This window comes from Pelophylax lessonae (assembly GCF_965119305.1).
Source record: "Pelophylax lessonae genome assembly, chromosome: 2".
Lineage (NCBI taxonomy): Eukaryota > Metazoa > Chordata > Amphibia > Anura > Ranidae > Pelophylax > Pelophylax lessonae.
This window is the reverse complement of record NC_138769.1, coordinates 183408129-183480217: the sequence shown is the minus strand read 5'-3', so window position 1 is coordinate 183480217 and position 72089 is coordinate 183408129. Positions and strand designations below refer to the sequence as shown.

At 41.5% G+C, this 72089-nt stretch overlaps 1 protein-coding gene across 1 annotated transcript; it reads left to right on the top strand.

Moving 5' to 3' along the window:
• The first annotated feature begins 18676 nt into the window (after positions 1–18676).
• NR0B1 (nuclear receptor subfamily 0 group B member 1) lies at positions 18677–22900 on the top strand. Its single transcript, XM_082246253.1, has 2 exons — positions 18677–19440; positions 22096–22900. Exons 1-2 carry the CDS (start codon positions 18822–18824, stop codon positions 22338–22340), a joined length of 864 nt encoding a protein of 287 aa, XP_082102379.1. The 5' UTR covers positions 18677–18821; the 3' UTR covers positions 22341–22900.
• Positions 22901–72089: the final 49189 nt, after the last annotated feature.

The following is a 72089-nucleotide window of genomic DNA, read 5'->3' as shown; positions in this document are numbered from 1 at the left end:
GCATTGTAGATCACATTTCTTCCAGGATAGATTCATGATCAGATTTCCGTGTGTTCAGCTCTGTCCTTAGCTGGTCATTTACGTTTTTTTTGTCACTTAACTGTCTTTGAAGCTGTTCTTTGAATTGTATAAAGTCTCTCTCTCAATTTGAGATAAGCAATCCCCTGGGTGAGGGGACATCAGGCATGTCTCTGGAAAATGTATCTGTTGGTATCCATTCCTCATAATTTTTGACTGGAAATTTTAAATCCTTATAGACCTTGGCCCGATCCTTAATTTGTGGGAAGACCTGTTTAAACTCCTCAAATTTTTCTTCTGTGCCTTGTGCCATGATGGTTCCATTGTGATATATGTTCAGGATGAGTACCGCACAATTATCCTCCTCATCCCTGACCTTGATCTGCCGACCCTTGCAGACACCTCCTTTTGTAATATTCTTGTAAAATTTACAGAAAGCTGTATGACAAGCTTCAGTATACTCAGTATGGAATACCAAACGGTTTTCTTTCTGCCATGTTCACTACTGGAAAAGTCAGCAAACAGTCTTTGGATTGTTCCTTTTTTATGGTTTTCTTAATTTGTTTGCTCTTTTCTTCCTCTGAATAAACAGTCTCCAAAACATAATATCCCCTGCTGACTTTGGCTTGTGCAAAGGAGTAATATTCAGTAAATGAACATGGGTAGGGTGTAGGCCTAGGTCTACACCTAAGGCTTAGAGCCTTGAGGAAGGAAGAAAGAAGGAAAAAGAAGAGAAAGTTTGAAAAGAAGAAGAAATAAGAGGAGTGGGGGTGGAGGGGAGGGGGAGAGGGTAAGGGTTGTGAGGTACATCTTTTTGAACTATAAGAGGATTAACAGCATCAAAAGATGATACAGCTAATTAGGATTACCATAATACAAGTGTTTCACTGCCACATCTAATGAGTAATGAGATTTGTGAAAGCATCGGAAAGGACAAAATCTGTCCAAGGTCTCCAGGTTTTATGGAAGGCAATATCAATTTCTTTCTTAATGGCTACAATCTCTTCCATTTCGTAAAGTAGTTTGACTTTTTCGGCCCATTCCTTTGTCGAAGGCGTAGTTTGGGAATTCCAGTGAAGTGGAATGACCGCCTTAGCCGCATTCAACAGATGTCTAGACAAAGATCGCTTATATCTCTTTTATAGGAAAAATTGTTTAAATGCAATAAGCAGCAGGCAGCGTCTAAAGTGAGAATGGTGCCTGTGATGGTTTTTATAAGGTGAATAACCTTGTTCCAGAACGTTTGAATTTGAGTGCATGACCACCATATGTGTAGGAAGGTTCCCCTTTCTTTTAGGCACCTCCAGCAATTATCAGAACTCTGCGGAGACCAAATCTTCAATTTTACCGGAGTGAGATTTTCTTTGTTCTGTTCCATTTTAAGTGCATACATTTACTTAAAAATATATGTATATATTTTTTTCTATCTATCTATCTATCTATCTATCTATCTATCTATCTATCTATCTATCTATCTATCTATCTATCTATCTATCTATCTATCTATCTATCTATCTATCTATCTATCTATCTATCTATCTATCTATCTATCTATCTATCTATCTATCTATCTATCTATCTATCTATCTATCTATCTATCTATCTATCTATCTATCTATCTATCGTTGGTTTTCTAGTAGGATGGTCCTACCTTCTGTTTGCTTGAATCCTTCAGCCTTTGATGCTCTCTAATGCTGGATACTTGTCTACTGGATGTTCTTGAAGTTTTCGCACTTTTGTCTTTATTCTCCTGTTTTTCATTAAATAATTTCTTCTTGCTCATCTCTGTCTTGCATGTAGTCTCAGTTTTCCTTGGTTTGTCTTTGCAGTTTTGCCCATTACAAGGTATAAATTGATGAGGTTTTTAAGAGCTCATCCTTAGTGCTGCTGCTTCTCTCAGTGCAGGAAGTATTTTCCTCTCTCTCTCTCCCTCTCTCTCGCTCCCCCTTTCTCTCCCCCTCTCGCTCTACCCCTCTCCCTCTATCTCTCTTCCTCTCTCTCTCCTCTCTCTCTCTCTCTTCCTCTCTCCCTCCTCTCTCTCTCTTCCCCTATTTCTCTTCCTCTCTCCCCCCTCTCTCTCCCCTCTCTCTCTCTATCTCTCTCTCTCTTTCCCTCTCTCTCTCCCTCTTGCTCTACCCCTCTCCCTCTCTCTCTCTCTTCCTCTCCCCCCCCCCGTGCTCTACCCCTCTCCCTCTCTTCCTATCTCTCACTCCCCCTCTCTCTCCCATCTCTCGCTCTACCCCTCTCTTCCTCTCTCTCCCCCTTTCTCTCTCTCCCTCTCCCTCTTCCTCTCTCTCTCTCCCTCTCTCCCTCCCCTTCCCTCTCCCCCTATCTCCCTCTCCTTCCCTCTCCCTCCCTCTCTCTCTCTCTCTCTCTCTCTCCCGCTCCCTTTCTCCCACCCTGTAAGTTAAACTGGATTTCCTCCACCAGAAGGCCAGTACGGACTTTCGCTCACGCCCACATTGCACACCTGCACTCACCAATTAGCATTTGGCTCCCAGTGGCCTATTTAAACTGCTCTAGTACTGTGAGCAGTTGCTGAATGGTCTTCAGCTTGTTCCCTTGGTTCTGAGACCTGATCTGTTGTTACTACTCACCTGTGTATGATCCGGCCTGCCTTTGGACTTTGCTTCTGCCCATGCTCCTGCTCTGTTGCTTACTACCCTGACCTTGGCTTACGTAAACGGATCTGATCTGCCTGCTTACCCTGTACCGCTCTGCCCAGCTGTTATCGACCTTGGCTTATCTTCTGGACTTACTTGCTTGCTGATTCGGTACCTCACTGCCCGGTTTCCGCTGGCTACTGCTCCCACGCTCTGGTGCCAAGCTGCCACTGCACCCTGCTCCAAGGACTGCGACTACCAGCTATACCCATCTATGGAGTAAACACCACCAGCTAGCCGCTACGGCACTCGTGCCACTCCTTGCCTTACACTCTCTGTTCCCACCTTCAGGAGTGTCAGGCGGGAGGAGCAAGAGAGGCCTCCACAACATTCCAGTCTTCACCAGGTACGTGATACACCCTCTCTCTCTTTCTCTCTCCCTCTCTCTTAGGATAAGATGCTAGCCTAAACAAGGCTATGAAGACTGAAGGAGATCATGCTGAAGGATAGGAGGGATGGGGGTGGGGCTGGGCAGGTCTAGGCATGCTTGTCTAATAAAGACCAACAACCTTTTCAGGAAATGAAATATAGCTTACCAAATTCAGATAAAGGGAGTTAGTGTTGTCGGTGAAGAACAGAAAGAAGCTGTTTGTCTAGTTTAGATAAGACTTTCTAAGGTACACAAGCAGCTAGCCAGAAAATGAATATTATCAAAGAGAAAGATATTTAACATACTATTAATAGGAAAAAAAATAATTTTGACTGGAGTTTCCCTTTAATCCTTCACTGTTCTATCCAGAGCTAAAAAAAAATGTAAGTTGCAGTATTTACTATATTTTTTAGATTCCAAAGTGCCATAATCTTTTTCTGGAATAAACTAAATATAACCCATAGTAGACCTATGTAGCCCACAGTATAAATAATATAGCCCCATAAGGATTTAGTCTTAAATTTGAATAGCACTACAATATGTACTGTTTTGTTTTTTGTTTTTTTGAGTGGAGGAGACAACGGTGCTCAAACTGTGAAGAGCCATATCACCCTGTGTACATGTGGAAGAGATTAATGCAAAGCCTGGATACCTACCTCACCGTCCCTGCTGGGTACTTTGTATAGGATCTATGATGAAGTCCCATTTAGGATCGCTACAGTCCATCTGGTACTATTGTATCTATAGAACATTGCTGGGCATAAGCTGATACAGTTAAAGTGGTTCTAAAGGCTCAGGGTTTTTTACCTTCATGTATTCTATGCATGAAGGTAAAACACTTTCTGTGTGCAGCAGCCACCCCCCCCCAATACTTACCTGAGCCCCATCTCAATCCAGCAAAGGGCACAAGAGTTTTGGCTCTCTGGGGACTCTCACTCCTCACTGACTGAGACAGCAGAGGGAGACATTCAGGAGAGGGATGGGCGGGGCTGAGCTGTGGCTCTGTATGTGAATGGACACGCAGAGCCACGCCTCAGGAGTGAGCCTGCTTGGGTATTTACCTAAAATGAAAGCTTGCTCTGGGGGCATTTGGCAGGAGGTAGGGTCCAGGAGCACGGGTGAGGAACCTGACAAGAGGAGGATCCAGACTGCACAGAGAAAGTAAGTGTAACATGTTTGTAATTTTTAAGAACAAGAAATAAGACTTTAAAATCACTTTAACATTATTTAGTAGCAGACAGAAAATGTATTTCACTGATTATGTGGTGTGGTGATAATAAGGTTGATGTTGGGTCTGTGTCAGATGACAATACTGTCATTCTTTTATATGTAAGTAGGAGATTACTTTAGAGGAGGATTTATACTCAGAAATTTTTATGTTGTTCAGTAAAAAAGAATGGAAATTGTATCTATATTCATTTAAACCTTTTTGTTTTCTTTGATTTATTGTGACAGTATTTTTTCCTCCCACTGACAATAGCGTAGGTATATTTTCCTTACAGTGACACCACTTTTGCACAAAGATTTTTTACTCACACTGATGCTGTAGCATTTCTCCCCCCCCCCCCCGTTAAGATCCGTACACACGTACCGATTGTCGGCCGACGACCGATCGGCCGATTGTAGGCTTGTTAGTATGATGCTTCCGACAGCCGACAGCGCATTTTCAGCCGAACAGAATCTGTCGTGCAGGCATTAAAATTTTTGTTGGCCAACACCAGAACGGCTGATTGTTCGCCAGTCAGTACAGATTTCGGCTGACAGACAGCAGATTAGCAAGACTGGGCATGCTCAGAAAAGAAAAAAGATAAGGAAAGTTAACCATCACATGACATCACTTCTGCAGTCGGCTGTTGTTGGCCGACAAAATTCGTGTGCAGTATTTTGCAGTTTTCAACAGATACGACAGCCCTGGACAAAAGACGGCCGATCGTTCGGCCGACAATCAGTACGTGTGTACGGGGCTTTAGGCTTATATTTTTCACCTATATTAAAGAGGTTGTAAACCCCCCAAAATTGTTATTTTTTTTTTTTTGCAACCTGCAAGACAAACACATAATGAGCTAGTATGCATCGCATACTGGCTCATTATGAAATACTTACCTTAGAACGAGCCCCCGCCGTGCTATCCGCTTACCTGCATGACGGGCGACATGTCCAGTCGCCCGTCTTCCGGGATCGCGGCATCCGGCCATCTGATTGGCCGGAGCCGCGGTGACGTAACTCCGGCACACGCGCGCGGGAGCCGACGGTCACGGCACGGAGCTCTGAAGGAACGGCACGAGTGGCCGTTCCTTCAGAGCGCGTGCGCCAGTGACGTCACTGGCTGCATGTAAGGTAAATATCTCCTAAATGGTACATGTTTAGGAGATATTTACAGTACCTATAGGTAAGCCTTATCATAGGCTTACCTATAGGTACAACATGCAGAGGAGGGTTTACTTCCTCTTTAACCTATTTAAAGCTGAGCTCCAGTCTCTTAAGTGAAAATTAAAAGTCAGCAGCTACAAAAACTGTAGCTGCTGACTTTTAATAAAAAGCCACTCACCTGTCCCACGATCCCAGCGTTGCACTCACCCCAGCTATTTTTCTCCCTATGGTCCTGCTATCTTCTGGGACCCTTTATGTGTCCCAGCAGACTTTGGGTGGAAGGAGGGAAGGAGATCTTCCCTTTCTTATCACCTAGGTGATCGGAGTGGAAGTGGGAGCAGGTACCTGTCAAATCAGGTAGCCGCTTCCCCCCACCTCCCCAAAAGCTCAATTTCACTAACAGAAACTGGGGAGAAGGCCTTAAAGCAGAACCTCCCCTTTTTGGGTGGAGCTCTGCTTTAATTTTCTGCTCCAACTCCGCCCTTTGCCCCACCTCCATTCTCAGGTTTGCAGATTTTCAAAAGTTTCCAGGTTTGTTAATGAGCCTTTAAGGAGTTATAGATTATAAAGGCTGGGCAGGGTGCTAGTAGTCATAAATAAGTCAGGCAGGGGCCGAAGGCCAAACTCTAGGAAAGATGGTGTTAATCAGAGTGTAACACAGTAGTCATAAACCAAACAGGAGTCAAATCCAGGTTTAAGCTGGCCATAGATGGATAGTTTTTGAATGGAGGTGGGGAATGGGGGAAACCTCCCCTCTGAGCTTTTGTATTCTGACAATGGAACTCCTCCGCTGTCAAAATGCACTGATCAGCACTGCAGCCAATTGGCTGCCGCACTGATTGAACAAGATTTTTCCAATATTCCCTTTCGAGAGAGGTCGATCTTTAGATTGCTTTATGGTGGAAACAGCCATAGACGGATTGAAATTTGGCCAGTCCCCACTGAACCGGCTGCATTTCGATCCATCTATGGCCAGCTTCAGATGGTGAAAAGGCTAGAGGAAAAAGGGCCAGCATTATAGTTATTACTCCAATGTAAAACAGAAAATGGATACTGTTGCCCACTCAGTAAATACAGGCTGTACTATAGAGCCTACAGTGTCAGATAGGCAGGTCACATGACTTTGACAGGACACATCATCAGGTTTTTTTTTTCCCTTTTTCTTTTTTTTTTCAATAATTTGAATAGCGTTCCGCTTACATTGGAATTCCCCCCCCCCCCAAAAAAAAAAAAAAAAAATGGTGAGCTATGCTGATTTGTAATGTCTAGTACTTGGCTTTAAAATTATGTTTTCTTTTTCTTATCTATGCAGACTGATTGGCCTATTTTATATGTGCCACATAATCAAACACTACATGTAGTATTTAGGATAGGCATGGGTTATTGAACAAGCAATTTTAGAGCAGAGTATAAATAAATATAAAAATCTAATTTCAGTTAATGATTTCTTCCAGTTCATTGATAGTGTTGCTGAAATTGTCACAAGGAATAGGTTGTAATAAATGAAGACATTGTTTAATAGAATGTCTACTAAAATCTATGGACCCAAACATAAGCTACTGTATATTGCAGTTCTATATAGCACAATTAGGTCATTCAAAGTTTTTTATTAATTTCCTATAAATGATAAGTGATAAGCAAACCAAACAGAATTCACTGCATTGCATGTGCACAAAATGTAGCACCCGAACCCCATTGTGGATGGGAACCAAATCTTGTTTTTTTTCTGGCCTTTTTCAAGGCCAGGTTGCAAACCTCTAGGAAAATAGGGCATGGGTAGCTGTGCAATGCCTTGGGGGATGTGTACCCTTGCAAAACAATTTTTAAAAATTATTTTTCAGTAAGGAGCAGGCTTAAAGGGTAACATTACAAAATAAACAACTCTTTTAAATAACAAGATTGTGAGAAGCCTTAAACCTGAATGTAAAGTGGTTTGCCACTAATTTATAAATGAATATTTGACAATATCTGATCAATGATGTTAGCTAGTATACCCAGGTGCTTTCTTGATATTCAGTAGCCAGTCATTGAGCTGTCATTTGTCATAAAAAGTCCAGCAGGAATGGATCGTCAAAACAGGTTGTCACAACATCATTCAGCCTGATTGACGATGGATCTACAACACTGGATGACATGATTATCAATAAATTTACATCATGGGCAAAAACAAAGTATTTAAGGGTGAGGGGGTTCCCCTGGAAAGGTACCGTCCAGATGATGAGGACATGTGTCCTAGTATGGTTTGGAGCCTGAGTACACATTGCCCTTTCCTTTCCTGGCCAACCAGGCTAAATAAGGGGCCGGTATAGTTTTTTTGCATGGGTTCCCTTAAAAATCTATGCCAGATCCCTGTTATAGATTTTGGGGATCTCACCCCACTATCTAGGATAAGAGTTTTGCAAGGATTTTGCCTTTTTTCTTCACCATCATCAAACACATTACTGCAGCCAGACTTTGGAAAACTGTAAACAGCCAATGTTTGGGTTGAACTCATGGCTTTCTTGAACCTAAGTTCTTCTTAAGTGAGAGAGAAGCTGAAGAGTAGGGGGTCAGTAAAATAAAACCTTGTGTGCATTTCTGGCAGTTTCATACCACATGTACTTTAAATGGTGTGGAAGCCATGCATATACAATACAGAACATTCAGCAAAAGTTTAGAAGCATTTCAGAAGTTCACTTTTGCAGTGAACTCTCACTATTCAAGGTAAATACAGCATGCGCTGAGACAGAACAGATTGCATTGATAATGAAAACACTTTAGATGTAGAACATAGTGTTTTTTTTCTGTTGGCAATGCTTTTAAGATATATATATATATATATACTGTAAATACAGTATATTTTTTAAAAATGTTATACAACATTTAGTACATACATTACAAATACTCAACCATGCAGCATTCATTTTAGTGAACATTATAGAGAAAAAAAAAACAGAAACATTCATGTAAATCCTATATTTAAAGCAAAATTTCAATATGGGTATTATTTTAAACTTATATTTTAGTCAGTTCCGTAATACTGTTTATCATAGCAACTGCTCTTGTCATGCTGCTCTTGTCAAAATCAAATTGGCTTACTACAGTTGTACAGCTGACAAAGGATTTAATCACTCCCTACTTTGTTCAAAACAAAAATTAAAATGATTAAATTGACATTTGCAACTATATAAACATACTGAGGCTTATATAAAATCTTAGTGGTTGAGTTTACATCATCTTTAAAATGTATGCATGTTAAAGGCAAATTTGAGGATGGAGAAAATACCCTGCAGTGCCCCCACCCACTGCAAGGGTTTAATGTGCTTTAAGACTAAGGAGTAGAGGAGGTACTTTTTACTTACCATATTCCTCATTCCAACAGGCTTGGGTAATCGACTTTTCTCTCTGATGCTCTGAGCTGTGGGTGTTCCTTTAACATATACATGTAAAATACAGGACTGCATTGCAAATTGAGGAGGCAGGTGTATGACCCTAGCTCCCGACTGTCCCTGGTTTCGAGGGACTGTCCCTGATTGGGAATAATGTCCCTCTGTCCCTTTTTCTTCCTCATTTTTCCCTCAATCTGCTCTGATCTATATAATTGTATATAAAATGCATTATTTATCTTTTAAAAAGTGTTTCCCAGTGCTAAGAGCCAGTTCACACTATTACGACTTGCCAGGCGACTTGGTCAGCCTGGCAAGTCGCGCACCGTCGGGTCCATTGAGTAGTACAGGACCTGTTCTAATAGGAGCGACACAAGTCCTGTACTACTTCGGGGCGACCTGGAGGTGACTTGCATAGACATTCATTAGATGAAGTCCGTGCAAGTCGCGCCAAAGTCGCGGTGCATGCGACTTCACAGGTCGCCCCCAAAGTCGGAGCGACCTAATGTGAACGGGGACTAAACCTTTCATCCAATTTCTAAATTGCTGTATTTGTAAATTCCAAAAGCCAATATAAAGGAATTGTAGTGGTAAAAAAAGCACTTGGGAGTTTAACTAATCTTTTTTTTTTTGTGTGTATAATTCTCTTTAGGGGGCATGGCAGGGGTGTGTCCTATGCCTACATACTTTTGCTAATAGTTGTCCCTTGTTCCCATCTAAAAAAGTTAGGAGATATGGTGCTCCTTAGAGACAGGGGACTTTATGGCAGCAGTTTTAAACAGGGCTGCCCTTAAAAATTATGGGGCCCTTGACAGGGTTCCCTCCCTTCCCCCGGTCAGTGAAGAGCGGTACTTAGAAAAGTGAAATGAGTAGTATTCAATGCAGGGCTGTAAGAAATGGCAGAGCAGAGCTGTGAAATGTAGGGAATGTAGCAGTAGGAATGTGTAGGACACTGAGCAGAACATAGTGGCAGGGCAGTCAGTAAGCATAATGAATTGGGAGGGCAGTCAGTGAGCAGTTGATAGTGGCAGGGCAATCAGTGAGCAGTATGTAGTGGCTGGGTGGTTAGTGAACTGTATGTCATGGCAAGGCAGTCAGTGTGCTGTATGTAGTGGCAGGACAGTCAGTTACATTATGTAGTGGAAGAGAAGGGCAGTCTGCAGTGGCAGGGCAATCAGTGAGCAGTATGTAGTGGCCGGGGGTCAGCGAACAGTGTCGTGGCAAGGCGGTCATTGTGCTGTATGTAGTGGCAGGACAGTCAGTGAGCAGAAGATAGTGGTAGAGCACTCAGTGGGTGGTATGTAGTAATAGGGCAGTCAGCAAGGAGTATGTAGTGGCAGGGCATTTAGCGAGCAATATGTAGTGGCAGGAAGGACAATGAGCAGCATTTAGTGGCAGGGCAATCAGTAACAGTACGTAGTGGCAGGCCAGTAAGTGAGTAGTATAAAGTAGCGGCTCAGTCAGTAACAATTTTAGTGATAATGCAGGATATTCAGTGACGATATCCAGCTCAGATTATAATGCAAGGGAAGTTCCCCAACCATCTGTCTGTGTGCAGCATAGCAAGCGGACCAGGGACCCCAAAATGTGACTGGTGGAATGAGCTCCTGTGGGAAGCCTCTCTCAATCAGCCACTTACCATAGGACTGAAGATGGAAGACTTCTCTCTGCTCCTCCTCCTGCCAAGTCCCATCGGGCCCAGGCCCAGTATGGGAGGCTTGCCTGTACCCCCCTAATGGCAGCTCAGGTTGCACTCATGAAGGGAGCAAGAAGAAAACTAAGTAAATATTACTCCTTATGAATGTGCCTTAAGTTAACGAACAGTGAATCTTTGCAGTGTGTGTTTCTGGGGCTTTAAAGCAGAAGTTTATTTATTTTTCTACAGCTTTATTTACATTACTTACCCGTAATGATGAGTAGGCTTCTGGATTATGTAGAAATCTTCACTGCAAGGCTACCCTGCCCTCTTCCTGCTGCAGAACCTCTGGTGCTATGCGAGTTAACAGCTTCAGGTACTCAGCTGTACCGAAGATGATCTTCATTGGGCCAGCCTCCACCTGCCTGCTACAGATTATCAGCATTTGTAGTACTTTTGACATTGGTTATTGTCTTGATTGATCTTGATTGATATTGACTTGTTATTTGTAAATTGTAAACTCTATTTTAAATTTGTATCTCTGAAGAACAAGACTCACTATTTTTCTCTCTATTTTATGAATCTCTAAAGGTCAGGCTTGTTCTATTCAGCCTATATATTTCACTAGGGTGAATAAAAAAAAGAGAAGCTCTCCAATCATCTGATGGAAGCGGTGATTCTGGTCTAATGGACTTATAGGTTCAATACCGTATAGAGGGAAACTGTGTGAGAGTTCCTTTGAAATTTAGTTTATTGATTGTTTGTCATATTAGGATGTGTGTAACATGTCTATACTCATTCTATGGGTATAAATGTAAGGCTTGAAAGCTAATTTAGTTAGTAAGAAAATTTCCATTCTGAAGCTCCTCACTGCCGTTATGCAATGCTTCCATGCTAAAGAATAAGCAAGCTTGTTGACATCATCTTAAACTAAGTTAATTACACAAGAAGTCTCAAGTCAAGTTTCATTGACACTATTACTAACCACTTACTGGTCTGGCCACTGTACTAAAATGGCTGGACTGGACAAATGTCATTACATGAGGGTGTATATGAAAGTATATCTTATATATACAAACTTAGAAGGAGACAGCAACACTGTACTCATTTGGCACATGGTGGCATTGTACTGCTCTGTTGTTTAGTGACCAGAGACTTTGACTGCTACACTGATGACACTGTATGCCATTTCAGCAGTCAGTGTCTCTGATCCATAGCAACATCAGAATATGTCACCAGAGTGACACTGCACTGTTCTGGTGACAGTTTTTTTTATCTACTGTCAACAGTGCAAGTAGATATGAGCACTACCGAAAAATTTGTTCAGTTTAATTTTTGTTTCATTCATTTTTTTTGTTAATCGGATCATTTGTTTTGATTCTATCTTTGTAACTTTGGATGCATTTGTATTCATTCCATTCCATCTGTTTAGATGCAGCATTTGTTACTTCAGATAATTTGTAACTTTGGATGCATTAGTATTAGTTCCCTTCCATTCGTTTAGATGCGGCAATCATTACTTCGGATAATTCTTAACTTCGGATGCATTCATATTCATTACGTTCCATTCATTTAGAAATGGCATTTGTTTCTTCAGGCTCAAAATCTTTGTTCTTTAGGACATTGGTGGTTGTATTCGTAATCAACAAATCCAACAAACAGTGCCACCGGCCCACCACACCATGTCTGGATTTTGGAAGGAATGCAGTCTGACACAGAAAAACACACAAGGGAATAAGGGACAAACTCATTGGCCAGAGATAACACACTAACACCGCCCACCTGAAAATCGAGCTAATCCAAATATAGCCAAAAGAAATACGAATATGAATGCATTCATCAACTATTTCAATATATTCATCGATAAAGAATAGTCGGAAAGAATGTAAATTCAAAAACTAAATTATCTGAATGTAATTGATTCGTTAAACTCGTAGGTTGAATCGTTTTTCGTTCTTTCAGATTTTTGTATTTTCTGGATTTTTGTATTTTCTGGATTTTCATTCTTTCAGATTCTTGTTCTTTGTGACAATTGGTTTTTGTACGCATTCATCAAAAGAGTCTTTTGTTCATTTGGATGCTCCCAAATGAATACATATGCTGAATTTAGTCCGAAAACGAATTTGTAACGAAACAAATTGCACATGTCTAAGAGCAAGTGCAGTCATGTACAATGGCTGGCTGATCTAGTATCACTGTATGTCAGTGACACCAGCCATTGTCTCTGATCACTTCCACAGCAGTACAACGTCACCAGACCAGTGCAGCCAGTCAGTGCCCCTAATCACCACCGCACCAATCACAGTGGGGTTGATTTACTAAAACTGGAGAGTGCAAAAATTAGCTTCTAACTTCAGCTTGTTCAGTTAAGCTTTGACAAAAAATCCTAAAATCTGATTCATTTCTATGCAGAGCTGCACCAGATTTTGCACTCTCCAGTTTTAGTAAATAAACCCCAGTGTCCCTAATCATCGCCACACCAGTCCCAGTGTCACCATAAGGATTTTTGTTTGAAACATTCTTCAAAGAGCATTTAACAGGTGGCGAGGAAGTGTATTGCCTCCTCATTGTCTGCTATAACCCCTTGGAACCCACACAGGCGCCCCTGTTCATTTGAATTGGGTGCAATTGGCAATCGTACAGAGTGCATAATTACTGCCATGTCTGTGAAGCAAAGGATCACAGCTGTGGCATGTGTACACCTGGGACGTTGCCTCTGCAGTGGGGTGGCAGTTGGTGGGGAGCATAAAACCATGCTCAACCACAAGGTTTTACTGCCCCCAACCTTGGGTGCGATTGAGCCCTAATAATACAGTCAGTCACTGTGTTTTCGTTCACACCAATAACAGTGTTGCTAGACCAGTGTAGATAGTGATCCTGATTGCCACCACACCAGACCAGTGCAGTCAGAAACTGTTTCCTTGACCACTGCCACACCAGTCCCAGTGTCACCAAACCACTGTTTGCCAGCAACAGTGTTTCTTAACACCACAACACCAGCTGCAGTGTCACCAGGCCAGTGTATGCCAGCAACAGTGTTTCTGATTACCTCCACACATGTCCCATTGTCACCAGACCATTGTAAACTAGCAACAGTGTCCCTGATCATTGTGACTCCAGTCCCATTGATACCAGATCAGTGTAAGCCAGCAACATTGTTCTTGATTGCTGTCACACTAATCCCCAGGCTTGCCAGACCAGTGTAAGCCAGCCACAGTATTCTTGATTACCACCACACAAGTCCTAGTGACACCAGACTAGTGTAAGCCAGGAACAATGTTCCCAATCGCCACTAGACACGTCTAAGTATCACCAGACCAGTGTAAGACTAAGACAGCAACAGTGTTTCTGAGTGCTGTCACGACAGTCCTAGTTTTACCAGACAAGTGTAATTGTAATGGATACTGAATGCAGACATTCAGCAATAGCAGGGATGACCAGATTAGTGGCTCACACTTCAAGGAAGCAGCAATCAGACAAAGTATGATTAATTTAAGTTTATTCATGTAAAAAACACCCATATAACAAGGCAAAAGTAAAAAAATAATTGTGACAGAGAAGCAAACTCAACCAGCAATTTACCTAACAAACACTATATACAAATGGACGGAAGCTTATATCCACAGAGCAAAATCAGGATTGGGACTGAGAACAAGGGGAGTAGAGATGGGGTAACAGGATATGGGGTAACAGTATACAGTGCACAGGATACTGGATGCAGGGTAAAGGACACCATGTACAGGGTCAGGTGTGGAAGAGGCTCACAGGCAGAATACTGAGGCACATATAACAATTAATAGATGGATTATATACCTTACCAGCAGCCAGCATCAGGTGGAGCCTAATTACTAGGATCTGCTGGCTGCTGGGAGATACCCACTGGTGGTCACTGGAACTGCATCCTTTGGCTCTGGGAACCACAGTGCCAACAGCAGGTGATCCAAGTCCTGAAAGTAAGCCAGCAACACCACCACACCAGTCTCACCAGGGCAATGCAGCCAATGCAGTGTTGCTGATCATTGCCACCCCAGTGCAGTGTTTCCTATTCCTGCCACCTGTACTGACCCTGGCCTGTTCATTGACCACCTTTCTACCTGGACCGATCCTTTGCCTGTTTTCTGACCATGTCTCTGCCTGCCACCTGAACTTACCCGTCTGCACGCCCCACTGACTATGTTTCTGCAAGACCTGTGTCCCAGCCACCCCCTGTGGACAACTGCACTCCTGGAACCACAGACATTTTTTTGTTCTTCTCTTCTTCAGCCTCCTTACTTCCTGGCGAGTTAACATGGCAATCCTGGGGCAGCTACATACCAGTAGGCTAGAGTTTGCGAAATGGAGACTGCTAATGGTGACGCTACACTAAGCTATATTTCCTGATCACTCCTACAGGGGCAACCATTAGCATGCACTACTTTTTATAAACTGGTTGATTTGCATGCTACAATGTCTGCTACATAATCAGTCCAAACAAAACTCTCACCCAGGTGGTATCACTATACTCAGTATAGCATAGTAGTAGCAGAATATGCTACATATGTACACTCCTTGAGTCCAATGATGCTACTTTCAATATTTGGCCCCTCTATGCATTTTGGATGTAAAAAAGTCTCACACGTCCCCTTCCAGTATCCCCACATTCATAAAAAGTAACAGAATATTTATTGTGGTGTAATTGCAAGTATACCTATGCTGTGTGTGAGAAATCATTTATTTAATTTCTTCATTTTACAAAATTGTGACAAAAAATTACAACTTCAAAAAACTCAGAATGCCTCTTACTAAATAGCTTGGACTCCCTACTTTCCAAAAAGGGGTCATGTTGTAGGTATTTGAACACACCCTTTAAACATTCAAAGCGCCGGAGGTTAAAGTAAATGAACCCGTAGCCTAATAACTTCCACTAAAGCAAATTGGAGTCAGTATATCAAGCTTTTTAACAACCCCCATAGCTGTGAAAACTTCTTCCAAAATAATATTTCAATGTTCCATACAACTAAAAATATCCATGGTGTGCAGTCAGTAGCTTGCACACCTGGAGTCCAATTAATGAAATTAGTTTGGAGGCATAGTTTAGAGCTACTTTGATTGATAAAAGACACTCCAACATTTTAAGATTGCTGTATATAAGAGGCATCAGCTAAGGTGAACCATGCCTCGCAAAAATAATTCTCTGAAGGCAAACGATCATGAGTAGTTGATTTGCCTGAGGCTGGAAATGAGTTCAAAGCAATCTCAAAGTGTTTAGGCATTAATCAATCGACAGTTAGAGAAATTGTCTAAAAATGGAGATAGCTTAGTACTGTGGCTACTTTTCTTATAAGTGGATGCCAAGCCAATATGAATCCCAAGGCACAATGCAGAATGCTCAATGAGGTGAAGAAGAACCCATGAGTAACAGCTAAATGTGCAAAGACATCGCTGGAACTGATAAACATCCCTGTTCATAAGTCTACCATATGTACCTTTTTGAACAAGCAGGGTGTCCTTGGCAGAACACCGTGGAGGAAGCTGTTGCTCTACAAAAAAAAAAAAAAAAAATGCTCCTGGGAAAATGTTTTGTTGACAGATTAAACAAAGTTCAATTGTTGGGGAAAAGGTACAGTTTACCAACATCAGAGCATCATCCCAATGCTGAAGTATGGTGGAGGTAACATCAGGATTTGGACTTGCTTCACTACCTCAGGGCCTGGACCACTTGCTATCATTGAGAGGAAAATTAATTCCCAAGTTCATCAAAATATTCTAAAGTATAATGTGAGGGTGGCTGCCCACCAGCTGAAGTTTAGTAGAAGTTGAGTGATGCAGCAGGACAATGACCCTAAGCATCAAAGTAAAGCCACCACAGACTGGCTTCAGAAAAAGAAAATGCACTTTTATGAGTGGCTCAGTCAGAGCCCAGAGCTTAATCCCTTAGAGATGCTGTGCAATTACCTCAAGAGAGCCATTTACACCAGACATCCACAAATGTGTCTGGACTGAAGCAGTTTTTTTAAGAGGATTGGTCAGAAATCCCTCCTAAACGTTGTGCAAGTCTGATCCAGAGCTTGTGCTTGCTTGAAGTCCTTGATGCCAAAGGAGGCTGGGGAAGCTATTAGCTCCAAGGGTTCACTTACTTTTTCTTCCATCACAGTGAATGTTTAATGGGTGTGTTCACTAAAGACACAATACATTTGAATTGTTTGTGTGTTATCAGCTTAAAAAAGAAGTATGGGTTTAAATGTTTTTCCAGTATTATACTTACCTAGGTGGATGTAGCATTTGTCCGAGGCTGCATCTGTCCCCCGCCACCTCTACACTGAGAACTGAGCGATCGAATACCGAGGATCGCTCGGTTTTCACAGTTTCGTAAGCAGAGAGCTCTTTGCTCTGCCCCCCCTTGCTAACTAGAGAACTGGGCTGTGGAAGGGGCGGAGCGGCCAGCTCAGGTTTTCAGTGGCTTGCTGAGAGGCTGAGCTGGGTGTCGGTCCAGGGATCTAGCGTATCCCGACTAAATCTTGCTCAGTAAGGAAAACCAAGTCTTTAGTACACAGTTCTTATTCTTGGAGTACCCAACTACTTCCCTCATCCCTATCCAAATGCTCAAAAAAAAAAAAAAATACAACAAAAACAACATCCCCTAGACTGGCCTTTGGAGAAAGAATGAATGAGCCTGTTGTGTGCCTGGCTGTGGGGCTGAAGTTGGGAAGACGTGTTAGTGGGAGTAGTGCTACAGGGGTATTACCTCCCCTGCAAAATGTGACAGCCCCCGTTCAGGGATACTGATTGTCAGGGAGCCAGCATCCGCCTGTCTCCTAACAACCAGTGCCTCCACATTATGCGCCTGTCAGCTGAGGGCTTCTGGCTGACAGGTGAATGTAAACAAAGGAGTGTTTAGAAAAAATAGTGTGGGGTACCAGGCCCTTCAGGTCTGGGTTGAATTTTAAGGAGCACCCAACGCCAAAAAACAATACCACAATATCCCCCCAAATTACACATCAGACTCTTATCTAAGAACGCCGCCCGGCAGGCTAAGAAAGGAGGTATGAACCTCCTCTCCTGAACCATGTCAGACCATATGCCTTCAACATGAGGGAGCAATTTACCAGGAAGGCCCCCCCTGGCAAAGAACCTTGTGCCATGTTGATAAGGAATAGGGCCTGTTTCCTGCAACCCTGGCCTGGTGGTTGTGGGAGTCCACATGCAGGAGGCTTTTTTTAAATCTGGAAGCCCCCTTTAACATTAAGGGGACCCCCAAATATCATCCCTACATGAATGGTTGAAGGAGTACATAGTGCCTTTACTCATTCATAAAAATAAAAAAATGTTTAAAAAAATAAATAAATAAAGTCCCACAATGTACATTAATCGTCAAGCATTTCGTACAGTGATGCAGGTCTACATCATGATTGACTTACCCCCCCGTATTTTTTTGCCTGCCAGGCTACATACTTGTGTATGGGTCTGGTATGAATTTTGGAGGGGGCCCTAAATCTGATTTCTTTTTTTTTTTGGGGGGGGGGTGTTGGTGTTCTTCGGCTGACAGTTGAATGTGCGGACAGGGATGAGTCACTGGTTGTTAGAACACTGACCGATGTTGACTCCCTTACAAGCAGTGTCCCTGAGAAGGAGCTGTCACATTTAGCAGTAGTAAACGTTTTAGCTCCTATTCTGTAAATTCATTAAATAGGGAGTAGTCAGACCATGAGATAACTAACAAGTGCATTTTTCTTCTGAATGGACTTTAATGTAATATCACATCTTTTTGCATTATTTACTGCAAGTATATACCAGTATTTGTGGTATTTACCGCAAATGCGTTTTTTAACTGTAGTGAAATTACACTTTAAATATTATTATTTATATATTGTCTAAAACAGATATCGCATGTGATAAATGTGATTGTATTGACCCCTGAATATCATTCAGTTTAATATTGTGTCTACTTTAAGTCACTGACCGTGAATGAGCATGCAGAAACTAAACTCAGGCTCTGTAATCCTGCTCCAGATCAATGTCTCAGAAAGCTCTAAAGCCAGCTGATCAACCTGGTAGCCAAGCAATTAGTCTTTCCAGAAGCAAACTGTCTATGTACTTGTCTCAGCACATGTTTCCTTTAGTAGATTGCAACAGGACAGACAGCTCTCCAGACCAGCTCTAAGGCTCCCTCTAGCTCCTAACAGTATTGCTGAAAAGGGGAGGAGGTGTGTGCTTCTTGCATCTCTCTCTTTTTCAGCCAGTAATGAGCGTCTGCCCCTTTTGAACTGCATATATTGTCTGACTTGGAAACAAAGGTGTAAATGTAACCTGAGGGGCAGGCAGAGGAGGATCAGCCTAGTGTCTGTCTGGAAAAACAAGCTGCAGTTAGAGCAACCAAGGCAGCTCAGGAGCTGTCAGATCCTCTCCCTCTCCTTTTCTCCATGGCTTGCCTAGACAAATGTCATTGTGCTGTAGATAACAGAAGGCATGGTAGCATTTTATACAATATCCTGAAAAATGAGGAGCACAAGGATTCACACAACAGCAGCAAAACTAGGAAGGAAGATCACAGCAAGCTATATGGACAAGGATGCTCCTGTGGATCACAGAAGAAAGTCACTCTTAAGAGCCCACAGGTAACATGTAAGGCAGCATCAGCAGTGCTGGTAAAGACACTGAGGTTTGTGAAAAGTGTGCCATGCTTCCAGGAGCTGCCACTGGAGGACCAGTTACTGTTGGTCAGGAGCTGCTGGGCACCGCTGCTGGTGCTGGGACTTGCACAGGACAAGGTGGATTTTGAGACAGTGGAAACATCAGAGCCCAGCATGTTGCAAAGGATTTTAACTAACAGTCAAGGAGGACAGAGTAAACTTCATCATGAGCATCCAGAGCAAGATTTCTTATTTGGGAACAGCCAGCATCAGCATCAAAACAAACTCTCTCAACTGCCTTCTGCTACAGAGATCAGATGGATAAAGGAGTTTTTAGAGAAGTGCTGGAGTCTGGCCATAAGCACCAAAGAATATGCCTATCTGAAAGGGATTGTACTGTTTAACCCAGGTACATTATTTCCTTTTCTAATTGTTTATAAATAAAACATATAATGGATCAATACAAAAATCGTATGTTGTTTTCTAATAGTTTATAAATACAACATATAATATTTCAATACTAAAGTTACATACAACACATACTGTTTTGAGAGAAAACATATATTGTTTGTGATTGTCTAAAAATAAATTTTATTTTTAATAAAAAACATATATAATGTATCCTAATTGTATATAAACTCAGCATATAATATTTTCATACAAAACATATATATACTGTATTCTAATTGTTTAAAAATACAACATATAATAGTTTAAGTCAAAAATTATATATTGTATCCTAATTGTTTATAAATGTATAATAGTTCAATAAGAAAAAGTATATATTGTATACTGTATATTTTGCATAGAGGTTAGAGGCTAAAACTTCAGCCAGCACTAGGGTTGTAGGTTTAAATTCCAACCACAACTCTACCTGCATGGACTTTGCATGTTCTTCCTCTGTCTGCTGAAGTTTCCTCCCACACTCCAAAGAAATGTTTGTGGGTTTATTGGCTTCTTTCTAATTTGACCCTAGTCTGTGTAATAATGTGAGTTAGGGACCATAGACGGTAAGATCCTTGAGGACAAAAACTGATGTGAATGTGCAATATACTGTATGAATATAAAGCATTGTGTAAATTATCAGTGCTTTATAAATACCTGTAATAAAAAAATAATAATAATAATAATAATACAATTGTTTACAAATACAACATCTAATATTTCAAAACATATATTTTATGCTAATTTTTTAAAAATACAACATCTAATAGTTCAATACAAAAAATATTTATTGCTCAAATTCACTAAACAAATAATATTTCATTTCAGTGTATTCTATCTATGTACTGTCTTCAGTGTAGTGATAAAAAAAAAAAAAAAACCCTGCATACTGCAAAGTGAAAGACAATGTACGTTATTATCATTTTTATTTTAGTCAAAGGAATAGAATCAAGTGACTGCATACGTAAAAAGTATTAGCTAACACGTAAGCATACATGATTTTATAAATAGGTTTGGAACATAGCATATTCAACTATACAGTTTTTTATTTTTTATTTTACTCATTCACTCTAATAGCTCTGACATATTCTATAGTGCATTACAGAAAATATTGAATCAATCACATCCGATCATGTCCATTGGGTTTAAAAGCTACTGTCCATGGATTACAATGTAAATACCTTTACAGCAATCTCACACTAACACCTCTGTCTTTCTTTCTGTACTCTATATCTATAAACCTTGGTGTTAATATACGTATGCTTAGCTACACATGAGAGGGACTAAATAAATATAAGTATACAGCACAGCATCAGAGAAACACTAGCTACATATTACAATGGCTCTGCTATGAAGAATAATCTTCCTTTTTTTCCTTTACTATCATTTACTCAGATGTACCATTACTGCAGGTTTAAATAATATTATAACAGTGGTTAATTATGAAAATTTGTTTGATTTTATTTTGAAATTTGTCATTTTTGAAAGGCTAAAATTCCTCATATGTAGAGGCAAATATAGTAGTACAGCATTATCATGTAAACTTGTACCTATCAGTTGTATATGTGTATGTAGCAAATAATCATCTTCAAAATACATAAATTTTTAGGTATGTAATGCAAATACATTCAATTGTAGTAACACATAGCAACCAATGACTGATATACCACTCAATACTGTCTAATTAAAAAAAAAAAAAAAAAAAGAGATCTTGACTGATTACTATGAGTGACTGATTACTATGAGTAACTGTGCATTCATAGTTTTTGACCCAGGTTGCAAAAAAAAAAAAAATCCCACAAAAAAGAACGTATGATTGTTCTTATTTTAAAGCTGTAAAATATGTGAATATCTGCATTAATGTGGCCATAAATATACAGAATTAATTTTTTCAAGAACCAAATAATCAAATGGGGCTGATGACATTGTCTTTGCAATTATTAGAGAACAGTCAACTTTTTTATATATGTGCTATTTACTGGTGTCAGGTGTAAAATTTTGACTTAACTTGCAAAGCACTAGGATAAGGGAATATAATTTATTTTCTTAACTATTGAAAATATGTATTTGGGTTATAAGGGTTAAAACAAATATTTTTCAAAGAAAATGTGTGTTGACAGTAAATAAAGGAACAAAGTGGTGCCAAATTAATGAAAGTTCTCCCTTGGCCCAATGAAAAATGATCTGCAGTCCAGAGGAACCATCAAAAATTCAGAAATGATAGCACTTTGTAGTGGTAGTGTACATTATATATATATATATATATATATATAGATATAGATCTAGATCTATATCTATATAGATATATATATATATATGTGTATATATATATATGTGTATATATATATATATATATATATATATATATATATATATATATATATACATACATATAACATTTAAAAATGTATACTGTATATTTTTCTCAGTCTACAACCAGTGGAACCATCATGATTTTTAATAGCACTTTGTATTACCAGAATGAATTAACGTCATAGACCTGTTATTTTTGTAATGACATGCCATGCAGGTTTATATTTTAACAGTGTAATTCTCTGTATAAGATAATTTCATCTTTCCACGGAGAGTTAATCATTTTTCTTATTTTATGCCTGTCTAGGTTTACCTGGATTGCACTGTGCACAGTATATCCAAGGGTTACAACAAGAAGCCCACCAAGCTTTAAATGAGCATGTAAAGATGATCCAGCGATGGGACAACGCTAGATTCACCAAGCTAATAATAGTTCTCTCCTTGCTGCGGTCCATCAATGCCAATGCCATTTCTGAACTGTTTTTTAGACCTATCATCGGCACTGTGAATATGGATGATATGCTGTTGGAGATGCTGGGAGCAAAGATATAGCTGTAACTTGGTAATACAGACTGCGGTATAAAAAGAAGAATGCATAGTAGGATATGTATATAGGGTTAAGATGACAAAGGGGCAGATGCCCTCACTTTTGAAATGAGTGGACATTCTGTACACTGATAGCTTTTATAGAAATGTTCTTGATCTAAATGGGATCAAATGGTTTTTTAGCTTTTCTGATACTATTACTGAAAAATATAGCACTAAAAAATTTGTTTTAACAAACATCACTGATGGTGTGCAACATACAGTACTCATAGCTACAAATTTAGGGGCAGTCTATAAACTTTGCAAACACCATCACTTTGACTAATTTGGGGGAAGAATAAATTATCTGAGATATATTTTCCCAGACAGTTTCTATAGTTCCCCTGAGATATGGCTGCCACCAGAAGAGTTTACCTAGAACATAAGCTTGCTCTCTCAGCCAATAGTAGTCTGCAACTTATAACCTACAAGGTTATACAATATTCATTCATATGGTCCATAATTACATATTTGGGGTGACTCCATTACTAAAATTATGAATGATCCTGATTTAGGAGTATTATTATTATTTAATTCGTTATTTAATAAAATGTAAGACAGGATTTGTTTAACCAGGGCAAACTGCAGTAAGCTATATCAACCAGTAAGAATCAATTACTGTTTTCCTGAACAAGCTCAAATTGTTAATCTGCTTTTTACCCCAACAATTGTTCAAATGCAGTTAATTGCCTTGGGAGATGTGCCATGAGAATATCTTTTAGTTAGCAACAGCAAATACATTTTTGCTTTTATTGGATTTAAATCTAGACAGTGTTGAAGCCCAACTCCCGGCAGGAGAAAAAAATTACCATTGCAGTGCCCTTCTGCCACTCTGCAAGTGTTAAGCCCCGTACACACGCACCGATTGTTGGCCGTAAATTTTCGGCCAACGTCCGATCGCCCGATTGTCAGCTTCTTAGTATGATGCTTCCGACAACCGTCTGCGACTTTTCGGCCGAACAAAATCTGGTGTGCATGCTATAAAATTTTTGTTGGCCGTCACCAGAACAGCCGATTGTTCATCAGTCGGGACAGATTTCGGCCGACAAAAGTTAGATGAGCAAGACTGGGCATGCTCAGAGAAGAAAAAACACACGAAAAGTAGACCAGAACATGACATCACTTTTGCAGTTGGTTGTTGTTGGCCGACAAAAATCGTGTGCAGTCTAGAGCACATTTCAACCAACACAACAACACTGGACAAAAGACGGCCGATCGTTTGGCCGACAATCGGTGCGTGTGTACGAGGCATCAGATACTTGTTAAGTATAGGAGTAGAGGAATAAGCTTTTACACCTTATCCTTCAATCCAGTAGGCTTCCTCTATCTATGCGACCAGTCTCCCAAAGCCTCTTCTGTCTGACAGGCAGTCCCAACAAGTACAATGCAGGACCAATAGTCCACAACTTTGAAGAGGTAGGTGCCAGTGGCTGGGGGAGCAAGGAATGAAGTAGGTATTAGAGGCTTTCAGACTTCCCCTAGATTTAATGAGCATTTAAACCTCACAGAGTGGGAAGGGGGGCAACTTTAAGGGTATTTATTTTATTTTTTAAATCCTAGAGTTCAGCTTTTAAGTACCTTGTTTGCCTTATGTGAACTAACTGGGAACTTTGTGAGTCAGTGCCAAGATTTTTTGCTTCAGCTGTAGTATGGTTACATTTGAAAAGCCCCAAATTAGTGAAAACTACATATCTATATTTTTTTATTGATCCATTTACACTTCATTTCATATTAGAATAATTATGTTAAATTTAAAGCAGAAACAAGCCATTTTCACATGTATACATGAAACATGTTAATGGATAATAGAAACACCTATGTGCATTTAAAAACTACCACAGGGCCTTGTGCATTTGCAGATGTATTGTTTAAAAAGCTAAACATATTGCTAACTGAGGACCGAAGAGTTTTCTTTTTCTTAGAGTATACATAAATGTAAATTCCATTGTTCCTTTCTTTATTTGCACATTCTTTTGACAGAGCAGAAGTTTCTCTGTAAATGTCCTTGCTTGTCATTTTCTTTTTTCTAAACTCAAACCTTACTGAACTGTTCAGCTATTGTGGTTTAAAAGTATTGTAAAATATTAATTTATTGTTTTTACATAGACAATATTTTTTTATTCAATAAAAAAAAATACAAAAAACTCAAACTTGCCTCATTACTAAATATTGGTTCAAGTATGTGTTTGATAAATTCTTACTTTTAAAGTGCAACTAAATCCAAATAATGAAAAAAAATCTGTGCACGTTGTAAGGGGGATTGGCTCAGCTTGAGAAGGCAGTGGTGTGCCATGCTAGAGACCGGGACACACCACAGGACCAGGAACAGTCCAAACAGGTTTGGCTTACACTTAAGTTTAGCAAACACAGTTTCAGAGCAAAAGGAAAAGGAATGATCCCTGATGCCGCACATCTGAGAAATTCTGTGGAGGTGAATAGAGTGGCAACCTCAGCCTGGACTCTGACTAGGCTACGCCCCAATTAATTTGGCGCCCCCCCTCCTGGAGCTTAGTCATGGGGAATGACTGGAGAGTGCATCCCCTTCCGGCACTCTCAGCAGCAGATGCAGAGGTAACAGCTTGTACACCCCTTATCCCCCGAGCCTGAGCGGCACACGAAGAGAAAACAGGTCACAATTTCAGCGCCGGAGGGCTGAGCCTCAAAAAAGGTTCCTGTTAGTTCCTGACTAACAGGATGCCTACTTAACAGTTTCGTCAAAACAAACTGGCAAAACTTGTATGTTTTAGGTGTTCTGTCAGAATCCAGTAGCAGGCTTCAACAGCAAAGACAGAATGAATAGGCCATGAGCATAAGACAGCTCACATACTCTGTAAAAAGGTCTCTGGACAGCTGTGACAATTTACGATGTCTGACCAGTTAAGATGTGGACACAGGAATGAAAACATTATCCCACCCAAAGTCCTTTAAAGCTTCCAGACCCCAGGACCCAGAACAGAACTTACAAAGGTTGAGAGAAAACAAAAAGTTTGTTTTCTTCATATCAATCATAAACCCTGGGGCCCCTCATCATGTGTGTGTGCAAAAAATACAGGTGCCACATGTACACCATCCACAATGAGGGTAGCTACATTTTGCTTTCATTGTGGGACTAATGTAGTCATCCTCTTTGGTGCATTCCTACTGTGGCTGCCTAAATGCTGGTACAACCATTAGAGGTACCTTTTTACCTGTTACATCTAGTACTCAAGCTATTTCCTTTACAACACTCTCTATGACCTAGCTAACTGACTGTGCCACCAGTAAATAGCTAACACACTGCAAATGATAATTGGTAGAAACACATCCACATTATCAATCACCAGCTCAGGTCATTGGAGATAGGTAGTCCAAGGGTTACAGTGCCCACCACTGTTATTATACGTACACTGCTTAAAGTGGTTGTAAAGGCAGAAGGTTTTTTTATCGTAATGCATTCTATGCATTAAAGTGTTACTAAACCCAGAACCCACATTCACAATATCTGGTCACCCACAGTACAGAGAACATGAAAATGCAATTATTTTAGTAAATATAAACTGATCAATACCTTTTCTCATAAGCAGTATATAGCAGTCCTGTGACTTCTATCAGTTCCTATTAAAGCTTGTAGGACAAGTTTTCATTCTCCTCTGACCCTCTTTCTAGACATGTCTGGACAGTGCTGATTGGCCCTGTGCTGATCACATGCACTTTCCCATGAAAATAAAAATCTTTCAGCAATACACACCAAACTGAGCATGTCCATGACCAGGTCCCCTGGCTCTGTTAACATCAGGTTATTTTTTGGAGACGGTGAAAGAAGAGGAGGATTAGTGAGACATGATGAAACAGCCTTTATACACAATGTAAATGATTAACCCCTTAGGTTCCGCAGTAAGTATAACAAGCATGCTTTACTGCATATAATGATTGATTTTACTATTGTGGGTTTAATAACACTTTAAGATAAAAAGCCTTCTGTGTGCAGCAGCCCCCCTAAGCCCCTCTAGTACTTACCTGAGATCCATCTAGATCCAGCGATGTTGCAGGAGTGTCTAGGCTGCCCGGGAATCCCCCTCCTCATTGGCTCCCACTGCTGTCTCTCAAGGTCAGTCAGCTAATGAGGAGAGAATGAGGGCAGGGACGTGGCTCCATGTCTGAATAGACACAGGGAGGTGTGGCTTGGCTCAAGTGCCCCCATAGCAAGCTGCTTGCTGTGGGGTCACTCGGCAGGTGGGAGGGGCACTGAAGAGGGACCCGAGAAGAGGGGTAGGGATGATCTAACTTTTGAAAAGTTCGGTTCGACCAGAACACCCGAATTTCCCAAAAGTTCGGTTCGGATTCCAGAACCCCATTGAAACCAATGGGACCCGAACTTCTGGAATCAAAAAACACAATTTTGAAGCCCTAAAACCCAATAAATGCCCCTAAAAAGTGCCTAGGGTTCTGGGTCATGCCCCAGGGACTATGAACCAGGCGAAAAAAAGTTCTTACAAATTGTCGTTTTTGATAGAGAGCCAATTATTGAAAAAATTATTGAAAAAAAAAATGAGATTTCTTACGATTTAGTGTCCGGGGGTCTAAAAGGTATACCTGTGAAGTTTGCGCTCTGTAGCATGTCCAGAACCAGAAAAAAAAACTGATTATTTTACTTAGAATTTCAGTAGCGCAGGGATGGTGTTACCCTCCTTTCACACCTGGGCGTTTTTGTTTCAGGCGTTTTTCAGGCGTTTTTTTTTAACTTCTGTATAGGGGTAAACAGTGCCTTGCGAAAGTATTCGGCCCCCTTGAACTTTTCGACCTTTTGCCACATTTCAGGCTTCAAACATAAAGATATAAAACTGTAATTTTTTGTGAAGAATCAACAACAAGTTGGGCACAATCATGAAGTGGAACGCAATTTATTGGATATTTCAAACTTTGTTAACAAATAAAAAACTGAAAAATTGGGCGTGCAAAATTATTCAGCCCCTTTACTTTCAGTGCAACAAACTCTCTCCAGAAGTTCAGTGAGGATCTCTGAATGATCCAATGTTGACCTAAATGACTAATGATGATAAATAGAATCCACATGGGTGTAATCAAGTCTCCGTATAAATGCACCTGCACTGTGATAGTCACAGAGGTCCGTTTAAAGCGCAGAGAGCATCATGAAGAACAAGGAACACACAAGGCAGGTCCGAGATACTGTTGTGGAGAAGTTTAAAGCTGGATTTGGATACCAAAAGATTTCCCAAGCTTTAAACATCCCAAGGAGCACTGTGCAAGCGATAATATTCAAATGGAAGGAGTATCAGACCACTGCAAATCTACGAAGACCTGGCCGTCCCTCTAAACTTTCAGCTCATACAAGGAGAAGACTGATCAGAGATGCAGCCAAGAGGCCCATGATCACTCTGGATGAACTGCAGAGATCTACAGCTGAGGTGGGAGACTCTGTCCATAGGACAACAATCAGTCGTATACTGCACAAATCTGGTCTTTATGGAAGAGTGGCAAGAAGAAAGCCATTTCTTAAAGATATCCATAAAAAGTGTTGTTTAAAGTTTGCCACAAGCCATCTGGGAGACACACCAAACATGTGGAAGAAGGTGCTCTGGTCAGATGAAACCAAAATCAAACGTTTTGGCAACAATGCAAAATGTTATGTTTGGCGTAAAAGCAACACAGCTCATCACCCTGAACACACCATCCCCACTGTCAAACATGGTGGTGGCAGCATCATGGTTTGGGCCTGCTTTTCTTCAGCAGGGACAGGGAAGATGGGTAAAATTGATGGGAAGATGGATGGAGCCAAATACAGGACCATTCTGGAAGAAAACCTGATGGAGTTTGCAAAAGACCTGAGACTGGGATGGAGATTTGTCTTCCAACAAGACAATGATCCAAAACATAAAGCAAAATCTACAATGGAATGGTTCACAAATAAACATATCCAGGTGTTAGAATGGCCAAGTCAAAGTCCAGACCTGAATCCAATTGAGAATCTGTGGAAAGAACTGAAAACTGCTGTTCACAAACGCTCTCCATCCAACCTCACTGAGCTCGAGCTGTTTTGCAAGGGGGAATGGGCAAAAATTTCAGCCTCTTGATGTGCAAAACCGATAGAGACATACCCCAAGCGACTTACAGCTGTAATCGCAGCAAAAGGTGGCTCTACAAAGTATTAACTTAAGGGGGCTGAATAATTTTGCACGCCCAATTTTTCAGTTTCTTATTTGTTAAAAAAGTTTGAAATATCCAATAAATTTCGTTCCACTTCATGATTGTGTCCCACTTGTTGTTGATTCTTCACAAAAAATTACAGTTTTATATCTTTATGTTTGAAGCCTGAAATGTGGCAAAAGGTTGAAAAGTTCAAGGAGGCCGAATACTTTCACAAGGCACTGTATATATATATATATATATATATATATATATATATATATATATATATATATATATATATATATGTGTGTGTGTGTGTGTGTGTGTATACCAGTATTTTTCAACTCAGGGCACACTAACAGGCCAGGTTTTAAGTATTACCTTGGGGAGATGCAGACTAGAATACTGCAATCACTGAGCAGCAAATTATATCACCTGTGATGTATTTCAGTTTTCTTGCAAACCTGGCCTGTTAGTGTGCCCTGAGGACCAGAGTTGAGAAACACTGGTGTATACAGTATATACACATATATTTATATATATATATATATATATATATATATATATATATACACACATATACCCCTATACAGAAGTTAAAAAAAATGCCTGAGAAACGCCTGAAACATGTATAACCCTAACCAAGAATCTGCATAGAGGGGTCACCCTGACATTGCAGAGTTCGGTCACCCTGGCATGGCAGAGTCAGATCACCCTAAACTACACTACGGTCACCCTGACATGGCAGAGTTCGGTCACCCTGGCATGGCAGAGTCAGGTCACCCTAAACTACACTACGGTCACCCTGACATGGCAGAGTTCGGTCACCCTGGCATGGCATGGCAAAGTCAGATCACCCTAATCTACACTACGGTCACCCTGACATGGCAGAGTCAGATCACCCTAAACTACACTACGGTCACCCTGACATGGCAGAGTTCGGTCACCCTGGCATGGCAGAGTCAGATCACCCTAAACTACACTACAGTCACCCTGACATGGCAGAGTTCAGTCACCCTGGCATGGCAAAGTCAGATCACCCTAAACTACACTACGGTCACCCTGACATGGCAGAGTCAGGTCGCCCTAAACTACACTAAGGTCACCCTGACATGGCAGAGTCAGGTCACCCTAAACTACACTACGGGCACCCTGACATTGCAGAGTTCGGTCACCCTGGCATGGCATGGAAAAGTCAGATCACCCTAAACTACACTACGGTCACCCTGACATGGCAGAGTCAGATCACCCTAAACTACACTACGGTCACCCTGACATGGCAGAGTTTGGTCACCCTGGCATGGCAGAGTCAGGTCACCCTAAACTACACTATGGTCACCCTGACATGGCAGAGTTCGGTCACCCTGGCATGGCAGAGTCAGATCACCCTAAACTACACTACGGTCACCCTGACATGGCAGAGTTCAGTCACCCTGGCATGGCAAAGTCAGATCACCCTAAACTACACTACGGTCACCCTGACATGGCAGAGTCAGGTCACCCTAAACTACACTACGGTCACCCTGACATGGCAGAGTCAGGTCACCCTAAACTACACTACGGTCACCCTGACATGGCAGAGTCAGGTCACCTAAACGACACTACGGTCACCCTGACATGGCAGAGTCAGGTCACCCTAAACTACACTACGGTCACCCTGACACTTAAAGCTATCCCTACAAAAACGATGCGGCCGCCCGAACCCTTGGTTCTCTCCAATGCCTCTCCCCGGGAGCGGCATCACAAGTGTGGGCAGCCGGCTGTGACAGCTTGCGGCTTCACAGTCAGGTGTTGACTGCGCATGTTCGAGTCGTGCTGCACCTCTTTGATGGCCAGGCAGTCTTCTGGAACCTGTGACATGTCCTAGAAGATTGCAGGGAGGGAGGAGGAGAGGAGAACTTCTGCTTGGGCTGGAAGTGGGAGCTGGGTACCTGTCAAAAGTGGGTATCCACTCCCCCCCCCAAAAAAAAAAAAAAACATTTTTTGCCAAACATGCCAAATTTGGAAAATAAGGGAGTGAGGAGTCCTAAAGAGGAACTTCCACTCTGCTTTAAGCCTTGTCCTACATGGAGATTTGCTTGAAGCTTTGGATGTGTAACTCCCCTCCCATTCACTAATTCCATTCAAAGGCATCACCCTTTTCTTCTTGTTGAATTGTTAGGTCTTGGACTATTATATGTTATTGGACATTTTCATTTAATATTTTTTATATTTTATCTTAATCCTTTGCAAGTGCTCTGTGAATATTGCACGTATTTATTAGCCCTAGTGGCATTTTTATTTTATTTTTTTATTACATCAAGGTGTACATATATTTATTTACATGCACTAAGTGTAATTTATAGTATAGTCTATTTATAAATTGCCTATTGGCAATTTCACTTTATTTAATTCATTAAAATATATATAAATTCATATGTATTGGAGATATTTATAGTATAGTTTTTGCACCTTTTCATTTATTTATTTATTTGTGTGTGCACATAATAGATCATTCACACTCTAGACTATTTTTTTTCATTTGGGGGTTATTTTGAGTTAACCCTGCTCTCATTATTGTGTTTAAGCACTTTTTGTCTATTTTCAGCAAGCGCTATGTTGTGGGAGTAGGTGTGTTCACATTCTTTCCATTTTCTGTATATATTTTTTGCTGTTGCAAGTGGGGGCTACAGCAGCTGCTTATATTTACATTTATTTTAGAATCACATTCCAATTATTTTATTTATCTTTTATATATCATAGATTTTATTTTTAGTATGCTATATATTTATTTTCTTCCTTGGGCTGGTGATTATCTATCTTCTTTATACTACAGCAGTACAGAAATGCCTGAAAAACAGTTATTTTGCAAGTAAGCCATGCTTTGCTAGTGCATTTTAAAGCCCAACTGGTGATTGTCCCTCCCCTACACTTAGAGCAGCACCTCTGTAATTACTACAGCAAGATACATTTTTATGCCCCAACCTCCTAGAACAGCCTAGGATCATCCTCAAGAGAGCTCCTAATATACCCAATAAGATTGCACTAAGAAAAAAAAAAAAAAAGTACTGTATTTTCTGGCGTATAAGACTACTTTTGAACCTCAAAAAAATCGCCCAAAAATGGGGGGTCGTCTTATACGCCGAGTATAATATCTCCAAGGTAACCTAAGTATAAGTATTACCGGTAGATGAAAATTAGGGGGGTCGTCTTATACGCCCAGTCGTCTTATACGCCGGAAAATACGGTACTAGCAGTCTTTCCCTGTCAGTTTCCTATTTTTAGGTTATAAAAGGTATTTTCCAAAGCAGAAAATACAAAGTAAAATGTGTTTCATTATTATCCAAGACCAGACTTCTTTTCAAGATAGTACAGGGAAAAAAAAAAAATGCTATTACACAATTCATAAATTGTTTCATAAAATTTATAGTATATGGATTAGCATGCCACAGGCCTTTTGCACATAGGGAAAACCACTAAGACTCTCAGATGTGAGTTTTTGACAGCACCACCCCAAATATTAAACATGGCATTTTAAATGATATTGCACCCTGACACTTAATGGTTAAGCATACAAAATCCACTAAGACATTTGACTTTATTTGCCATTGAATATATCCCCAATAACACCCCCTTGGCTGAAAGGTTTAGGAAGATTTCCAACCAAGAAACAAATTAGATAAACATATTGATTATTCTTCATTCCAACGGCCTAAATGAAGAATGATATGTCAGCACCATATAATAATAGCAAAAGAATGTTTAAAAATATTTAGTGATTTTGTTATTATATTTATTCAAATACTTTTACATAGGCTTCTTTTTTAGTATGTTCTTCTTTTGCTACAGTCTTTAGTCAGTGAAATATTTTATAGCTATTATAACTCACCCATTAGTCATGTACTAGGGATCTTAGCTACATTGCATCTTCATATGTTCCTCTGAGCTATTAAGAATTTTGTCTCCATCTAGTGGTGTTTTTTCAGTAGTCTTTTCAATATTGTATTCCACACTAGAAAAGTTTTATTTTTTTTTTAATGACTCTGCCCAGCCTTCAAATTCAGCCTTCTCAAAAATCTCCCCTTATTTACTGTATGTTTCTACAATAGTCCCAAAATTAAATGTAATGTTTTTAATAAGAAGCTTTTCTTTTATTAAAAAAAAAAAAAAAAAAAAACAGGCCCACAACTTTTATTTATTTATTTATTTTTTTGATGCAGTTTTTTTTTTTTTTCAAAAGTTTTTATTGAAGGAAACAAGGTAAGGCAAATACAGCAATCACCAATTGTAACAATATAACATTTAAGTTTTATGTAACTACATTGTTTCAACAGAAATAAATTGTAACAATCATAGAGAGGATATCACAAGTTTTAGATACTGTATATAGTATACTGGCTATTCTGCTGCTGTCCTCCAATGAGTTGATTTATTTCACCCATCTTGTAAGTGTATTTCTTTAGAGTTCATTACTGCATTTAGATCATTGTGCCCTGCCTGTTATTTATTTTTATTTTTTTTACTCAAATTGTGGAATATCCCTGCTTAATGAATTAGGCTGCAGGACCAGTGATTAGTTTAAAGGTATACACCCCCCCCCCCCAATTTGTGTAATTAAGACCTCTTTGTACCAGGATTCCTGTTTTGCTAAATTTGCGACTGTCTTTATGCTATTTGGTCCATTTTTATCATCTGTATCCCATTTTGGAGATTTCTCTTAATTTCCTTATCTGTGGATAAATCTCTGCAATGCAAAGAAAATGCTTTTGTATACAATTTTCACAAGAACAAGTGTCTCATTTGAAAGATCGTTGTCCTGATGTCAGCTAAAATAATTGTCAGTCCTGGTGACAATGATTATCAGTAGGGATTAGCAATTCTGCCCAGGTCTAATTAGTGAGAGGGTCATTGAATCCTGCTTGAAATTTGTAAAACATGAAATTAGCAGCAAACCGAGTCTATTTGTGCTGTGAACCGTGATACTAAACTGTTGCCATTTTCAAGTCTAATATTATATGCAAGCTAATATGAAATAAAAGGTCACGAGGAGCTGGACACTGCCATGGGGGACAATTGGCAAAGCAAATGTAAAATGGTTTGATTTGCAGTGGGGAGAGAGTCCCTTTATTGCATTTTCAAGGGTGGCATGTAAACACACAAATCCTTTAAAATTTTGCTTTGGAAATGTCTTACACTGTATGTCGTGTTACAGAACAGTAGGTCGCTTATGAACTGCCTCAGCAGCATTGATTTATTTCAAATAATTTTTTAGTTAGTTTTGGCTGTGACACCTGATTGTGGTATTACCTAAATTTACCATTGGAAGTAGTAAGTGTAACCCAAACAGATCTAAAAGAAAAATAAAGCACTCTACTTCATACAAATTAGTCAATGGCAAAACAGTTTAGTAGTATAGTTTGTGAGCATTGGCTTAAAAGTTTAATAAAATATCAAAACAGAGTGAAAACCTCAACCACACATTCCCTGAATCCCCTTCCATCACTGTATCCCCAATTATTCTCAAAACATCCAAAATATAGACTTTAGGTATTTGTTTGGTCAAAATTGGCCAGTGCCAGGACTTGTACATAAGCACTTAGCCAGATAGCAAATAGAAAAGAGGCAGGTTTTATCTACAAATAAACATTTGCCTTATTTGAGAGACAAAAGCCACAAATATTGTACAGTAGCTGGACAGTATGCAAACAGCTGAGATAGACCAAAGAAGGAAGAAATGAAACAGGCTTTATTTTAAAAGAGAAATTAGAATGTATTTTTTGAGAGACAGTATACACAAATATTGTACAACGGCTGGACAGGCATTGAGCAACCAGTTTATTTTAAATATATGTATTGGTTTCCTTATAGTCAGTAAAATGGCAGTACATCTGCAGTGGGAAACCTTAGGCTAAAGGTTGCCTGCTCTTTTTCAAATCTGAGTTAATGGTTCTTTTTGAGAAGGTATGGTTTCTTTTCTTTAAGTAGAGCCTTTTTTATTTTGGGGTCAGAGTATACACTTGTTGCTGACACAGAAAAATATGTCCTTTTGTTTTCACTATACTTGTGGTAGCGCAGTGTGCACCAAAGCACAACACATTTATTTCCCATATTGTCAGATTTGCCATTACATTTAGGCAATCCCCTTTATTTAAAAAAATGCCAGGCAGGCCTAAAGGGAGAAAAAACATGTATCAGGTGCATGAGCCGCACAGTTAAGCAAGGTCCATATAAGTCCATAAAAAGTCTATGTGGAAGAGGAGAGTCCAACATATAGGGCAGCCATCTATAAACCAATGAGCCAGGGGTTCCAATGAGCTAGAGATGAACAGAGAAGTGTAGACTTTAAAAACACATTTATTGAGTACAATGTGCACTCACATAAGTGAAGTTGCAGATTCTTAATGGGCACCCTCCTGGAAGGTCCAAGATGGGGAGGTAAGGAGATATGTCATCCGATCGTTGCTGCCATCCCGAGGACTGTGTCTCCTCTTTACCGTAGCCGGCAATGACAGCGGAGCAGGAGCGAAAACGAGGCTTGGAGTCCGTCAGATGGAATCGAGGCTTGGTCAGCAGTCATTAACAGATGATTTCACTGGAGATGCGACTCGTTTCTGAGCGTGCCTGCTGCCGAGGGGCAGGCAGCCGCGCTCCTTCTTCAAAGCAATAGCTTTGAATAACTTTTGCTATTGCTTTGAAGAAGGGGCACGGCTGCCTGCCCCTCGGCAGCACGCACGCTCAGAAACGTGTTGCATCTCCAGTGACATCATCTGATAAGATGGCAGACAGTCTGTGGGTACCACAAATTGTAGAGGGAAAAGCAGAACATCAGTGAGGGGCAGCTTGCAGAGAGCTGGCCATCCTAATCTGGTGGCACTGCCCCACAGATACAGGCCACTGCCATCCCAAAGGCTGATCCACACAACTCTGCAGTGTGGGCTTTTTTAATGTATTTTTTGCTAGAGCAGAAGAAAAAATGCCACCAAATCAAGTCCATGCCTAGTGTCCTAATATCAGCTTGGCAAAGCTGCTAACTTTTCTGGTTCCTGTAAAATAAACCTGCGCTCTGACTCAGTAGGTATATAAATTCTGCTGCCGCTGTTCATCACCCAGTGAAAATATCAAAAAGTCTTATAACCACAAGGTCATTAAAACAAAAAAATCTTTTTGTATCATTGGTTGTGCAATCAGCGTGCTGATGCTTATTAGTAACCGAAAGTGCTAAAGTGAATTGACTATTAAAACTATTAAAACTATAATCCACACAAAACCTTTAAATTCATCAATATAAAGTGCAGCAAAATATGTGATTCCAATGTGCAAAATGTAGTCCGATATTACAAGGCAAGCAAGTAGCCAGTGAAAGTCCATTAAATATTTAAATATAAAGGTGCTTCTTCTGGCCAATCACAGCACAATGTATTGTCAGAGCCATGTTGGCCAATCATGGCTTAGGGGCATAGGCGTGCACACAGGGTGTGGCGGGTGTGCCTGGGCACACCCTAATCACCTAGGGCACATTAGCATTATCGCTCTGTTTGCCAGTGAGGAGATGGGAAAGATCTCCCTCGGACCTGCTCTGCCATAAGAGAAGTGCCACACACTTCTATTTCACTTTGCCAGCAGGGAGAGTAATGTACCGGGGCAATATACATGTAGGCAAACACATGCATGTGTATTTAAACTTTGGGGTGCACACCCTAATGCAATAGGCTGCGCACACCTATGCTTAGGGGCTAGGTCCAAGCCCCACACTGTATAAGGCTGCTGCTTACATGGCAGCCGTGCATAGTGTGTGACAATGGAGATTAGGCAGGTAGTTCGTGGATAGTGAGTTCAGTCAGTTTAGTACAGTCAGTGTAGTGTACATGCATACCCCACTTTTAAAATGTATGGATATGTTGTAGTCCTGGGTCCCCGCTCGGAGCTCCCCAAATTTGGTTTCCCTGTCACTTATGGTTCGTGAGCAGTGCCATGTCAAGTTGATCAAGATTTCCCATAGATGCCAATGTTAAAGACAGGGAGCAGTGCCATGTCAAGCTGACCAATGTTTCCCATAGATGCCAATATTAAAGACCGGGAACAGTCCCATGTCAAGCTGACCAATATTTCCCATAGACACCAATATTAACCAGTTCCCTACCGGTGCATTGTAAAATGACGCCGGCAGGAACACTTTGTCTATCTGGGCGGGTGTCATATGATGTCCGACCGTTCCCGCTGCTCTCCTGCCCCCGCGGGGGCGTGCAGTGTGTCGATCAGGGATGTGGCGTGTCCGTCAGGACACAGCCTATCCCGATCAGTGTAAAGAGCCATTAAAAAAATGGATCTTTACCATGTGACCGGCTGTGTCCAATCACAGCCGGCCACATGCACTTCCCTCATGTACGCCACTCATGCGCGCCCCCAGGGGAGCGCAGAACGGCGATCAGTGATGGAGAATGTCACTCTGACACAGTACATCCCTGATCAGGGTAAACAGCCAATGAAATTGGTTCTTTACCACGTGACCGGCTGTGTACAATCACAGCCGGTCACAGAATGTCAACAGAGACCACGGTAACTAGCTGTTACCGTGTTCTCCTCAAACACTGATCCTGTGTGAGGAGGAGATTGCGGTAACAGCTAGTTACTGATTATAGTGCACCCTAAAACACACAGATTTCCCCCCCCCCCCAAAAAAAGAAGAGGACCTGTCAGTAGCCCATCAAAGTACCTGTCACCAGCCCATCAGAGGACCCGAGTACCTGTCACCAGTCCATCAGGTACTCTGATGACAGGTACATGGGTACTCTGATGGGCTAGTGACAGGTATTCGTGTACTCTGATCGGCTGGTGACAGGTACTCTGTCACCAGCCGATGACAGGTACTCGGGTACTCGGGTGTCTGATGACAGGTACTCGGGTACTCGGGTACTCGGGTACTCGGGACAGGTACTCGGGTACTCGGGTACTCTGATGACAGGTACTCGGGTACTTTGAGTACCTGTCATCAGAGTACTCGAGTACCTGTCATCGGAGTACCTGAGTACCTGTCATCAGCCCATCATAGTACCCAAGTACCTGTTATCAGAGTACCCGAATACCTGTCACCAGCCCATCAGAGTACTCGAGTACCTGTCATCAGAGTACCTGAGTACCTGTCTCCAGCCCTTAAGAGTACCTATCTGCAGCCCATCAGAATACCTAAGTACCGGTCTCCAGCCCATCAGGGTATCTGAGTACCTATCTGAAGCCCAATAGAGTGCCTGAGTACCTGTCTTCTTCCCATCAAAGTATCGAGGTACCTGTCTCCAGCCCATCAGAGTACCCGAATAACTCTCTGCAGCCCATCATAGTACCCAAGTACCTGTCTCCTGCCCAGAGTGCCCAAGTACCTATCTGCAGCCCATCAGATTACCCAAGTACCTGTCTCTAGCCCATCAGAATACTCAAGTACCTCTCTGAAGCTCATCAGAGTACCCGAGTACCTTTCTGAAGCTGATCAGTGTACCTGAATACCTGTCTGCAGCTCATCAGAGTACTTGAGTACCTATCTGCAGCCCATGCCTCCTAGATTATGTGTTGGGGTGTTTGCTTTCCAAAATGGGGTCGATTTGTGGGAAATGTCATTGTCCTGGTGCTCCAGGGCCTTCAAAAGTGTGATAGGTTGTTAGGAGATTATATGTGTAATTTATGCTCCTAGAACACCTGACGGTGCTCCTTGAATGTTGGGCCTCTGTATGTGGCCAGGCTGTGTAAAAGTCTCACACATGTGATATTACCATACTCAGGAGGAGTAGCAGAATGTATTTTGGGGTGTAATTGCAAGTATGCATATACTGTGTGTGAGAAATAACTTGTTATTTTGGCAATTTTGTGTAAAAAAAAAAATATATATTTCTTAGTTTTCCCAAGAATTGTGGAAAAAAATTACAACTTAAAAAAACTCACCATGCCTCTTACTAAATACCCTGGAATGTCTACTTTCCAAAAAGGGGTTATTTCAGGGCCTCAAGAAATGAGATAGGCCATCGGTACATCAGGTGTGATTAGGTGTGATCAATTTTCAATATTTTGCAACATAGCTTGTTGACTCTATAACTTTCACACAGACAAAAAATAACCACTAATTTGGGTTATTCTTACCAAATATATGCAGTAGTATAAATTTTGGCCCAAATTTATGAAAAAAAATACATATTTGCAAAATGTTATAATAGAAACTAAAACAAAATGGAAGGGGGTGTAACTGTCCTGTATGGAAGTGGGTAAAGACCGGGAGCAGTGCCATGTCAAGTTGATCAAGATTTCCCATAGACGCCAATGTTAAAGACAGGGAGCAGTGCCATGTCAAGCTGACCAATATTTCCCATAGATGCCAATATTAAAGATAGGGAGCAGTGTCATGTCAAGCAGACTAAGATTTCCCATAGACGCCAATGAGCACTGAAAGCTGAAAACTGGTCTGGTCAGGAAGGGATCGAAAATGCCCTGTATTTAGGTGGTTAAGGGGAACCCTATGACAGAATTTTTTAAAAACATGGCGTGGGGTCCCCCCAAAAATCTATACCAGGCCCTTTGGGTCTGGTATAGATTTTAAGGGGAATTCCACGCCCAAAAAAGAAACAAAAAATGGTGCAGGGTCCCCCCTAAAATCCATACCAGACCCCTATCCAAGTATGCAGCCTAGCAGGCCAGGAAAGGGGGGGGGGCACTCTCCTGAACCATACCAGACCAATTGCCCTCAATATTGGGAGGGTGCTTGGGGGGCCCCCCAAGCATCTTGTCCCCATGTTGATGGGGACAAGGGCTTCTTCCTGACAACCCTGGGCTTTGGTTGTGGGGGTCTGTGGGTGGGGGGGCTTAACAGAATCTGAAATCCCCCTTTAACAAGGGGGACCCCAGATCCTGCCCCTCCCCCATGTGAATGGGTATCGGGTACCCATTCAGCAAAACAGTGTAAAAAATAAAAACTGTTTTTTATTTAAAAGAAAAAAATAATGTCCCTCAATGTAAATTCGTTGTCAATCACGATGCCTGTCGGACCTGAAAAATAGAAAAAATTAAAAAACGTTTTGCCTCTTAAGAGGCTACCCGCCGTATGCCTGATCTTCGACTTTGACCGTTTTTTTATAAGCAGTGGGCGGGGCCACTCGGCTTCATCACCCGGTGGCACCACCCCTTCTGATGTCACATGCTGTCATGTGATGTCAGAAGGGGCAGTGCCACAAGGTGACATAGTCGGTTGTCCCCGCCCCTTGTCTATAAAAGAACTGTCAAAGCTGAAGATCTGGCATACGGTGGGTAGCCGCTTAGGAGGCAAAGCGTTTTTTGCAATTTTTCAATTTTTTGAGTCGGAGGGCGTCGTCATTGACGATAGATTTACATCGAAGGACACCATTTTTTTTTTTCGTAATAAAGGACTTCTCTAAAACTGTTATCTGTGATTTTTACTTTTTTTTACACTGTTTTGGTGAATGGGTACAGGTACGATACCCATTCACATGACGGGAAGGGACAGGATCTGGGGACTCCCTTGTTAAAGAGGGCTTCCAGATTCCGATAAGCCTCACCTCACCTGCAGACCCTGACAACCACAGCCCAGGGTTGTCAGAAGAGGTCCTTGTCCCCAATAACATGGGGACAAGGTGCTTTGGGGTGGGGGAGGCACAGCTCGCTCATCCCCTCCCTTTTCCTTACCTGCCAGGCTGCATGCTTGGATAAGGGTCTGGTATGGATTTTAAGGGGGGGCCCCATGCCATTTTTCTTTTTTTTTCATATTGGCGTGGAGTTCCCCTTAAAACCCATACCAGACCCAAAGGACCTGGTATTGACTGAGGGGGAGAGGGGGGGACCCTACGCCATTTTTTTTATCATTTTTTTTTTTATCTGTATTGCCTGGAGCCGACAATACATTACAGCCATGAGCAAGTTTAAATTACATTTTTTAATTTAGAAATGTTAGTATTGCTACAGCAGGTTCCATACATTGTACAGTTGTGTCACTTTACAGGCATATGAAGAAGATCCCCCAGGCACGATATTTAAGGCTGCATTCACACTTGAGCGTAGCGTTTTCAAACGTTTTTTTACTGCGATTTTACCACGATTTTACCGCAATTTTCAGGCGTTTTTTTCAGGCGTTTTTGGAGGCAGGCATTGACATCTAACAAAAACGCTTGTAATCAGCCCAAAAATAAGCTCCTGTACTTTTTTCAGCTACAGGCTCTTGCTTCAGGGGACAAAACGCTCAGATGTGAACAGGGGCCATTTAAATGAATGGGGTTTAATTGTTGGGCGTTTTGGAACTTTTTTTTTGAGCGTTTTTGGAGCTGAAAAACGCTCAAAAACACCCAGGTGTAAATGGAGCCTTAAGGAATTTTTCATTTTTATTGTTTCACTTTAAGTATTATTAAAATCACTGCTCTTTTAAAAAGCATTGTTTTAAAAAAAATGTTTTTCATTGATACATGTACCCCAGATAAGTACTCAGGTCCCCATACACTTGTTGGGCAATTCTTGCATATAAGCCTTTAAAATTAGGACTTTTAATTCTTCATGTTCATGTCCTATAGATTTTAAAAGAATTTGCAAGTTCACTAGAACTTTTTCCCTGTTCAAGATGTTCTGGTGCGAATCAAACGGGGGGGGGGGGGGGGGGGGGGTGTTCCGCACATCCCTACTTAAAACGTATCTTTCTTTTTAAATTTTTATGAAAAGGTGGGTGAATTAGTGGTTTACAGGAGTATAATAACATTGTTTGTGCTTTTTTTTTCAGTTCACACGAAATGGCAAGGACACTTTATTACTAGCAAAATCAACAGATATTTTCTGTGCATGCTAAAAAAGTTCTTAATATGTGAACCAATGCAGCCACCACATGTAAGGACTGATATTTATATACAGTATCTCACAAAAGTGAGTACACCCCTCACATTTTTATAAATATTTTTTTAAAAATTTTCATGTGACAACACTGAAGAAATGACACTTTGCTACAATGTAAAGTAGTGAGTATACAGCTTGTATAACAGTGTAAATTTGCTGTCCACTCAAAATAACTCAACACACAGCCATTAATGTCCAAACCGCTGGCAACAAAAGTGAGTACACCCCTAAGTGAAAATGTCCAAATTGGGCCCAATTAGCCATTTTCCCGTTCCAGTGTCATGTGACTCGTTAGTGTTACAAGGTCTCAGGTGTGAATGGGGAGCAGGTGTGTTAAATTTTGTGTTATCGCTCTTACTCTCTCATACTGGTCACTGGAAGTTCAACATGGCACCTCATGGCAAAGAACTCTCTGAAGATCTGTAAAAAAAAGAATTGTTATTCTACATTAATTGCGGTAATGTACAGCTCGACTGGCAGGCTCTGGGGGCTGTGCCTCTTTCACCTCCTCCTGCCTTCTGGAAGGTTCTAGAAAGTTCCAGAATGTAGTGGGCAGAGAGATGAAGATAGAAGCCTGAATATTCATGGGAGCTCTACCAATTACTGGGTAAGGATTTCCCAGAGTGGTGAAGAGTTTGCCAATAAATGCTTAGGAACCTGGCAATGTGGGAGAGAGAATGCAGAGGCCTGGAGGGGACCCCTGTGTTGGGGGGCTCTGCCTCCAGTAAGAAGGTGCCAGAGTTAGACAGAGGGAGACAGTATGCTGAGAGAATGGAGGAAGAACATTCACCCCTTTCAGTCTCATCTCAGCTGATTGAGACACCCTGGCAAGCAGGTAGGACCTGAACAGCAGGAGGCCTGAGCAAAAGTCACCATCTATGCTGCAGGACATTAACCTCCCTGGCGGTATGATTATCTTAGGAATTTTGTACCAAAAGCAGTACAATTTTTTGCATGGAAATTTGGTGTTATGTATTGTAGGCCTACAATTCTTAGTAATTACTTACTTAAACCTGACCAAACAAGACTCTAGTAGACATCCCAGATGTGATAAAGTTTGAAACACAAAGTTGTGAATTATAATCTAATAAATAATATAATTTTATTCAATAATGTAATAAAAAATAATTCAATTTTTCAAACAAAAAAAATTCAATAAACATCCTGAGTGTGATAAATTTTGAAACATGGGACTGCACAAAGTCCAACGTCACAATCAGGAAAATGGAACCTGGTTTCTTTTCGGACTTTCTTTCCATTGCCATCTCTCTTTGAGCAGCAAACTATGCACATCCTGGTAGGTGCTGCCTTTTTTGCGGTTGGGGGGATGTAGTCCATAAAGTGACAACCAGTCAGGCATTCTGGGTTGACAACGTCAACAACACGACGTCCAGGTCTGTTCACACCTACTGATGGCGTCTGGTGGTTGACAAAAATCCGCTCAGCCACCTTCCAGATAAACTTAAAATGAACAAGAGGCTTGTCACTCTTGGCTCTGTGCAGGATACATGCATTCCAAAGGCATTGTTCCAGAAGATGTCTTAAGATCGTGTTATAATATTTTTTTTTGCTGTTTGCACATAGTCGGATAAAATGATCGGCTCTGTCGACACCTCCCATGGTTTTATTATAGTCATCACGACTTGCGGCTTCAGCACATCTTTCCCACCTTTTGTGTGGACCATGGCAGTGAAGGTATTGTGCACTGTACTCATGAGACACACGTCCTTCTTGTCTTTCGCCATCGCATTGCCATCATCTTACCCTTCTGCCAGGCAACCATTTCTCCAGTTTTGAGTTTTTTCTTGGCAAACATAGATGGAATGTCACGTCGGTTAGGCCTAATGGTACCATATGCATCAGTCTTGTTTTGTAGCAAAACCTCATACAGTTCCGGAAACGTGTAGAAATTGTCCGTGGTCACACAATATCCCTGGTTCAGCAATGGCTCCAGCAGTGTAAGGACAGATGATGAGGCCATCCCATAGCCGCTGTACCTAGGGTTGAACTTCGTGGTTTTACCGGTGTAAATGACCGAATTCCATATGTACCCAGTGGATGACTCACAGAGCATGTAGGATTTGATGCCAAACCGCACTCTCTTGGATGCAATGTACTGTATCCAGCTTAGGCGTCCCTTGTAGACCATCAAACTTTCATCCATGCTGATGTCCCTTTCTGGCACGTAGGTCCGCTCGAAATTGGTCACAGCAATTTGCCATACCTCCCAGATTTTTTTTAGTTTGGGCGCAGGATGCGTGACCTCATTAAGTTCTTCATTGTTTGTGAAGTGGAAATGCTTCATGATGAGGGAAAACCGGTATTCTGACATCACGATGCCAAAAAACGGAGTGGCAAGTAACTTGTTGGTGGTCCAGTACCATTTCTGGAATGGTTTCCCCACCACCCCCTGAAGAATGATGAGTCCCAGAAACTGCCAGATGTCCTCTTTGGTCACCGGTTCCCACTTTCTGCTTCTGGAAAACCTGGCATGCAGCGTAGTGGATTGCTGCTCTTGGTAGCAATTTGTCTCTGTGACAATTTTTTCAACTACCTCCTCAGTGAGGAATAATTGCAGGTATGCCAGAGGGTTGTCACGCTCAACATCTACCTTCATCCCAGGTGATCCAGTGAACGTGAATCTTGTGGGCGCTACCTGGTCCGTATCGCAGTCAATAGAGCACCAAGTGCGCACATCGCTGAGGTCAGGTGCAGGATCATCGCCATTGTCACTTGCCAGATCAGTGTCAGTGTCAGATGACAAATCTCCCCAAGACTCACTATCGCTCAGTTCTGCAAGCACCTCCGTGTCGCTGTCACTGTCGCTGTCACTCAACTGGTCCAAAAGCGCTTTTGAAATAAAGTGGCGCTTTTTTGATACCATGTTATAAAAATGTATGGGCACAAATGACAGTAAAATGGCAGGCAAGGGGCACTGTACCGTGATGAAGTGTCAGATCTGAGGTAATACAGTGTAATCCTCTCAGATTACAATGTATTACCACTTTTATGTGTGTGTGTCATTTTTATGGGGAAAGTGCATTTGGTGGGAGCAGAGTCCCAGGAGAGAGAGAACGGCTTTCTCTCCTCCTGTCTGAGGAACTGATGTCTCGGGGTGTTGCCTGGGAGGGGATCCGGTGTGCCGAGAACCTGCGGAGAGTGAGAGGGGTACAGTCCCAGGAAAGCCTACACAGGTCGTGAGTACTGAGGATTGCCCCTGGGGGATCTGCCCATAGTTAAAGGAGACCACTACGGAAGAGGTTCTAGGATCCAGTGCCAGCTAGCTGGAGAAAGTGGGTACCTAGGTTGAGGACCCTGAATTGTACAGAGTGTCAGTTGAGAGTTGCAGCCATATAGGAATTTACAGCAAAACTACCTCAAGCCAATGCAAGGCTGGGGGGGGGGGGAGTAGTCAGTGAGTTTGCAGTGCCGCAGTGTCAGTAGTTCTATAATCCACAGCCCTGGATCTTCTGAAACTTAAAGTCGAGGATTCAGCACTTCTATCAAGTTACAGTGTGTTCTGAGAGTCAGGAAGCATTGGCTAGCGTCCGCTGGCGTCAAGGCAGCGTTAACAGACATTTTTCCTGGATAAAGTCCCAAGTGTATTTAGTTGAGCCTAAGGAGTATCCCACTCATTCCCTTCTCCCATCCTCTTACGTACAATAAAACCACAAAACAAAGATGCCGGAGTTGTCCATGTCTCAGTTCTCACACCCAGGGTCGCAGCTCACATGGGCTGGAAAGCTAACCGGTAACAATGGCAGACCCACATCAGACCACAGGCCTGGAAACCTTGCTACATATATATATATATATATAGTGTATACTGTATATACTACATATTTAGCGAGCTTACAACATTTTAAACTTACATATCTCTTCAGAAAGATCAGGGGTAACAAACTCTAAATTTACAATGCCATTTTTTTTAAACGTGGTTTTCTATACGTTATATAATAATTTCTAGGATCACTTGAAAAGTGTTTTTAAAATCAAGTATTTTTTCAAAGTTAGCTATTTACTATCTCAAGCTGTTTCTGCTAGTGTCACATATGTATATGGCATTGTAGAAGTGGGCCTTCTCAAACTGCATGTATGCACACCTGTGCTTGTGCTGGAAGTGGACTTCATAGCATATTTGCAGCACAGGGACAGAGATGTCACTGACAGCTCCCGGTCTTGTATTAATGATCCAGAGCTGGAAGACAGACTATTCGTCATGTGATCATTTTGATAGCCTGTGATTGGTTATCACTGTGATCAATTATTAAAACCCACCTATGTAATTAGGTAATCTTTCTCCTTCTAAATGGAGATAAAATATAATTTGTATCTTATTTTGCTAGTCAGAGTAGAAGAATGTAAAAAAATTCTGTAAAAAATGTATATAATATACCCTTAGATCAGGGTTTAATCTAAGTTAGTGTCAGGGTCAAGGTCAGAGTCAAAGATCAGAGTCAAAGGTCAGTTTGTCTCAAAGGTCAGGGCCAAAGATTGGGGCCAAAGGTCAAGGCCAGTATGTTTTAGGAAACTTTTTGTTTATTTATCATCAATGTTTAGGTAGGATAAAAAATAAAAGAAAAAAATAAATAAATATACAAAATAAGCACTATTGTCTCTTGGCCCTTCATCGAGTACAAAAAACAAATAATGTACAGTACATATATTTACTACAAACATCAGAGTATGAGAATGTATTTTGTGGGGGTTTTTGGCAGAGGGGTCATGACAATGACAAGAAATGTACAGCTAACTTAAAAAAAAGTATATTTTGTTTACTATTTTGGGCCAGGTTTTTTTGATAATAAAAAAAATCAGAAGAATTCCATCACTATGTGGTTGTTATGATACATACAGCTTTACTAACCACATGCCAAAATTACCAAATGCCAAAATTACCAAACTTTGCTCAGGCATTAAAACAAATATTGTTTTTACCTTTAGGCATTAAGGGGTGTTGTGAAAATTGTATTAGGACTAGTGTGGACATTTTTCAGGATGTGTTTTATTTTATTTAGCTTGTCATTATGGCTCCTGTTGTCGGTTTGCTTGCAATATGCTCACTAGAGCATGTACAGACGTACTGACATTGAGGAAAGACTACTAGCAGTGAAAACCTTCCTGTAGTTGTGTAGACGCATTGGCTCTACATAGATGTATCTGCCGATGAACACTCCATGCGCTATGCGTGGGCCTGTTTGCTGGTAGAGATCTGTGTGTATTGAATTCAAGGATCAAGCAGCAAGGATCAAGCGGGGGGCCCCTGTATAATGTGCAGATTTGTTCACTCGGCGGGAAATGTTTGCTCTGTGAAGTCAATATCATTTTGATATCTATCTGCCTTTATGAAGGGATACACGGTCATGTCTTTATACTGTGCTTGATCACTATAGTGGAAACAGCATGGGTCTTTCCCTGTAGATAGCTTCACGTCTATGTGAACAGTAGTATAATCCTTTTAGGCATTGTTCTCTGAGCCTTGCTTACCGGGATTCACGCCAGTAGTAGTGGCGGGAATGCATGCACGAGTTTGATCAGAACAGCGTTCACAGTTCTACGCGCTGGTTTCATTGTGTAGTGTTAGCCGTGAATTCCGCTACACGTGGGTTTCATTGTTAACTGTGGTGCGCGGATTTTCACACACCAACGGCGGGAACCCGTGCATGCTGTTCTGCTCATCTACGATCGTGTACTCCCCTTTTCTATTGTATATTTGAATGTATAGAGGTGTGTCATTTGCTCAATCTATGTGAGTAACCTACAGAGTTGTATAAAGTACTCGAAACCCATACTTGAGTAAAAGTGCTCGATCAAAAAGTGACTTGAGTAGAAGTGGAAGTGCTCAATCAAAAAGTGACTTGAGTAGAAGTACTAAAGTATTCAACATTTTTTGTACTTAAGTATTGCGAGTAGTTTTTAAAAAAATTTTGCTACTCAAGTACTGAAAGTAAAAGTACAAGTACTGTGTTATGTAGTTATTAAAGAAAGAAATCAAAAGTTTGAACATCATATTGTTTTTTATTATTTCAAATGCAGCTTTTATTTATACATACAGTAGCATTTATTTTCGTATGCGCTGATAATACACATGTTTTGAGCTTCATGAAACCTGCCATCTACTGTTCTGGCAGTGGTAATTTTTATAATAGTAACGAGTAACTATGCAGCACAAAAAAAAAATATCGGAGTAGAAGTATTGAAATCATCGAAAAAATGTAGTGAAGTAAAAGTGGAAGTAGGAGAAAAAAATTCTACTCTAGGAAAGTACAGATACTGCCTTTCGGTACTTAAGTACAGTAGTGAAGTAGTTCTACTTAGTTACTATACATCTCTGGTAACCTATGTCATGTGACTGTACATTTGAAGCTGATTGGCTGATGTTGCATAGCCATCACTTCCTGCTGTTATCCCTGTGTTGTCCCATAAAAAAACAGAACTCAATGCTTTAGGCAGGACATTCTATCGAGCATCCAATGTGATAACAGCCTGTGTGTCTGTATTACTGGGTACTGCTGAACGCGCTCAATTACCTTCCACAAAAGAGCTGAGAACTGTGCTTTTTAGTACAATAGGAATAATTGTGCTTGGTGTATAATAATATCCAAAAGTGCACTTGTTAGTGCAATGGAGTCATTTGTGCATCAAGCCTACGTTAAGATCCAGTACAGGGGTTAAAGCAGAGTTCCACCTAAGACCAAACAAAAGTACATAAAAATACCCCCGGGAAAGTCAGGGCTAGTGCATTCCACAATGGCTAGCCTCTGATCTGTCCCGAGTTGCACTTACCTGCAAGAAGAAATACTTACCTTGAAAATGTCTTCTCCAGCGCTGCCATCTCAGGTGTGGGCAGCTTGCAGCCAGCGCGATCCTCTTTTGCGTCCTCTTCCGTCCTCTTCGGTCCCACGATGCACTGCGCCGGCCCCACCGTCACTTCCAGGGCTGCAGCGTCATCCCTGCACAGCTTCTGGGCATGCCCAGAAGCTGTTTAGCAAGGTATGACGGCGCCTGCACCGTAACTGACGTCTGTGCCGGTACAGGTGCATTGATTCCTGGGAGCGATGACGTTCAGCTCCCAGGAATCATTGCAAGCCAGGAAGTGACGACTCGCCGTGGCCGCCGAGGGGAGGAAGAGGAAGTAAGGTAAGTATATTATCTTCTAAACAAGGTGAGTAAAAAAAAAACAAATTGCAATTATCCATTTGTTTTTCAGCAAGAAGATGGACGGAACTTTAATTTTAGGGTGGAACTCCGTTTTAAAGTGCCACAATGCATCACAATCCTAGCCAGTTAAATTAAAAGAAAAAAAAGTTGAAAAAAAAAAAAAGTTTGCTTAGTATAGCTTATCATAGGTGACATTAAAACAGAGTTTTTTTACATGCCAATTAAGTGTTCAATACAATTCCAAAACTGTTTTTAGGACCAATAGAGCCATATTATATGTGAAAGTGGATAATTTCTTTTTATCTTAAAACAAGAATAAGAATGCAGTAATGAAAATTTTATGAAGCTGTACTATCTGTAGACTACATAAAACTTTATTTCATTATCTTGTTTTATTTAGAAAAATGGCTTTATCATTAGCCGCGGTGTGACGTTTTACCCTTCTGTCTTTATACAGTACTATACTTGTTTTTTTTATTCAGTTATTGCCATCTACTGGTTTCAGTGCAACATTGCGTTTACACAGAAACAAAACTTACTATACTAGAAAGGTCCAAATAAAAATATGTTTTCTAGTGTTGTAATAATCATTGTGCATGTTAATTTAGGTAAAACACACCATAAAACCTATTATGCATTTTTTAAAATCACATTATACACACTGAATTTATGTTTTGATGATTTTGTTTAAAGTATATTTTCATATACATTAAACAAAATCATCAAAAGAAACAATCATGAAGGCAGAAAAAGCCCAAGTGTTCTATTGAGTTTGCCCCAGATATTTACATATATATACTGTATGTGTGTGTGTGTATACAGTACATATATATATATATATATATATATATATATATATACATTTTTCTTGTTTTGTTTTTCTTTTGTCTGCGTGTAATTCCCTATTTATTGACCCACAATCTCTGATCTATTCCACGCATCAACACCACTCTTTTAGTATATCTAGTATAATGTTTTACAATACTTAACTATACTTGTTTTTCTTTTTAAAGAAACATAATTGCATTTTCCAACAAACAAAAGTCAAAAGACTTGAAGCAATGACCAATGTAAACAATGGTAATAACATAAAAAAAAAAAAAAGATAACAGATAACGGCACATAACCTAATGCCAAATATGGGGGGGGGGGGGTTGGGAATGGGGGAAAATAAGGGGGGGGGGAGAAGGGGGGGATAGAGAGTGAGAAGGAGCCAAAGCTAGGGTCTTGCATAGGAAGAGTCAACAATAGGCTCAGAAACCGTCAATCACTTAAAGGGTAACTCCACTTTTGTGGGGAAAAAAATAGCAAGTAAAGAAAAAATAATATTGCATATACAATTGTGACACAAGTCATATTGTAATTGAATGTTATTAAAAATTACCTTTCCTTTTCAATATGCAACTGCTGTAATTTTCTGAAAACGCAATGCAATATGGCTACCTGGAGTTGTTCTGTACATAGAACATGTACTGAACACACCCCAGAAACATCATTTCCTGCTTGTGTGATTGGCTCACCAATTTTCCCAGAACTCTGCCTAAGATACATGTCAGATTCCAGGCATGCCCTGCAAACAAAATGTCATTTTTGGTGAGCTACTCCCAATAAGAAATCAGGTCTAAAGGATGCAGGCCAGGTGGATTTCATCATTAGTGCTCTGCAGCTGCACATCTTATTGATAATTATGAAACCACTCCCATTAGACCCACTCAACACAGAGGCAGAGAGGAACAAACAATATTTTCTTCAGAATAACAAAAGGTAGGAATCTGCAACAAAGGTTGTAATATTCCTTGTGTACCACAATTCCCAGCCATTTTGCTGGATATGGGTCCCCCAGGGTTACCGCTAGCAACAACAGAACATTTAAGCATGTTCTCCAAGTGTGAGCACTGAGACAATGACCAGTCCAGTATCTTTGGGTTTTTTTGTATTTATTTGGTAATTTGGATGGGAGAAGGAATGAATGGGATACTCCTGGAACTAAACTAGGCACATTTAGCTGAGACACTTGAATATCGCTGTTTGGCACTGACTTGACGCTGGCTGAATGCCTATCAATGCTGACTTGACGCTGGTTAATGCTGGTCGGATGCCTGTTAATGCTGAATTGACTTGGGACTACTTTCTGACTAACTAAAAAAATTGATATATTGTTTTACATATTCAATGTGGTATTCCTTCAATCTCCAGCCAATAGCACTAACCTCATTTAAAGTCTCGCGGGCCATTTTTTCTGTGTTTATATGTAATTTGGGATGGAGGCGTGCTTGGGTGGGAACTAGACCATTACCCCTTGTGCTCATGTTTTAGGGTGGAAGACACCCACAAGTGCCCACTCAATGGTCTGGCTCTTTTCCCTGGCTGGATATTCTACCCTGGTGTCTCATCCCCTTGGTTTTTTTCAATTGATTATCTATCTATATATTTTTCAACATCTATAGGCAATTTTATTGACTGCATATTCATTTCTCTATGTGTGAATGTTTTCACACTGATGCTACATCCCTTTTGGCCATTGGGCTCTTGTGCTTGCAGGCGACGGCTCTCTTTACTCCGGGAGCTGCGATGTGTAAAGAGGGAGGCTCCGCCCCCTTGCTGTCCCCGCTCCTCCCCTAGCTGGGACGAGCGGGTCCACCCTCACATCGGCGTCATGCCACACCTCTGACGTGGCTCGTCAGTTTTCCCACTGACGCCGCTACGTCAATTGCGTGCCCTACATCTGCGGTAGGGGGAGGTCCGCCCTCAGCGTTCCTTCCTCCACGAGGTCACGGATGATCCTGTCCGGACCCGCTATTGCCCGCTCCACATGACGCTAGGATCCCAGGCATACCATCCAGCTTCGGAGACACATGGTAGGTTTGACACCTCATCCTCAGTTTCTCCTTTCTTCACCATCCAACCATCCCCATGCTATCCTCCTTCTTTGGGTCAGCACCATGTCAATCACCACCCCCTTCTCCCCTCCTCTCTCCCGTTCCCCCCCTTCTTTCCTTCCCCCCCTCCCTTTCCAAGCTACCTGTCACCCCACAAGGTCACCCACTTCTCATCTATCCCTGCACACCCACTCTTGCCCCAGGCACCTTTTCATTTTCCTTTTCTTCACACTCACTTTTTCGATTACCCAGCTTGCATCCCTCTCACTCTTTACACCAGCTCTTGTTCATTCCATCTCTATCTCACACCTTTCACAGCACCTTGCTACATTATTACCATTTTCCTTTTTTTTTTTCTCCTTTCACACACACACAACAGATCTGGAAGGTCCTACTTCCCATCACTTTCTCACTATCTACCTACCGTGGACCCCCCTTCTCTGGCTGCTCTCCATGGGACCCTTCAGCTCCCGGGTCAGGCTTCGGTCCGCCACCATTACACGGGAACCCAATTTCCATATAGTTCCATCAACTTGTGAGTAATCCATACTCCTTTGCATCATTATTATCCCTTTGAATTGTATACTTTAGCCTTACACCCTTCCATATATACTCAAACTTATTGTTCTTTTGTAGATATATTCAAATACATAGATCTCTGAAGAAGGGAGATGTAGCTCCCGAAACGCGTCAGATCAATATGTATCAAAATCTACTATCATGGAACTATCAACACTATACCCAGGCTATTGTCCAACCAAGTGGTTACACCAGGATACCTATCAACGTCTAATATTGTACATGTTATTACACTATGCCATTATGGCCATCGAGCCGTGCTATGTGATATTTTTTACATGTCATCATTATTCGCTTAATTTGTCTATACTATGTAACAATAAAATTTATATATTGTTTTAAATATTCAATGTGGTATTCATTCAATCTCCAGCCAATAGCACTAACCTCATTTAAAGTCCCGCGGGCCATTTTTTCTGTGTTTATACTTTCTGACTAAAGAAGTCCTCTTCTAGCTCCCCCAAGCACTCCTGCTGAGGTAGCCACTTGAACACACTGCTGCACTGCTGAACACTTCAGGGCCCGCACCGGCACCCTCTTTCTCTCTCTCTCTCTAATCTGACATGACTATCTACCTGAACAGTTGAGTGAGAAGACCCTCCCCGCCGGGGCGACCTTCTCACTCCAGTCCCTGTCTCCTCTGCTATCCAGTGTTTGACACGCCGGATCCTAATTCCTTCGTCTCTGAGGGATCTGTACCCTAACACTGGCTACCTATGTGCAGAGTCCTTTGGACAGATAAATACAACATCTTCCTACTGTCACTCACAATCATCTCTCCTTGCAAGGAAACAGGGCAAACCACTGGAGCCTAAGTGGTCTGCAGTCATGTCGAGTCAGGGAAGTGTAAGAGGTCTTTCAGAGCACCCCCCCCCCACCAAACTTCCTGGATGCACCGCCCATCACTGTGACGGCCACCCATTTTCTATAGTTCAGTCCCTTTTGTTTTTTTGGTTTTTTGGTTGAGACTTCTGGAAATCTTTCCAGATGAATATTTGTAATCCAGGAGATCCTGGCCTGTTGGCCCAAGGGATCTGTTAGAATTAAATTCCTCTTGAGGACCCTGGCCCGATGGTCCAAGGGGTCTGCAGAACAGAAGTAACAACTCAACTGGAACATTAACTTTGAACTTCAGCATTATATTTTCCATAATGATGGCTAGCCAGCCTTGCTTGTTCAGTTTTATATGTAGAAAGTGACTTTTAAATATAATGCCCTGGGTGGGGGACCCTGACAAGGGCTCCATGGCTGTCCCGCACTCAGATGGACCAAGCCTGGCCCGACCCATCTGGACAACGAACTTCCACCCGGTCAATATATATAGACCGTCCATATAGCCACTGTGTCTTTACTGTATCAATTTTTTCCTTGAGGTCAGTCCTGGGTGAGTCCTGAAAGGGCTTGGGGACAAAGAGAAAATCCCAAATGGCTTCATCACACCAGAAATCTCTCTTTGCTTCAATGTTCAACATGACCTACCTGGGAGTGTATGGATAATCATAGCCATACTCCATAATTACCTTACGCTGCATCCAACGCTGCATTCTTGAAAGCCTGGGGAGGGTTTTCCTGTTACCTCTCCCAGGTAGTGAAAAGGGGGTCTCCTCTCTCCTGATCATGGAGCTATAGGCCTCATTCTGATCCTGACCCCGGGCTGTAACGCTCATGCGTTTTTTGTTAGTGAATGGATTTGCAGCTGCAGAATTATTACACTCAGTAGTCATGTAGAGAATGTGTTGAACAACATATCCAACTCTCAGGACTTCATCACTGTGTACAGCCTGTTATGCAAATATACATACACTCAATATGATGTTCCTGGAGTGATAGAATGTATATGATAGAATAGAGGTGAGAGACAGGCAATAGAATGGTGAGCACTTAGTAGTAGTATTCAGGAGAGTGGTAGGTGATGATAGTATGCAGATAGGTTTTAGCAATCATGTATAGTAACAGGTGGTAGGGGACAGCAGATGAAGTATGCAAGAGAGAGTAACCTAGTGCAATGATAGGTGATGGTAGTCCCAAGAGCTAGCAATCTATGCAGATGATAGAAATAGCTTAGATAGTAATAGTCCCTTTAGTATGCAGTAGTAGATAGTGAAAGTTAGGTTGAGGAAGGAATCCCCTGCGGGGTACTTATCACTAGATGGGTTAGTAGTAGCAAGGTCCAAGAGTAATGGAGTAATCCGGTAGCGAGATACTGGATCCGTAGCGAGGTTCTGGTCTTGTTCAGGCAAGGGGAATAGCTTGAAGCTCCGGCAGCATTGGACAAGACAAGGCAACATGCGGTTTGAACGAGCAATGAGTGAGAGAAAGCCGGCGATTGAAATAGCCGCTCATAGCGGCGCCCGGCGATGACGTCATTGCCCTTAAAGGTGTATGCGTTCCATTTGGATAGCAAGATGGGACGCAATATTAAGAGAGAAATGTGGAAATAAGGGTACCAGAGGTACCAGAACATTACACGGGCATAGTTAGTGGGCTGGGTTAAATCTGGGACCCTTTTTGAGTAGGCCTCACAGAACCCCAAGTTTTGGGCCAGCTCCCCTCTCTCAATTAACTCTTTAGTCTCCTTATCCGGCACAGTAATAACAGCGGGACCGGGTGAACTGCTCCCTGCTTCAGAACCCCAGTCCCATTCGGTTTCTTCTTCTGACCTCCAATCATCAATTCCCTCCTCAATGGATCTGTGTTTGTATTGGAAGCTGGTAGACCCCACATTAATGACCCCGGCCTCTTCCTCACTACTAAGACTGGCTGGTGAGGCCTTGATGGCCAGGGGCCATTTTTGCATGTGGTGGTGGTGTTGGTGTCTTTGGGGGTGCACACAGCAGAGAGTGAAGAGGGTGCAGATAGAGAGGATGAGGAGGGTGCAGAAGAGGAAGAATGAGTGAGCCACTCAACCAAGTCTGGTGCGTCCTTTGACGTAATCGAACACACCTTCTGCAACTTCTTCTTTGGCTCCAGCCTGGTGCTCCTGCCCTACCCCTACCACCCCTGCGGAAGGGCCTGCCTCTTCCTCTGCCTGTCATTTTTTAAATGACCCTGTGACAAAAGTCTCTAGAGAAGCGCAGTATATGTGGAAGAAGGTATATAACACCCCGCTTCAACCGTTTTGGGGGGCCACTGGTCTATCACACCAGTTATAAAAAAAAATCCAGTAACTTTTGTCACTGTGTGTAGCAGAGATAATGCAGCAAAAGAGGCAAAATTTCTGCAGTACCCAAATACACTATTATGAAAGTATATTGTTATATAACACCCAGCTTCAATCGGATGTTTTGGGGGGCCACTGGTCTATCACACCAGTTATAAAAAACATTTCCAGTAACTTTTGTCACTGTGTGTAGCAGAGGTAACGCAGCGAAAGAGGCAAAATTTCTGCAGTACCCAAATACACTATTATGAAAGTGTATTGTTATATAACACCCCGCTTCAATCTGTCGTTTTGGGGGGCCACTGGTCTATCACACCAGTTATAAAAAAAATTTCCAGTAACTTTTGTCACTGTGTGTAGCAGAGGTTACGAAGCGAAAGAGGCAACATTTCTGCAGTACCCAAATACACTATTATGAAAGTATATTGTTATATAAGACCCCACTTCAATTGGTCGTTTTTGGGGGCCACTGGTCTATCACACCAGTTATTAAAAAATGTTTCCAGTAACTTTTGTCACTGTGTGTAGCAGAGGTAACGCAGCGAAAGAGGCAAAATTTCTGCAGTACCCAAATACACTATTATAAAAGTATATTGTAATATAACACCCTGCTTCAATCTGTCGTTTTGGGGGGCCACTTGTCTATCACACCAGTTATAAAAAAACATTTCCAGTAACTTTTGTCACTGTGTGTAGCAGAGGTAAGGCAGCGAAAGAGGCAACATTTCTGCAGTACCCAAATACACTATTAAGAAAGTATATTGTTATATAACACTCCACTTTAATCTGTTGTTTTGGGGGGCCACTGGTATATCACACCAGATATAATACTCATAAGTATATATATATATACATATATATATATATATATATATATATATATATATATAGTGTATATAAACACACATATATATATATATATATAATAAAGTACTTTTTTCTAATTGAATTTTTTTTGTATTAGTAAGTATATTATAAGTGTATTACACCCCTATATACTGCACACCAAACAATAGTACACCTATACCAGTCCTTAAAAGGACTTTTGTGGACCTATTAGCATTTGTGTCACTAACAGTCTGCCCCTGCTCCACACAGCAACCTCTCCCTACACTGACAAAAGACAGAATGTAAAATGGCAGCCAGATCAGGTCTATTTATAAGGTAGGGGGTATGTCCATGTGCTGAAATTTATCAATTGACTGTCCTGTACCACCTGATGGATGTGATCAAAGTTCTTCACAATGTAAAAGAATATGGCAGTCACGAATATCGCCATATGTTCGCATGTTCGGCAAACAGCGAATGAGCAAAGTTCGCAGTGAACCGACCGCTGGGCGAACCGCAAGGCCATCTCTAATGAGGACCTCCAGCGTCGCCTAAATCCCCATAGGAAAGCATTGAATAATGCTTTCCTGTGGGGAGGTCTAATGCACATGCGCGGCTATTACCGCGCATGCGCATTAGGTCTCCCCCCCCGCCGGTGGCTGACTTTGGTGGGGGAGGAGAGTAGGCAGAGCTTGACCCAGTGCTGAGGTAAGTCACTGAAGGGTTTTAACCCCTTCAGCAACTTGTGTTGCGGAGTGGGAGGGAGAAGGGCACTACAGGGTCCTGCAGTGCCAGGAAAACTACTATGTTTTCCAGGGGGCTGCAATTTTTATTTTGCCTAGGGAGGCAAACATCCTTGCACCGGCCCTGGTGAGGGTCACATTTAAACTGCAGGATTTGTGAAGATGAATTTTAAAGTTTGATAATTCCCTGTATCATGTGAATTCCTGAAGTAAATTGAGTAGTGTAATCTTTGGGTTTGTGAGGAATAGGATAATATCGACAGCGAAGGACGTGAACTTATATTCCCTATTGTCTATTTTTATGCCAGAGATGTTGGGGTGTTAGCAAATACAATGCAAGAAGGGCTCTAATGTTAAAACAAAAGTAAATGGGGACAACGGGCAGCCCTGTCTAGTTCTGTTTTGAATGGGAAAGGCATCCAACAGGTGACCATTAACCTTGACTTTAGCCTGTGGGATAGAATATAGACTCAAAATGCCCACTTTCATGAAAGAGCCCAGGCAAATTGAGGACAAAACCGCAGTCATGTAGTCCCAAGCCACCCTGTTGAATGGCCTTTCAGCATCCGTTGACAGAAAGGAACCCTCCGTAGTTGAACTAGTGAACCAGTGGTGAATACTGAGTACTTTAATGGTGTTGTCATGGGCTTCTCTGCCCGAGACATACCCAGCCTGATCCTGTAATACAAGATTGAGAAGGAGGGGCAGTAATCTGTTGGCTAGATGTTTTGCATACAGCTTCACATCAACATTTACAGTATCTCTGAGATGAACAGATAAAATCCCTTTGCCTACATTATGCCTGCAAAGGGGAATAACAGACAATTCAATACATAAACAGAGCCTCGTCATGGTGTGGAACTAGGTAGTTATCAGCAGAGGCTCCCCGCTACCATTTTTGATTTATAACATCCGTGAGATGCCCAGATAAACGGAACAACTAAACATTTTGGTGCTCCACGGCTTCCTCAGGTATCATTCTTAGCAAATTAGCATAACAAATTCTCCCACTATAAGGAGATAGGTGATCTCCAACTAGAGCCAGGGTTTTTTCCCGACCAGCCTCCACTGGTAAGTAAGAAAAGAGAATAATTAGAGCCCAAACAGTCATAAACAAATAAAATAAGCAATACAGCAAAATCTTTTATGAAAGTACCTAAGGTGTACAAATAGTTTTCAAGTTCTGAAAAACGCCAGAAAAAACAGACAGCGACACGGGGCATGCCACCCAATGCAGGCTTAGTGTGGTGCAAACGATCTCAGCATTGTTACCATATACAGGCTCCAATATATAGTTCCATAATCCCAAAAGACATGGGATGTGTAGTCCAACGAGGTATGGGTTAGGTTAAAGCAGACACACATACCCATGGCACCAGAGAGATATAGAACCTGTGAGGATAGACCGCAGTATGACAATATACTCCAGATAACCTAGGTTCTTGTTGGGTTGAGTGCAGGGGTTTAAGAGAGCAGAGTAGTAGACAAAAGTAGGCCTGTTCCATAAGTTCAGTGTAACTCAAAACACCATATACTGTATCTCACAAAAGTGAAATAATAAAAAGTGAATGGAAGGTGCACTGCTATGGATAATGTGTAATGACTAAAAAACTAAGTGAGTTGCAGCTCCCACCATATACAAGTTTTTATTAAACTTGCTAAACGAAAACTGAAAAGAAAAGTGCTGCGATACTCATAATGTGAACACATCATAATGATCACAAATTGGTAAAAACATCAATTGAAATGACAAATAGGAAAAAACAAACAAGAATGTGCAAAGAAAATAAATGTGCATGTACATAATAAAAAATCAATCATGCAGTGAACCTAGTCCGTAAATCTGTAAATAAGTATAAACGCTTCTCAAAAATATCTTCATGCGATGACGGTAACTGAAACCAATTTAGTGCAGTGCTTTTTAATATATGCATAAACAGTTTATTGTGCTGAATTCCTTTTACCAAAAAACTAATAACACCTTTGTGTGGAATGGCCGCTCACCTGCAGCACAAAGGGAATGTGCAGTATGTAATCAATGGAATGATCCACCTAGAGCTCCTTTAACTTCCTCTATTCCCTTTGCAATAACACAGTTGGTGCAGCTCCATGATCATAGATATGAAAAAAAGTGCCTCATAGTGTAGTACCATTAAAATGTATTAAACATTAAAACCAATTAAAAAAAAAAACACTCAAATGGAGTACAGAGTGCTCGAGCAGTATGACTCCTGTCAGATAATTTGTATCGCTCAATGTGGACCGGCTCCCCGGCTTCTAGGCTTCCTAGTACTCGATCATACTCGATCAGCTGAGTGTGACATCACTGGCTCCTCCCTCCTATCTCACAAAAGTGAGTACAACCCTCACATTTTTATAAAAATTGTATTATATCTTTTCATGTGTCAACACTGAAGAAATGACACTTTGCTACAATGTAAAGTAGTGAGTGTACAGACAAGTACAGTCTAATTTTGCTGTCCCTTCAACAACTCAACACACAGCAATTAATGTCTAAACTGCTGGCAACAAAAGTGAATACACCCCTAAGTGTAAATGTAAAAATTGGGCCCAATTAACCATTTTCCCTCCCCGGTGTTATGTGACTCGTTAGTGTTACAAAGTCTCAGGTGTGGATGGGGAACAGGTGTGTTAAATTTGGTGTTATCGCTCTCTCTCATACTGGTTACTGGAAGTTCAACATGGCACCTCATGGCAAAGAACTGTCTGAGGATCTGAAAAAATGAATTGTTGCTCTACATAAAGATGGCCTAGACTATAAGAAGATTGCCAAGACCCTGAAACTGAGCTGCAGCACGGTGTTCAAGACTATACAGCAGTTTACAAGGACAGATTCCACTCAGAACTGGCCTCGCCATGGTCGACCAAAGAAGTTGAGTGCATGTGTTCAGTGTCATATGCAGAGATTGTCTTTGGGAAATATATGTATGAGTGCTGCCATCATTGCTGCAGAGGTTGAAGGGGTGGGGGGTCAGCCTGTTAGTGCTCAGACCATACACAGCACACTGCATCAAATTGGTCTGCATGGCTGTCATCCCACAAGGAAGCCTCTTCTACAGATGATGCACAAGAAAGCCTGTAAACAGTTTGCTGAAGACAATGGCCTGTGGTCTGATGAGACCAAGATAAACATATTTGATTCAGGTGGTGTCAAGCGTGTGTGGCGGAAACCAGGTAAGGAGTACACAGACAAGTGTGTCTTGCCTACAGTCAAGCATGGTGGTGGTAGTGTCATGGTCTGGGGCTGTATGAGTGCTGCCAGCACTGGGGAGCTACAGTTCATTGAAGGAACCATAAATGCCAACATATACTGTGACATACTGAAGCAGAGCATGATCCCCTCCCTTCGGAGACTGGGTGGCAGGGAAGTATTCCAACATGAGAATGACCCCAAACGCACCTCCAAGACGACCACTGTCTTGCTAAAGAAGCTGGAGGCAAAGGTGATGGACTGGCCAAGCATGTCTCCAGACCTAAACCCTATTGAGCATCTGTGGGGCATCCACAAACGGAAGGTGGAGGAGAGCAAGGTCTCTAACATCCACCAGCTCCATGATGTTGTCATGAAGGAGTGGAAAAGGACTCCAGTGGCAACCTGTGAAGCTCAGGTTAACTCCATGCCCAAGAGGGTTAAGGCAGTGCTGGAAAATAATGGTGGCCACACAAAATATTGACACTTTGAGCCCAATTTGGACATGTTAGGGGTGTACTCATTTTTGTTGCCAGTGGTTTAACCTCCCTGGGGGTATGATTCTTTTGGATTTTAGGTGCTGAAAGCGGTACCATTATTTTGCATGTAATTCTTGTGAATGAGCAGCCCAAACCAACTGTATACATTTATTATATATATATATATATATATATATATATATATATATAATATATACAGTTGGTTTGGGCTGCTCATTCACAAGAATTACGTATATATATATATATGTATATATATATACATATATATATATATATATATATACATATACATATACATATATACATATACATATATATATATATATATATATATATATATATATATATATATATATATATATATATTTACATAAAAAGTACAGTAAAACTGCAGGAAAGGGCACTGGGGGGAAATGTAATGTGATTTTTTTTTTTATTTTGAACGGTATCAGTGTGTTTGGTGTGTTTTACATTTGAATTTGCCGCCGGTTCCACCCCACTGCGAACGTCACGTCGCCGGAGGAAGTTCCCCCGCCGCATACCGCCCGCATTCTTCGCTGGATCCCGGAGAAAAGGTAAGTAAAACCTCTACCAGGATCCAGCGATCTTCCTAGCGGTACCCTGAGTGTGGCTCGGGGTTACCGCTTTTGGCTCTAAAGTCTAACCCCGAGTCACGCTCGGGAATACCGCTAGGAGGGTTAAACATGAATGGCTGTGTGTTAAGAAATTTTGAGGGGACAGCAAATTTATACTCTTATACCAGCTGTACACTCAATGAAAAGATATAATAAAATATTTACAAAAATGTAAGGGGTGTACTCACTTTTGTGAGATACTGTAGATCTATTAAAAATTCTACATTCTGAATAAGTCTAGTTTGAAAAACAATGTCACAAATAAAATAGCAGTTGTAATAATTACCATGGCTAAATATAGTCTCAGCATCATTACTTAGGCCATGCAGTAGACACCCAGATACAGCAAATTCCGCACACAGGCAAGTCTAGTTTAAAAAAATGACAGAAATAAAATAGCAGATGTAATAATTACCATGTCTAAATATAGTCTTAACATCATTACTTAGGTCACACAGTAAACACCCAGATACAGTGAATTCCATACATCCGCAACTTAGAATGGTGGTCGAAGCTAGTAGGTACCTACCCAAAGATGGTAAGCTTCGATTGAGATGTGGGTTAATACAGACCTAGTTGAAAAAGTCAAATGAAAATAGAAATTCAAATCCGTCACAATCAGGCAACAGGGGAATTAAGAAAAGACCATTAAGTCATTAAGAAGGGTAGAAAATATTGTCATCAGAAACAAAGCTTACCCTCTCTGTGCTTAACCACTTGCTGCCCGCCCACTGTCAAATGATGGCGGAGCAGTGCGGCCATTGTTTTGTCATATGACGTCGGCCCATTCGGGCAGGGCAGGCGCCACCCTGCACTGTCGGTGGTGGCCTATTCCCGAGACACAGCGCGTCACCGACAGGGGGGAAACAGCCAATGAGCATTGCTGTTTCCCACGTGATCGGCTGTGATCTAATTACAGCTGACCACAATAGTTCTGCCCACAATAGTAGACTGTGGATGCGCGATTGGGAGCGCACTGCGCAGTCATGTCGGTGGCGCTGTGTTTCTAGGGAACACAGCTAGTCACCGACAGTGGTAAACAGCCAATGACAATGGCTGTTTACCACGTGATCGGCTGTGAATCCATTCACAGCCGTTCACAAATGTAAACACAGAGCAGTAACTTACTGTTACTAGCTCTTCTCCCCTCACACACTGTTTCCAGTGTGAGGAGAGAAGAGCCAGGAACAGTGAGTTACTGTGATATCTGTGTCTTGTCCGTGTAAAAGCACAAAAACCTGTCCCTATACACTCCTCAGCCCCCCCCCCCAATTGCACCTGTCACCCAACAGTCACCTCATCAGTGCCCATAAATTGCCACCCATAAAGTGCACCTGTCACCACTAGAGACTGCCATCAGTACCGTCAGCAGTGCACATGTCACCCAACGGTGACCATCGTCCGTCGCCTGTTACACATCAGGGACCGTCACCTGTCACCCCATCAGTGATTGTCACCTGTCACCCCCATCAGTCATCGGTCATCGTCACCTGTCACCCCATCAGTCATTGTCACCTGTCATCCCATCAGTCATCGTCACCTGTCACTCCATCAGTGACCGTCATCTGCCACCTATCAGTCACCTGCCACCCATCAGTGATCATCAGCAGTCAACTATCACCCGTCGCACAGCCCATCACAGCCACCATGTCAAACAGAATGTACAGCAGCGAGGAGGCGCTATAGATCCTCTCCATGACTGATGAGAGCACCGGGGAGTTCTCATCAGATTCCGAATACAATTCCCGAATCCGATTCGGAATTTGAAATCGCTATTAGTAGCAGATCAGAGATGGACTCGGAGGAAGAATGTATCCCTCCTAAAAGGGCACGGCACTCTTCAAACCAGGCAGCCACAAGGGATACACCCCAGGATCAAATGCCCAGGCCCGTATGAGCACTGCCACCAGTAATACACCGCAGGATCCTATGCCCAGGCCCAGTACCAGCACTGCCACCAACAATACACCCCAGGAGCGAATGCCCAGGCCCAGCACCAGTGCTGCGGTATCACTACCAATACCAGCGCAGAAATTTTAAATCCCCCAAATACCAGCACTGGAGTGTCACATCCCCCAAGAGCCAGGGCCACTACCCACCTCCCAGATTCTCTTGCCAACCCAAGATGGCTGCCCTCCAACTCGAGATCATTTGCTCCCTTTCATCGCACAGCCAGGTGTGCATCCCAATACCGAGAATTTTGCAGAAATCAATTTTCTCTCTTTATTTTTTCCCAACAATTTTCTGCAATTTATCGTGGACCAAACTAATCTCTATGCCCAGCAGTTTATTGTAAACAACCCCCAATCATCCTATTCCCGTCCGTTTGAGTGGAGAGATTTGACTTTGGAGGAGTTCAATGTTTTTGGGCCTAACGATAAAAATGGGGGTTACAAAAAAAAAAAATGAAGGACATGCCTATTGGTCCACCAACCCTATCCACCACATGCCCATTTATTCTGCCGTAATGTCCAGTTTCCGATATGAAATGATTATCCGTTTCCTTCATTTCAGTGACAACAGCCAGTGCCCCCCCCCCCCAAATCATCCAAATGATGACAAGTTATATAAAATTCGCTCCCTCATAAATTTTTTTCCCAAAGTTTTGCAGAACTTTACATACCTGACCAAACATATGTGTGGATGAGTCCCTGCTACACTTTACAGGTCAGTTAGGAATAAAACAATATACTGTCTTCCTAGCAAAAGGTCCAAATATGGGGTCAAATTATATAAACTGTGTGAAAGAGCCACTGGATACGTTTCGCATATATGACAGAAGAGATTCCCAGCTTGATCCCCGTGACTGCCCGGCCTACATGGGCACAAACGACAAAGTTGTAAAAGTTGGCACAAACGACCACTGCTGAGGAAAGATTACCACATATACCTGGATAACTATTATACCAGCGTGCCCCTTTTCAAACATCTCTAGCTTGAAAAAACCCTGGCCTGCTGAACCACCAGAAAGAACAGGAAGGGCTTCCCACAATCCTTGGTAATTAAAAAAATGAGAAAGGGGGAAATAGCAGCTTTGAGAAGCAACGAAGTGCTGGCCTTGAGATGGAAGGATAGTAAAAATGTTTATATGATGTCCACCCTCCATAATGACACCACAGTTGAGGTTCAAAGAAGAAGAAGTCCCATTCAAAAGCCAACGTGCGTCCAGGATTACAATCTTTACATGGGGCTGGGGGTTTTTAGAGACCCCATGCTTAAGCCCTACTTGGCAACAAGAAAGTCTAGTTTCTTTATTTCAATTGGCCTTTTATAATGCATATGTTATCTACATCAAATCCACTGAAAGCCCCATCTTATTCCTAAAATTCATCGAACAAACTGTCATGTCCCTCATCTATCAACAAGGACCCCCCCCCCTCAAGAAAACCTTCGCTCAGAGGCTGTTAGCCGACTTCAGGGGAACCACTTCCCAGACAGCATTCCACCATCTGAAGCAGGCTGAAGACGCCAAAAAAGATGCAGTGTATGCAGCAAAAGAGGATTTCATAAAGATACCAGCTACCATTCTCCGGACTGTCCCTCCCAACCTGGCCTGTGCATTGGAGAATGCTTCAGACGTTATCATTCATTCATACAATACTAGCCCATATTTTAATAATTTCCCCGTTTTCATCTGTACTGACCATTTTCCATGTTTCCTTATATAACCATGCCATTGCCTTCCACATAAATTGACCCTGGCCTGTTTTTCCACTATGCCTCTGCATACTGATTGGAATGCTTTCATGTGAACTGACCCTGGCCTGTTTTACCGATTATACTTCTGCCTACCATTTGGACTGCTTCCCAATGAACTAACCCTGGCCTGTTTGATCAACTATGCTTCTTCCTACTGTTTGGATTGCTTCCCTGTGAACTGACTCTGGCTTGTTTTATTGACTATGTTTCTGCCTACCGCTTGAACTGATCTGTTGCCCTGCTACTGTAGTACACAGGCGTCTCACATATGTGAGGGGCTCCAGAATTGTTTTTCCGGATGGAGAAAAACAATTTTTTGGTTCTCTCCAGGTTTCGTAAATTCTGGATTGGGGTCTGGAGTCCGTAGGCTTCAAAAAAATTTGGGTGGGAGAAGCCTCTACCCCTGTCCCCAGGTCTGCTGACTTACTACCATCCTGCCTCGGCCTGCAACATGAAATTAGCTGTAGCAAGAGGCAGTATGTTAATGAAGGGCTGGAGAGCAGCACAATGAGTGTCTACAGGTAACAGTGTATCAGGACCAATATTATGGCTGTGCTGACCATGTCTCTGCCTGGACAATTCCTTTGGACAAATGCTGTGGCTGTGCTGACAATAACCCAGTATTGACTATAGACGATATTCCTGCCTACTGCCTGGAAAATTACTATTGTAGTCGTTAAGCATGTCCCTGCCTGCTGCCTGGAAAAATGCTCTCCTCTGTGGACAACATGCTATGTGTTAGAAATATGTGGGGCCTTCAAAAATGATAGGTTGTCAGGAAATTAGATGTGTATTTTATGTTCTCAGAATGCCTGACAGTGCTACTTGAATGATGGGCCTCTGTATGTGGCCAGGCTGTGAAAAAGTCTCACACATGTAGTATCAACATACTCAGGAGGAGTAGTAGAATGTTTTTTGGGGTGTAGTTGCAAGTATACATATGCTGTGTGAGAGAAATAACCTGTTAATACGACAATTTGTAAAAAAAAATTGTGGGAAAAAATTACAACTTCAAAAAACGCACCATGCCTCTTATTAAATACCATGGAATGTCTACTTTCCACAAAAGGGTCATTTGGGGGGTATTTGTACTTTCCTGGCTTGTTAGTGTCTCAAGAAATGAGATAGGCCTTCAGTACATCAGGTGTGATCAATTTTCAATGATTAGCGCCATAGCTTGTGGACTCTATAACTTTCACAAAGACCAAATAATATACACTTATTTGGGTTAATTTTTACCAAAGATAAGTAGCAGTATAAATGTTGGCCAAAATTTGTGTAGAAAAATTACTAATTTGCAAAATTTTATGACAGAAACAAAGAAAATGCGTATTTTCACAATATTTTCAGTCTTTTTTTTATTTACTGTATAGCACAAAAAAATTAAAAACCCAGTAGTGATTAAATACCACGAAAAGAAAGCTCTGTGTGAAAAAAAGGCACACATTTTTTATGGGTACATGATTGAGTAATTGTCATTCAAAGTGTGAGAGCGCTGAAAGCTGAAAATCGGTCTGGGCAGGAAGGGGGTGAAAGTGCACTGTATTGAAGTGGTTAAGTAGAGGAACCATCTTTAACATTGCGGCTCAGTATAGGGGCAAAATGTTAAACCTCCAGACAAAGAGGGGAGAAGGCGTAGATGTCACGCAAACTGTAGTGAGGTAATACATTTCTTTATCTTCCGGCGGGCCAGGGTGGACCGCTATAGCAACTTCTGGTTGTCTGCGGTGGTAAGGGGTGGTGTTTAAGCTGTGGCGTGGTATCCGCTGCTCGGGGTTTGGTAGGGAGCATCTCTCCCCAGAGATCAGGGATGCTAAACTCTTGATACCATTCAGGAACCGGCATCAGGCTTTCCTATGGTTTAAGATGATTTGAGAGAGATCTTGAAAGACTTTCACCTCTGCACTGTTGAATAAGATTTCTTTTTGATCTCAAGCACGTATAGAGACTTCCTCCTTAAGCCTATAGTTTATAAAGCAACATATGGGGGGTTGCAAGAGAGGGCGAAATTAGTCACAATTCTGAAGAGAAACCAATCAGCTTCCAGATTTTATTTCTAAAGCTTAATTAAACAAGTTGAGGTTAGAAGCTGATTAGTTTCTATGCAGAATTGTGACTAGTTTTGCCCTCTCTAGCTTTAGTAAATAAACCCCATAATGTCCCTAAATTCACAGGCTCCTTTGATGTCCCCTGTTATCCATGTCTTATACTGTAATTTGCTTTGCATGGCAATAAGGAGGTAGTAATAATGAGCGCTGAGCTGTTGGAGTTCTTATATGTCTGAAGCATGGCATCACGCTGCTCGCTTGACTTCCCCCAGATGGTCTGATACACCCCGCAGCTCTTCCTTCATCTTAGAAACCGCATCTGTCAGAGCACTTTTTATATCTGAGGCAATAAGTTGCAGGTCAGCCATCTTTGAGACTTGTTGAATGAGAGACAAGACTGCCTGCGTGACATGACGGACAGAGAGGCACAGGAGGTGGAGGCCTCAGAGGTTGCGCTTGGCTGTGTTGCGGAAGATCTCTGTCAGATTTTGCCACAGTTGTGAATGAGGGGTCTTTGTGAAGGGCAGAGATCATCCAATTTTGCTCATTTCCACGCTCAGAGAATGCTTTAGGGTAGAAAATCCTCCCGCTGTGTTGGAGCTCCCTGCTGAAGTGGCCATCTTTGCTGAGAGCCGAGCCACGCCCCTGAAGTACTTATTTACTGCACAATTCTTAGTGAATTAAACATTTGCACAATTGTTATTATTTTACCATATTTTTTGCAGCATTTTTTAATTCTTGAATTGACACCAAAGTGTTCCCAACTGTCTCTCACCATAAACAACATTGCTCACCACAGCAGCTGAATGTAAACTAAGGGGCATGGGGCACCCAGGAGATATTAACTGAAAAATATGGCCATGACTATGACAATATGTAGTCAATCAAGTCACCTGGGAACCCTGCTGTGTTCTTTTCTTCTTCCAGTGTCTCCCTTCCAGTCAGCTCCATCCCCTCTCGTGGCTCATCCCTTACCACATTTTTAATGTTTCTGGATATCTGTATTGAACTGAACAAAGTGATATTTAGTCAAGGAGGTATATATAGTCCCAAACTTTTTATTAATTTTCATGAGCACACTAGATGGGCTGGACTGTTTAGGCCCTCATATATCCTCTTGTTATACCACTTACTGATACGTGTCCTTAGACACTATTTACTAGAGCTTTTCTCTTTTTTCTTTTTCTTTATCCTATTATCGGCACCCGCACTCGTCCCCCCCCCAGAAAGTTTTTGGCTCTTTTGGTGGACCTCATAGGTACCTCACGGTGTTGGGACCTTAGAGTGGTGACCATAGCTGGTGTGGTGGTGCTGGGCCTTCTGGTGAACAACTCGCATGATGATCTCTGTGTCAAAAATATATATGTAACATGTCTTTCTGTTTCAATGTAGTACCTCTATGACCATCTTCGCTGCAGCTACACGCCCCTGAGGAAGCATCGGCGAAACATGTTGGGCGCTATTATGTGGATAGAAACCGGTGGCTTATCCGGTTTAGTCATTTAGAGCTACCTATGACATACAATATATCACCGGTTTTTTGAATATTGTTATTCAGTAATCTTGTATCTCTTGTCTTTTTTCTTTAATAATCCTTTGCTGATTTTATTCTTAATAAAATTTGAATATTTTTATAGTTGATTAAACATTATTGACAACAATTGGTACCCTTAAAGTCCCCCCTCCCCCTTTCTTTCTAGCCCTCTTTTGTCTGGCCACTACGGTGGCTGCTCGGGATAGCCTGAGTAATACTCCGATGAGTTTGGGATGTTGGTACTAGTCAATATCCTTTGGATAATGTCTTATATTACTTCAGACACACCTTAAATTTTATAGGTTTAGTAAATAGATAGAAAAGTGTATTATGTTTACTTCGGGAAAGGAGGGGGAGTAGGTTCGCGATTGGCTAATATATGTGGACTGTTTCACCTGGAGTAGTGAATACGCTACTATAGCAATACTAAAGAAATCGGAGAGTGTGTCACATGTTGATTTTGCACATGGCACTTTATATTATTGCTTTGTAAGATGTAGTATATGGCACTTTGCACTGTATTCATGTTTTATTCATTTATTCAATATCACAGATTTTTGTTATTGTTTGATACTGTAGTAGATCAACGAGTATTGTTTCAAATATTTTGCACATATTCCATACATGATTTTTATGTCATAAGGTGAATTGTTTAGGGTTTCCTCTGATTGCCTGCAGACAATCACTTAGGGTACAGTTCACAAATTCATCCTAACTCCCAAAGGCTCGTTGCTCAATAAACAGTCCAGGGGTTTTGGTTTCTGTATTTATTGTGGAACTGGGATGGGAGAAGGGAATAGTGGGATACTCCAACTGGAACTATTTACAGTTGATAAGGGCAACTCTCACTTGGCCTCACCTGGTTACTTATGGAAGCAGTCACACTGATTTAACCATATTGCCACATGTATGGAAAGGGGGAAAGGGTTAAGTTTCCTTGCTCTCTCTCTCCAGCAAGAGACTTAGTGAACTACATTATCTTCATGACACTCTCTAGCACCCCCTTTACTGATACGTGTCCATTGACTCTTCTAGGTGCAGGGATGGCCCCCTCAGGTCAGGCCCCTTGACACAGATCTGTACTCACTGTATGCAGAATCAGATCCTTCCAGTGTCTCCCTTCCAGTCAGCTCTACAGGACCTTAGGGTTAATTTCCTCTCTAGCTCTTTTGGCCCTCAGGTTGACTACCTGAGGCTGCATGGCAACTTCTACAGAGGAGGCAGCCGCCCCCTCCCTCTGGGACTCCACTCTCTAGCTGAAAGACCATGAGCACATGTGCTCTTGGCATTTTTACAGTATCCTAGCATGCACCGAGGCACTTTCCCCTGCCAAATCTCCAGGGCTGTACTAAATGCCTGTGCACTCATTTTTCAGGTTTCCTCTCATTGTCCAATATGCCTCCCTATTGAACCAGTGTGAAACACTCTGTAGAGAGACTGAGTTGTACCTCAGCACATTGAGCAGACCTCACTAGCAGGCCCTGCTCTCTGGAAGGCAGAGAACAATATAGATTTACCTGGCAATCCTTCTGGTAAGCAGAAAGGATCCAGAACTATACTTTCTCTCTTTCTCTCTCTAGCACCTACCTAGGAGGGTGCTATATCTAGTATTATGTTTACCTGTTTTAAACTTTTTTTTTTACATAACTTCATTTGCTTCCTGGTTTCTGGCCTAGGCCAAAATGATGTCACACATCCCAGGAGTCTTCATGGGCATATTTTTTTCTTTCGTCTGGAGGAGGGGAAGAGGGGCTTTCTCAGCTAAGCACACTCTCCTGCCTGATGCCTGACCTACAAACAAATAGAGTCCAGGAGGTAAATGCTACATGAATCATCTACCCTTACTCAAGGTGGCCATAGCTAGAAATGCTGGAGGTGTTTTTTTAAAGTGATTTTTCAACAAAATAAAGCATGGAGACATTGATGGATGGGCCAGTTTGCTTTGAATATTAAAAATAAATGAAATAGCATTTTTGGTTTGGGCTGCTCGGATACAGTTAAGTTCCACTTGACCACTTAAGCTCCTGAAAAATTTACCTCCTTTTCACACAAATAGAGCTTACGTTTAGTGGTATTTAATCACCGCTGTGTTTTTTATTTTTTATTATATAAACAAAAAAAAAACAATATTTTCTACTTTCTGCTATAAAACAAATGTAATAAATTATTTAAAAAATCAAATGTAGTCATACATTTAGGGCAAAATGTATTGTGCTACATGTCTTTAGCAAAAACAAAATACCAATATGCATATATTAATTGGTTTGCATGAAATTATATCGTCTACAAACTATGGTATTAATACTGGATTTTTTTTATACTAGTAATTGGCTGTGATCAATGACTAATAGAGGGACTGTGATAGTGTTGCGGGAAATCTGGCACTAACTGACACTTTGTGGGAACTGGCTAACTGACACTAATATCACGAGTGACACTAATACAGTGATCAGTGCAAATATCTAGACATGTGCAAAACAAAAAAAATTGTTTGATTTCATTTAGTTTAGTTTCAATTTGTTTTATTTAACCAATTTTGTTTAGTTAGATTCGTTAAATTTGTTTAAGACTCCGTTCACACTATGTCGGATGCGAATTCGGGGCGACCTGTGAAGTCGCGTGCAGCGCGACTTCAGCGCGACTTGCACGGACTTCATAAAATGAATGTCTATGCAAGTCGGACTTCATAAAATGAATGTCTATGCAAGTCGCTCCAGGTCGCCCTAAAGTAGTACAGGACCCTTTTTCTAAATCGGAGCGACTTGTGTCTATTCTATTTTATTCTGGTCTTTTATTTTCTATTCCTTGTTGTTTTACTCTATTCTTTTCTATTCCTTTATCTATTCCATTCCTATTCTGTCTATTCTATTCCTTTATTTTCTTTTATATTCCTTTATTTTCTATTCTATTCTTTGCTTTTCTGTTATAATCTTTTGTATTCTATTCCTTTTTTTTCTATTCTAGTTTATGATATTCGTAAATTCAAATTTAAATTGAATTAAAAAACAATTCTAATTCGGAAACTATTCAAATCAAATCCAAAAGCGGTTTGAATTTTATTCAAATTTCATCCAAAATTTTGTTTTGTTATTTCAAATTTGTTTAAATTCATTACTATTGAAATTCAGAAATTTGCATACTTCCGAAATTCCAAATAACAAATAATTTTCCTGAATTTTGATTCGGAACTAAACGGACCGCACATATCTACTAATACTATACACTGTTACTGTACTAACAACAGTATCTGGGAAGGGGTTAACATCTCTGGGGATCAAGGGGTTAAATGTGTACCTAATAATGTGTGCTGGTTTTTACCAAAGATCTATTTGTTTCTTATCACTGCTTTGCATGTATAAAAAACAGAGAGATCATTCCCTCTGTACAGAGCTCTGTGTTGACTGCCAACACATTGCTCTGGGCTGTGATTGAAGACAGCCGATCAGCAGGTCTCAGCCATGAATCATTTGCCGGGACCTACTGACTATGTCCTGCTGTGTTTAAATCACAGCAGAGCTAGAGGGCCAGAGCCAAAGGCACATCATCCAGGGTGTTCACTGCACACAGGCCCCGAGGGGGCCCACTTTGATTCACACTGCACACATGGATGATCATACCTAGTTGACAGTCGGGGTGATCAGTGTGGCAAGAGGGAAATTTTCAAGCACCAACCTCCCTGTATGGCTTTTCAGCTGATAGGTGACAGGTGTTTCCCCTCCTCTCCCTCCCGCGGCTGTCAGCTGAAAAGTCATACAGGGAGATTGGTG

Coding starts and splice junctions, on each gene's coding strand:
- NR0B1 (XM_082246253.1), top strand. CDS start 18,822: ATGGCTTGCCTAGACAAATGTCATTGTGCTGTAGATAACAGAAGGCAT. Junction 19,441..22,095: donor GATTGTACTGTTTAACCCAG/GTACATTATTTC, acceptor ATGCCTGTCTAG/GTTTACCTGGATTGCACTGT.